We start from the raw sequence: 72,089 nt of genomic DNA, 5'->3' as shown, positions 1-72,089 counted from the left end.
TCATTGATTGATGTTGATAAATGATGAGCTTTTATTGATGACTTGATTAGAGGTTGATTATGCATGCTATGCTATGATAATAATGTGATAGCGTGAGATGCAAGTAATGGGGGATGTTAATCATATGATGCTAGTATTCTAGGAGGGGTGGTTATGTATATGTGATATGTATAAATTCTTGAATACCATGTTTTTTATATGTGGATTATGATTAATGTAATACTTACCCCCAGTGGTTTCGACCGCCTACCTGTCTGTATGGATGGGTAGACGTTGTGCAGGACTAGATACTTGGTGAGTTTGCTTGTGGGATGTTTGGACGACGGGAGCTTTCTCCGTTGTCGTGTCAGTGTAGTAGTATCTAGGCTCTGATTAGGATTAGCGTCTGGTTGTTGTTTGGATTCTGTTGTTATGTTATTGCTATTGTCCACTTGTCGGACTTGGAGTATTTTCATTTGAGGATTTATTGACCATGGCATGTATATGTTGAAGTTTATGATTTGAATTCCGCTGTGATCGTTGAGATATTATATATATGCATGATATTGTTGGGTTTGTTTTGAGACGTGGCATCTATTTCTAGAATATTTCTGATGTATTCGCGCGTTTTACCGCTTAATAGAAATAGGGTGTTACACCCATTCTTCCAATTTCATGCTTCTTCCTCTGTAGTCATAGTCAGGGACCATTCGTGAAGTAGATACTGAAACTTCTCGTTGCGAGCTTGATGATGCCATTTGATGATTGAAGAAGATTTAGAGAACTTAGGGTTCTAAGGTTTTTGCGCTTACTTCGCAAGAGGTTTGAGAGCAAAAGTGTTTGTTGTGAGTGAGTAGTGTGTGAATTGACAAAGTGTTAAAAGTAAAAACGATTGCAATTCAAAAGAGACAAACAAACATAACATTAATGACAAATTGGGGGCGCGTGAAAATACTTTCAAAGCTATTAAATCATCATTGCCCTTTTAGTTATACACCAATACATACAGGCCACGTCAGAAGTTCACAGAGTAACTACCAAGTTAGTGGGCCAGAAGTTACTTTAAAAAGTAACTCCCAACGTTTCCACTAATTCAACTATTCAGAAGCAACAAATCCAGCTTCTGGACTTCAGATGCTGACGTCATCATCAGAAGCGAGTTTTCCTCAGAACCTTAATAAAGAGCTTCTGATGGACTACTGCTTCTGAACTAACTTCAGAACCTAAAATCCTATTCAGGAGCAAGCAAACTTTAATCGGACACGTAGTGCATGTTCAAATTTTTCTTTATAAAATCAAATCTTTCAACAGTTAAAGGCTTAGTAAATATATCAGCCCATTGATTTTCAGTATCAATGAATTGTATATCTAAAATTCCTTTTTGAACATAATCTTTGATAAAATGGTGTTTGATTTCAATGTGCTTGGCTCTTGAATGCAAAATTGGATTTTTAGACAAACAAATAGCAGCAATATTATCACAATAAATGGGAATACTGTTAGCAATTATCTGATAGTCTTCCAACTGATGTTTCATCCAAAGTAGTTGTGTACAACAACTTGCAGCTGAAATGTATTCTGCTTCTGCTGTAGACATATCAATAGGTGTTTGTCTTTTGCTAGCCCAGGATATAAGATTGTCACCCAGAAATTGACAATTGCCACTGGTTGACTTTCTTTCAATCCTATCACCAGCATAATCAGCATCACAGAATCCAATTAGCTTATAATCTAAGGATTTCCTATAAAGGAGTCCAAGATTAGTTGTTCCTTTCAAATACCTGAAGATTCTCTTGACAGCAGTCATATGAGATTCTCTAGGATCTGATTGGAATCTTGCACACAAGCATACACTGAATAAAATATCTGGCCTAGATGCAGTGAGGTATAACAAAGAACCAATCATACCTCTGTACAGCTTCTGATCTACTTTAGCTCCTTCATCTTCTTTGCTTAAGGTGCACGTAGGGTGCATTAGAGTGTTCATCACTTTACAATCTTCAAGCTTGAACTTCTTCAGAAGCTCCTTTGTATACTTTGATTGATGAACATAGACTCCATCTTTGCATTGATTAATTTGAATGCCCAGGAAGAACTTCAGCTCTCCCATCATGCTCATTTCAAATTCATCCTGCATTAACTCAGAAAATTCCTTGCAAAGAGATGCATTAGTAGAACCAAATATTATATCATCAACATATATTTGCACAACAAGAATATCTTTCCCATGAGTCCTTCTGAAGAGTGTTGTATCAACCTGTCCTCTTTTAAAATCATTTTTGATTAAGAAATTACTTAGTCTATCATACCAAGCTCTGGGAGCTTGTTTCAAGCCATATAGTGATTTCTTCAGTTTAAACACATGGTCAGGATATTTAATATCCTCAAATCCAGGAGGTTGCTTGACATACACTTCTTCTTCTATGACACCATTAAGAAATGCACTCTTGACATCCATTTGATATAATATTATACCATGATTAACTGTATAGGAAAGAAGTAACCTGATTGCTTCCAATCTTGCAACTGGAGCAAACGTTTCAGTGTAATCAATGCCTTCTTGTTGACTATACCCTTGTGCAACAAGCCTGGCTTTGTTTCTGGTTACTTCACCTTGCTCATTCAGCTTGTTTCTGAATACCCATTTTGTTCCAATAATGTTCTTGTGCTGAGGTTTGGGTACCAGATCCCACACATCATTTCTTTGAAATTGATTCAACTCTTCTTGCATAGCTAGGATCCATCCATCATCTGAAAGTGCTTCATCAACTGTTGTAGGTTCAATCATTGAGATCAGTCCAATCATTGATTCTTCTTGTCTGAAGTATGATCTTGTTCTTCTTGGACTATCTTTATTTCCAATGATTAGCTCCTCAGGATGTGAAGACTTGTGTTTGAATGTGTTTCTGGGAGGATCTTCTTGATGTGAGCCATCTTGTGCTTCATCAGAAGCAGTTTCATCTTCCGCTTCTGATGTGGGTTCAGCTTCTGGACTATCTTCAGATTCAGCTATCTGATCAGGTTCTGGAGCAACTTCAGGAACCTGTATCTCTGCAAAACTTTCATCTTGCTTTGAAGTTTTATCTTCAAGCTCCTTGTCATCAAATTTAATGTGCATAGATTCTTCAACACAGAGTGTTTCTGAATTATACACTCTGTATGTCTTTGACCTTTCAGAGTAACCTAAAAAGATTCCTCTTTGGGCCTTGGCATCAAATTTCTTTAGGTAGAGCTTGTTGTTCAGAATGTAACATGTACATCCAAATTGATGAAAGTAGGAGATATTGGGTTTTCTTCCTTTAAAGAGTTCATATGCTGTTTTCTCCAAAATAGGTCTAATATAAATCCTGTTTTGAACATAACATGCTGTATTCACTGCTTCTGCCCAAAAATGTTTAGCCAAATTGTTTTCATGGATCATGGTTCTGGCCATTTCTTGTAAAGTTCTATTCTTTCTCTCTACAACCCCATTTTGTTGTGGAGTTCTAGGAGAAGAGAATTCATGGATGATTCCATGTTTTTCACAAAAAGCTTCAAATGGCTCATTTTCAAATTCTCCACCATGAACACTTCTGATTTTCAAAATCTTTGACTCTTTTTCAGATTGAATTTGTGTGCAGAAGTTACTGAATACCTCATATGCATAATCCTTACTTTTCAGGAATTTCACCCAAGTCCATCTGCTTTAATCATCAACAATGACTAATCCATATTTACTTCCATATAAGGATGCAGTACTCACTGGTCTAAATAAATCAATATGAAGTAGTTCTAAGGGTCTTGAGGTTGAAACAATGTCTTTGGATTTAAAAGATGATTTCACAATTTTTCCTCTCTGACATGCACCACAGAGTGCATTTGAATGATAGTCAATGTCTGGTAGCCCTTTGACAAGTAGTAACTTTCTAAGCTTAGAGATTAACCTCCAGTTAGCATGTCCCAACCTTCTGTGCCACATCCATTTCTTATCATTCACTGATAGAAGGCAAATCACCTTCTGATCAGCCAGTTCAGAAAAATTGATTTTATAGACATTGTCAACTCTCTTTCCCTTGAACACAATGGATTTGTCTTCCTTGTTGATTACTGTACAGTTGGTTTTCTCAAAAAGTACATCATAACCATTATCACAAAATTGACTGATGCTCAAAAGGATATGTTCAAGACCATCTACCAACCATACATTATTAATTGAGGTAGAGGAATTACCAATAGTTCCTGTACCTATGATCTTGCCTGACTGGTTGCCTCCAAACTTCACATTTCCTCCCTCTTTCATTGTTAGGCTGAGGAACATGGACTTCTCTCCTGTCATGTGTCTTGAGCAACTGCTGTCTAGGTACCATGATTTTTGCTTTGGCACTGCTCTTAGACATACCTGCATTATTGACATTTTTAGATTTAGGTACCCATTGTCCTATGGGTCCTGGAAGGTTAGTACTTAAGGCTTTACTCTTCTCTTCTTGTACCTTGCGCTGTGAGTTGGGTTGCTTCTGATTAACCATCACCTTAGGTTTTGGTACTTCAGAAGCAGTAACTGTCTTCTTTTGAAACTTAGACTTCAGAACCTCAGATTTTGGTTTCACCAGACTCTGAGGAATAGGTTCTGATCTTTTCAGGATTCTAACCTTTGAAGTCTTGGAATCAGATTTGATCATAGCCTTTGACTTAGAGTTCTTTGGCTTTGAAGTAATCTTAGCCTTAGAACTAGAAGCTTCAGGTTCCGATTGAACAACAGTTTCCAACTCAGTGCCTTTAGGTACAAAGAAGGTTTTCAGACCTTTCTTGATGCATTCACAACAAGATTTTAGATTGGTTTTCTCAAGTTTCACTTCTGGAAAACCAATTCCTCTGCCATTGTTCTTGTAAATGCTATAAATCATAGAAGCCACTCTGCTTCTGTCAATGCCAGATATAATAAAATCTTCAAGAGCAATTTCATGGTTACTTAAAGATTTTTCATTAGACTTCTCTTGTAGCTTCTAACATAAGAACCTGAGCTGATCTTCATATGTTTTACACATGAAGTCAAAGCCCCTAAGTCCTTGTTCATAAGCTTTCAGATCCAATAGAGTTGATTTTTGCTGTTGTACTAAATCAGCATATTTTTCTTTTAAATCCTTCAACTCATTGGTTCTTACTTCAAAATGTGTAAGAAGTTCTTTAAGTGACTCAACAAGTTCATTTCTGGGAATTTTGGAATATACCTCGTTTTCATCTTCTGAGTCTGAATCTGATCCAGCTTCTGAAGTTGCTGTTCTACCAACCCAACAGCTACCTTTGCATCTTCATCTGCTTCCTCTTTATCAGATCCAGATTCACTTTCCAAATCATCCCATGTTGCCATTAAACTCTGCTTAATCTGCTTCTTGTATTTGCTTGGTTTGAACGTTGATTTCTTTGACTTGTCCTTTGATTTCTCTTTCTGGAGATCAGGGCATTCAGCAATGAAGTGTCCAGGCTTCTTACAGTTGAAGCATCCCTTCTGATCTTCTTTCCTTGAGCTTCTGAAGTTACCCTTTCTGGCTTGAAACTTTATGTTCTTCTTGGCCAGATACTGAAGTCTGCTTGAGAGCATAGCCATCTCAGTAGGATCTGGTTCAGAATCTGAACTTGATTGATCTTCCTCTTCAGATTCAACCACTTTGAGCGCTTTTGATGACTTGCCTTTGGATGGAAGAGCTATTGATTTACTCTTTTTAGTAGACTCATGTTCATTAAGACTTATCTCATGAACTTTGAGAGAACTAACAAGATCATCGACACTTAAAGTGTTTAAATCTTTAGCTTCCTCAATGGCAGTCACTTTTGGTCTCCAACTGGCAGGCAAGCTTCTGAGTATCTTGCTTACATGATCAGAAGCAACATAGCTCTTTTTCAGGATTTGTAGCCCAGAGACTAAGGTTTGAAACCTTGAGTACATCTCCTCAATAGTTTCATCATCCTTCATCTTGAATAACTCATACTGATGTACAAGCATAAGAGCCTTTGCTTCTTTGACCTTCTTGCTGCCTTCGTAGTTTGAACAGAGAGAAGCAAACATAGCTTTGGCAGTGGATTTGTCACTCATCTTCATGTACTCTGCTTTAGGAATAGCAGTGACAAGAGCTCCTCTGATAATATGATGCTTCTTGTAGAGTTTCTTCAGCTCAGGAGTATGTTTCTTTCTATCCACAGCAGCTCCTTCTTCATCAAGAACTAAGTCACCAACACCATCTTCTAGTATATCCCATAATTCTTCATCTAAGCTCATGATATAACTATAGAAGTTGGTTTTCCACCAAGAGAATTCTTCAGCATCTCCATTGAATTTTGGAATCTTCCCAACACTGGATTTCTTACTATCACTATAATCATGTGAGACATTTTTATAGCTAGTATCACCATAACCAGTAGGAGGAGGAGTAGACATGTTTTTCTCAGATCTTTGACTGTTACACGGTTAAGTGAGACACAACAGACCAGGGCTCTGATACCAATTGAAGGTGAGAAAAACACAAGAAAGGGGGTTGAATTGTGTTTTGGAAAATTCTTCGTTTCTCCTAAAACTGAACACACTTGATCAGAAGCTAAGTGAGACAGCTTCTGAAGTGATTATCAGAATCTATATGCAGCGGAATAAAACAGAGAGAGAGAAGAAGAACGACACAAAGCAATTATACAGGTTCCTTCCACAATCCGGAAGTAGTCCTGTCCCCCTTGCACTTCCAAGGAGATTTCACTAAGAGTAATATCTGATTACAATTGCTCAAGCACACAAGCAAGAGACTTCATTTGCTCAAGCACACAAGCTAGAGACTTCCTTTGCTCAAGAACACAGTCAAGAGACTTCCTGCTCAAGCACAACTGCAAGAGACTTCCTAACTAAACAAAATTACACAGAAAATTGTTTAAGGTTGAACACTTGATATACAATCAGAGGTGCTCACAATACAAATCAGATACAGACTCAATGGACTTAAGAATTTCTAAGATATGACTTTGAGACACAGAAATTCTAAGTGAATGCAGAACAATTTCAGCAGAGGTTTGGCACTTGTAAAAATATTGAGAGTCTGTTGTTCAGCATTACCAAATCTCTAGGTCTTCACTCCTTTATATAGAGGTGTGAAAGAGACGTTGTGAAATTGCCAGCACACCAAAGAGTCGTTCTTTGAAGCTTGATCTTTCACCAATGATCTTTTGCCTGATTTGGTTATTGTCCTATGAAGAACCAATTTGAAATCCATTCCTTATCCAAAGGAACATCTATGCAGGCGAAGCCGTATTCTGGAGCTGTTTTCTTGTCTTGTAGCGTGGACACAAAACAGAGTAGTGGAGAAGGTGGTTGTACAGTTCGTACAATAGTACAATGTCAACGCTTTTGTCCAAATTGCACGCACATGCCTTCAAACACCTTTGAAATGACCGTTGCAATGTTCCACTAATTTTTTGCTATGTTTTCGAATCCAATAGACAGCTTTTGCAATGTAGATTCTTCAATCTTTAAATCTTTTGCAAATCCAGTTGATCTTCAGCTTCTGGTGAAATGACTTCTGATGAGGCAGCTTCTGCAGCTTCTGATGATGCGGCTTCTGCAGCTTCTGATGATGCAGCTTCTAATGATGTGGCTTCTGGACCTTTTGTCTTCAGGAGCACTATTCTTTAGGAGCGCTTTTACTATCTTCAGGAGCAGCTTGACTTCAGGAGCGCTTTCCACTTTCAGGAGCGTATTGCCTTTAGAATCGTCTAAGCTTCATCTTCTTTTGCTCTTTATTTGCTCATTCAGAACCAATTAATGATGTAACTTTTTAATTGTGGTCCTGTACACTTGAACAATTATTAGCTAGTCCAGTTTACAATTTTTAATACCTTGTTATCATCAAAACTCTTTAAGGTTCATTGTTAAACACATTTTGTTCCAACATAATTTAATGACCCAAGGCACGGTCTGAATCGACCTGCTCTGATACCAAATGTAACACCCATACTAGACGTATCTAGAAAGTCTAGCATGTGCGTTAGTTTAGTACTGGATGCATTAAAAATTTACAACATAAAACCTTCGAATAAATTTATATACAACAAAACACGTTCGTACAATATCAGTACATCATATCTTATCTTATTTAAAATAAATATATCCTTGAGATCCATATTCTTCATGCTTCAGGTACGAACGAGCTCTTGTTGAATATCCATCCGGCTACTACCTGCTAATCCTTCCTGATATCTGAAACAAATAAGGATTGGGATGAGACATATTGTCTCAGTGAGTTCCACCTAATCCTAGGCTATAGGTAACCTCAGGGGAAACCTACGGTCACCACGTGTCTAGAATACAACCTGCGGGTTGATTATACGTGTGTGGGGACATGCTTTCTTAGACGGCGGTGCTTGCTAGGGCCGTCTTAATATTCTTAACTTGTTATAGGTTTCTCTTCTTATTCGTGTCAAGGCGGTTAAGGGGAAACTAAAACCGCAATGCCAAGATACTATCTACGCATCAAGGCCTTCACTTGCTAAAGTCATGACACGACTCTAAACCGGACGATTAGGGGAAACCTAAGATCGTCGTCGGTATAACTCTCTTTACTTGCTTACTTACTTACTTGAATAAATTATATCTATCTTAATCTTGTCACAAATGCGACTCTTTCTAGCTTGCTAGTTCCTGACTATTTGCTTCTATATTTTCACTAGTTCTTGACGGTCTATGCCAAGGCTCTATGACATAACACTTAAACATATCTAATGCAATGCATAGTTAGGTTCATTGATTATGCTAGCGTTGAACAAACAATTATCTGAATTCAATTTTTTCGGATTAGTCCCGGGTGGAGTAGTTCCAGAATCAAATCCTCCTTCTACCGATGAAATGCTTAGCAAGAGCGCACCGGACTCCCTTAGTGAACGTGCGGGTCCCTTACGGCTTACCCCATTCCCCTTGGAGAACCTTTTGTACCCAACCTTGGAAGGAATACAAAAGACACGACACCTTAACTTAGTGAAATGTGGCTCCCTTGCGGCTTAACCATTCCCCTTAGGGAACCCCTTGAATCCAACCTTGGAAGGATTACAAGAGACATAACACTCTTTCTTTCTTATAAGTCTTAGTCTTATGCATGAAAATTAACTTAAACATGCTAACTCTTTTACCTTGGATCCCTAGACGATCCCACTAGAGGTAACTATATGCTTGCTTAACTTACTTTGTGAATGGATATAAAATCGATTCACGTCTTGCCATACTTGTATGGCACTTGCTTCTATGCGAAGATAATACTCTCATCACCTCGCGTCTATCAAGCATATTACTAATGCAAGGCATTCTATTCTTTCTAACTATTCTAGTTCTCGATAACTATACCGAGGCTCTAGTTCTTCCCTTTCTTAATGCTTACTACCCGAATAAATCGGCTTAAACTCTCTTGTACCTTTCTTGATGTACATGTTAAGATCACCACGATTCTTGATTCGATGATTGCTTGATGTTATGTGCATTGATTAGATGTTGTTTTGGGGTTACAAAGTTATAAAACGTTGAAAGAAAAGCTTCGGAATGCACCACGGACCCTGAACTGGGCCAACAGGCCAAAGCAAGTTGGCCAAGTCCAGAAGGCCACGCTATTAGCGCAGCTGGGGCGTAGCCCTTGCTGAAGAATTTCGCTATTAGCGTATATTTCGCTAATAGCGTGGTTCTTCGGGTCTGTGGTACAAATTTTGCTATTTTTGACCCAAAACTCATCCTAATGGTTCCTGCAATGCACCAAAACATCCAGCAACATATATATACATTATAAAACATCTTTCATAGCCATATTAACATGTACAAAGCAAGATCAAGGCAAGGGGATAAAATTCTCATATTTCCTAATCTTAACATAAATCATGTTTTCTTGCAAAATAAACACATAATCCCAAGGGAGGGTTCTATCTAAGAACTCACCGAACATAATCCTTGTGATTCCTCAAGCTCCAAGCTTTCCCAAGTTCAAAACCTAGCCCAAAATCCAAGTTCAATCCTTTCTCTTTGCTGTTTCTTGCTCATAAAGCTTCTAAGATCCTTGCTTGATCACCAATTGCATGATTTTGGGAAGCTTTAATGGTCTAGAGAGGGAGAGATGGGGCGGCCTTGTAGAGAGAAGGAGGAGAGAATTCTCTTCTCTTAACCTAGAGAGAGAAAGAGAAGTAGAAATGAGAGATTTTGGTGCCAAAATCACTTATATACTCCATTGCGCGCAAATACTTAAATGCCCTTCGTCTTAACACGTGTTTGGCTGACACTGATACATACATCCGTACTTAATATTTTCGTCATACTCGCTTTCCATGAATCTTAGTCCTCTAATACATTTAACAGATGAAATTTCCATTAGCTGACGAACGGGATATTACAACTAAAACTATCCAATTTTTGTAAAATGTTTTCAAAATAGAGACTATTTTTACAAACTAAAAAATTTTGGGGGACTAAAATTACCAATAAAATTTCGTAGCGACTAACCTTAAAAACTCATGATTTTGTAGGGATTAAAAACTTATTTAACCCTTAAATTATTCAAAAAAAATATATTGATATATATTTTATTATTTTGAAATTTTAAAAAAAATAATTAATTTTTTTTGACAAGAATAAAATAATTAATTTAGTAATTAGAAAGTTTTTTCATAGTTGCCAAATTTTGTTACAATATTTTGGAACACATCCTGATATATTTTGGTATCCAATCTAATAATTTCGTACGTGATTAGACATATATTTTGGCACTCAATAGTATATTTTTGTACTCAATATGAAATATTTGGGACTGAATTTGGGATATATTTGTACTAGATCTAATATGTGAATTACTTGTTCCTAAAGCTTCTCATATATTAGTTGTAAAAGGTATTCTGAAACTTCGAATCTTTTTCTTCTCTCTCCTTCTTTGACTTGTGTTGACGAGACATTCTTCCCTTCATCTCCTTTTTTTTTTTTGGTCCATGACCCTTTTCTTCTTTCTCCCTTTTTAACTTCTCTTGAAGAAGTTTTCTTCCCTTCATCTCATTTTTTTCCCTTCGAAATTAAGAGTGTTCTGAAGACTGTATACCTTATAGATATAATGTCTCTTGGGAATTAAGAATGGTCTTAAGAGCCCAGTCCCTTTAATAATTTATGTTCGTTCAGAATAAATAATATTTTATGGCCATAATCCCTTTTTTCATATAAGGGAATGATCTTAAAAATATATTCTTCCTCAATTCTCGCAGAAGTTAGATGTTAGAAAGGGAGACACAAACATATAACTAATATATATAGCTCTCAGAATCCAGCCTTACCTTCTTCATCTTCTTAAGCAAGTATGTGTGCACGAAAAATAATAACATTTAATTTGTGAATTTAAACTCCTATGATGAAAAACAGGAGGGAAAAAATAGAGTGAAGAGAACTATTACTGCTCCAACGCCAAAGCTAACGAAGCTTTTGATTAGTTATGAAAAAAGTTTTTGGAAATAAATAATTCAAATCCTCATCAGTTTTGGGGTTGGAGTTGGAATGGTTCTCTCACTCTGTTTTTTTTTTCATATTGTTTTTCATTGTAGGTGTTTTAATTAACAAATTAATCATTTTGATTGTTCATGTAGACTTTCTTAATTAAGAAGAAACTTTAAGAAGAAGAAGAATTAGAAGATGGAGACGAACTCTATAGATAAACTGTTTTTACAAAAACTTATATGAAAAATTACTGAATGTAAGAAGAGAAATCTTAAAAGCAATACTAGATTCAGTAATATCTTAACTTGGTGTAAGATTGAGTACCTTTAACACAAATTGGTTTCATAATAGATTGCGACCAATATGATAATCAATCTAAATTTTTATTAAAATCCATATTGTATGGTAGTATGTGAGACGAGGGCAATAATGTCAAAACGCATCAAATGTTCCCATCAAAGTTTGCAACAACTCTTTCTATTCAAAATTTGACGGGTTTTGACATTATTGCCCTTATCTCACCTACTTTCATGCAATATGGTCCCTTTGTTTACATTGTTCATGAACCTACATATCATATTCCTCGGACCTGCATAATATTTATTTTATTATTAACTTGAAATGACACTTACACCCTTTCCTTCTCACTCAAATCAGGAAAAATTAGAATGTCTTTTTTGTCTTTTGAGTTAGCCTTCATAAAGTTGATACATATTCTATTGTTTAACTTTGTGTATTGTTTTTTTTTGTTTCTTTCTTCATATATGTGGTAAATGAAATAGATCAAAGGAAAAGAAAGTTCTAGCAAGATAGGGTTTTGTTCCTAGGAGATGGGACATGGGAAGATTGAGATTAAGAAGATTCAAAACAACACCACAAGGCAATTGACATTCTCAAAAAGAAGAATTGGATTGTTGAAGAACAATCGTGCGCTTGTGAAGCTCAAATTGGAATCATCATTTTGTCAAGCACCAGAAAGCTCTCTCAGTATTGATCTGATTCCACTAGGTATATATATTTACCCTTCATTTTGTTTTATATTTTCTCTTAGATCCCTAGAATTGTAAAGTTGTTTGATTTGTGTGATGTAAACTCATTTGTATAGGAGAATCGCAGCTTACTTGTAAAATAGTTTAGTGTGAATTGAAAAATGTGGAAGTCCCACATCGGCCGGATCCCACATGTTAGTAGTGTTTATATAGTGGGGGTGTACCTCTAAGGAGGTGCATAATTAAGTGAAAAAAAAAGCACTAAATCAAAAATATATATTTATGTATTTTATTTATTTATGTATTTTATTATTTGGAATTGATAAATTAAATAATTAATAAAATTATTACTACAAAGTGCTTTCTTAGTCCTTCAGTTATGCTAAAATATTTTTTAACACAATATAGAATATTTTGAAACACAGTATGCAATCTAATATATTTTAGTGCTTGATCTGAAATAATTTAACAAAGCAAGAGATCCAAGAGAAAAATATAAAATGAAATGTCGAAAGGTAGATATACAATTAAGCTGCGATTCACCTCTACAAATGTGTTTACGTCACATAAATCAAACAACTTTACAATTCTAGGGATCTAAGAAAAAATAAAAAAACAAAATAAAGGGTAAATATATATACCTAGTGGAATCAGAGCTTTCTTGTCTTTTGAGTTAGCCTTCATAAAGTTGATATATATTCTATTGTTTAACTCTTCATAAAGTTGATATATATTCTATTGTTTAACTTTGTGTATTCTAAATACGTTTTTGTTTGTTTCTTTCCTTATATATGTGGTAAATGAAATAGATCAAAGGAAAAGAAAGTTCTAGCAAGATAGGGTTTTGTTCCTAGGAGATGGGACATGGGAAGATTGAGATTAAGAAGATTCAAAACAACACCACAAGGCAATTGACTTAACCCCCATTTCAGCCGTTTTTGAGAACTCTAAAATCAACCATGGAAGTCATTCTAGTTAGATTTCCTAAGAACTATTACATGTTTCGATTCAATAAGGCTAGGCCACTTTATGCCCTTTTTAGTGAAAGAAAAAGTGTCAAATACGAGTGAAATCCCTAAATTAACAAGGAAATTCACTTAACCCCCATTTCGGCCGTTTTTGAGAACTCTAAAATCAACCATGAAAGTCGTAGATATGCTTGTTAGATTTCCTAGGAACTATTACATGCTTCGATTCGATAAGGCTAGGCCACTTTATGCCCTTTTTAGTGAAAGATAAAGGGTCAAAAACGAGTGAAATCTGTAAATTAACAAGGAAATTCACTTAAGCCCCATTTCAGCCGTTTTTTAAAATTTTAAAATAAACCATGGAAGTCATAGATATTCTAGTTAGATTTCCTAAGAACTATTACATGTTTCGATTCAATAAGGCTAGGCCGCTTTATGCCCTTTTTAGTGAAAGAAAAAGGGTCAAAAACAAGTGAAATCCATAAATTAACAAGGAAAATCACTTAACCCCCATTTCGACCGTTTTTGAAAACTTTAAAATCAACAATGGAAGTCGTTGATATTCTTGTTAGATTTCCTAGGAACTGTTACATGTTTGGATTCAATAAGGCTAGGCCACTTTATGCCCTTTTTAGTGAAAGAAAAAGGGTCAAAAACGAGTGAAATCCGTAAATTAACAAGGAAATTCACTTAACCCCCATTTCAGCCGTTTTTGAAAATTTTAAAATAAACCATGGAAGTGATAGATATTCTAGTTAGATTTCCTAAGAACTATTACATGTTTCGATTCAATAAGGCTAGGCCACTTTATGCCCTTTTTAGTGAAAGAAAAAGGGTCAAAAACGAGTGAATTCCGAAAATTAACAAGGAAATTCACTTAACCCCCATTTCGGCCGTTTTTGAGAACTCTAAAATCAACCATGAAAGTCGTAGATATGCTTGTTAGATTTCCTAGGAACTATTACATGCTTCGATTCGATAAGGCTAGGCCACTTTATGCCCTTTTTAGTGAAAGATAAAGGGTCAAAAACGAGTGAAATCTGTAAATTAACAAGGAAATTCACTTAAGCCCCATTTCAGCCGTTTTTTAAAATTTTAAAATAAACCATGGAAGTCATAGATATTCTAGTTAGATTTCCTAAGAACTATTACATGTTTTGATTCAATAAGGCTAGGCCGCTTTATGCCCTTTTTAGTGAAAGAAAAAGGGTCAAAAACAAGTGAAATCCATAAATTAACAAGGAAAATCACTTAACCCCCATTTCGGCCGTTTTTGAAAACTTTAAAATCAACAATGAAAGTCGTTGATATTCTTGTTAGATTTCCTAGGAACTGTTACATGTTTGGATTCAATAAGGCTAGGCCACTTTATGCCCTTTTTAGTGAAAGAAAAAGGGTCAAAAACGAGTGAAATCCGTAAATTAACAAGGAAATTCACTTAACCCCCATTTCAGCCGTTTTTGAAAATTTTAAAATAAACCATGGAAGTGATAGATATTCTAGTTAGATTTCCTAAGAACTATTACATGTTTCGATTCAATAAGGCTAGGCCACTTTATGCCCTTTTTAGTGAAAGAAAAAGGGTCAAAAACGAGTGAATTCCGAAAATTAACAAGGAAATTCACTTAACCCCCATTTCGGCCGTTTTTGAAAATTTTAAAATAAACCATGGAAGTCATAGATATTCTAGTTAGATTTCCTATGAACTGTTACATGTTTCGATTCAATAAGGCTAGGCAACTTTATGCCCTTTTTAGTGAAAGAAAAAGTGTCAAAAACGAGTGAAATCCGTAAATTAACAAGGAAATTCACTTAACCCCCATTTCGGCCGTTTTTGAAAACTCTAAAATCAAACATGGAAGTCGTAGATATTCTTGTTAGATTTCCTAGGAACTGTTACATGCTTCGATTCAATAAGGTTAGGCCACCTTATGCCCTTTATAATGAAAGAAAAAGGGTCAAAAACGAGTGAAATCCATAAATTAACAAGGAAATTCACTTAACCCCCATTTCGGCCGTTTTTGAAAACTCTAAAATCAACCATGAAAGTCGTAGATATGCTTGTTAGATTTCCTAGGAATTATTACATGTTTCGATTCAACAAGGCTAGGCCACTTAAGCGGCCCACCAGCGTGCCAGAAGCATCCCAAAAGCGTGCTGTTCCAGGAGTTACTGGAACTAGGACGCTTAAGCATGCAGAGGACGCTTAAGCGTGCTAGCCCCAGTTCAGCCACTTTTGAATCATTGTTTTGTGCGCTTGGGGACCAATCTGATACTTCTAAAATGTTTCTTTAGACTTAATTAACCTCTGTTTATACCTTTGATCCTACTGGAACATGATTTGAATTGGTTTGGACTTGAATTTGTGAAATTCATCTAACTTTTAGAAAAACGGTCCAAACGTCGATTTTTTTCCGAAAACTTGTTTTTCTCTGGAATTTGAGGTGGGATTAAAGTTGTATATTGTTTATATGATTTCTAAAAATGGTTGTGATTGGTTTCATCAAGCTTGAACTTGTTTTGCTTTGAAAATAGGGGTTTTGTAAAAAATCGATAAAGTGAGACGAACTTTGAGTTTTTATTGAATATGTCGTATTTGGCCGATGAAATGCGTATGTAATCTCTACTGCACGCATATGTGACTTGTGAGAATACATGGCATAGGCAATTGAGCTTGTTTGCTTGGTTTTGACCTATATGCTCAAGTATTTCTAATGTTGTGATCTTAAGAGACGAGCTTTGTGGGAAATGGTTTTAAGAGCCAATTGTCTTGTGAATCCTTTATGGATATTTGATATAACTTATATGAAGATGATTGGTGGTGTATATTTGTGTGACAACTATATGTTGCTTGTGTTGTGGATGTTATTGGCAATTGTATATATGTTATGTGGTGGTGAATTGTTGTTAATTGCATATATACAAGTATTGGTGATGTTGAGGTGAATTGTTTGTGTGAACATATGCATTGTAGTTGAGTCATATGTTCATGCATTCATGACTGATGGTGGTGGATTTTATATCCAATTGAGGTGATTACGATGTTTTTGTTGCATCGGAGGTGACGACCTTGAGGTGATTTGGTACCACATGCATCTAGATGAGTCTAGAGCCATTACATACATTGTTGGTGAATTGAAATGTATTTGAGTTGTACATGATGATTGAATTTGTTAATTGATAATTGACATGGTCGAATGGTGATATGTGTATGATATACTTGTTGTTGTGAACTTGGAATGATGATATCATTGCTTTGGAGTGATAGGAATGTTGTGATTACTTATGAGTACATGTATAATTTGTTATGCATCATTCTTGAATTTATCTTTCATTTCCAATGTTCTTGTTAAACTTATTTGGATTATGATGATGTAATGCTAACACTCAGTGGTTTACCACCTACCTTTCTGTATGGACGGGTAGATGGAGTGCAGGATGCTTAGTTTGTTTGGTTGATGATGCCGAGGAGTGGAGTTCCTCTTTATATGCAAGTGTCTAGATTAGGGCTCTGATCTAGGGTAGTTCTTGCACGTTGTTTTATTTGACTATGTATTTTGGAGTTGAGATGGTACTTGTTAATTGAGATTTGGAGAATATATTTGTATTATGTTGAGATTTGAAGATGTTTAGGAATTATATGTATGTTCCGCTCCTATGTTAATGATCTTTATGCATGTATGTTTGAATTCGAAGACGTAGCATCTATTTCTAGAATATATTTGTATATTCGCGCGTTTTACCGCTTATTAGAAATAGGGTGTTACATTGATTACTTGCATATATGTTAATTGATGGTGATATTATTGGTGAATGCATATATGCTAAATCATGATGATGAATTATGTTATTGAATCATTATATGAAAATGACGTTGATTGTTGGTGGTGAGTTTATACATGCTAGTTTCGATGTGATTGGTGATGAATACGTGTATATACATATAGTCGTTGATTATAGCCGTTGAATTGTTGTGAACATATGCATTATGGATTGAGTCATATGTTCATGCATCATATGTCGTGTCGGATGTTATATCCATATTGCCGTTGACCGGATACTTGTATCCATTTTGCCGTTGATTATAGCCGTTGATAATGATGTTTTTGTTGCATCATAAGGTGACGACCTTGGAGGAGTTTGGTACCACATGCATCTAGAAGAGTCTAGAACATTGCATGCATTTGATTAGTCGATGAGTCGTGTCATATTTGAATATGTGACTTGGTGAATTGTATATTGGTGAAATTTGGAGAATGTTGTGATTATATGGATTGGTGTATATGTGCATTAGTGGATTTTGTTGATGGTTGTGAATAAATGATCTATGCTCTAATTGCATGTCTTGCCTATTTGTGCTTATACACTTGGTGAATCAATTGATGATAATTATTTTAGTAATAATGATGAGGTGAGATTTTTATGTGGTGATTGTAACACCCCTATTTCTATTAAGCGGTAAAACGCGCGAATACATCAGAAATATTCTAGAAATAGATGCTACGTCTCAAAACAAACCCAACAATATCATGCATATATATAATATCTCAACGATCACAGCGGAATTCAAATCATAAACTTCTACATATACATGCCATGGTCAATAAATCCTCAAATGAAAATACTTCAAGTCCGACAAGTGGACAATAGCAACAACATAACAACAGAATCCAAACAACAATCAGACGCTAATCCTAATCAGAGCCTAGATACTACTACACCGACATGACAACGGAGAAAGCTCCCGTCGTCCAAACATCCCACAAGCAAACTCATCAAGCGTCTAGTCCTGCACAACGTCTACCCATCCATACAGACAGGTAGGCGGTCGAAACCACTGGGGGTAAGCATTACATTAATCATTATCAAACTATAATAGACAGATGTATAATTGTAAAAGAGTTCACAAGTATTTGCATGCATGTTCAACATCAATCATTCAATCATACAAGCAATACAAGTACACACTTACCACCCATCATTAACAATCTCAAAACAACCATCTGACAATTCAATTTATGCAATGCGCCTAGACTTGACACATATATGCATGTGGTACCAAATCAACAACAATGGATGCAACAAAAACATCCAAGTAAGAGTACACCTCCTCTTACTATGTAAAAGTACACCTCCTTTTACATTTCAACAACAACAACAACATGATATGATGCATGGACATATAGCAATGACTCGATAATGCACAACTCCAACATAACAACTATCAAAACAATGTAAAAGTACACCTCCTTTTACATTTCAACAACTCAACAACATTGCATTATCAAGAATCATGCCCATACATTCAACAATCATAGCTCACATAAGGTTCATCAACATTCATCATCATCAATTTACAATTCGTTTCCATTTACATCACATAAATCAAGTAAAATGGAATAACACAACAATTTATGATAAGCATCATTCTCAACCTTCCACAATCATTCAAACACAATTATTTAATCATATGTGACCATTCACAAAAAATTCATAAGACTTTAGTCCTTCAAGATTCATTTCTACCAAGTTCGTCTCCAAAGTCACCATTTAAAAAAATAATAGAAGTTATGAACCAAAACCAATCCTACAAGCTCAATTGCCTATGTCATGTATTCTCACAAGTCACTTATAGGTGCAGTAGAGGATACATAAGTATTTCATCGGCCAAAAACAACGAATTCAAGAAAAACCCAAAGTTCGTCTCACTTTTCACTTTTTCCCAAAATTTTCCATTTTCAAAGCAAAACAAGTTAGATCCATCACCTCATAGATTAGATAGTATTAAACACCTTAATTGAACTCATAAAACCCAAGTTTGAAGTTTGGAAACAATCCATAAGGTTTGGGTCGACTTAGAAATAGTTATGCGGATTTTTCGTAAAATTTTCCTAAGACCACCTTGGAGTATTTTCCTCATAACTCACAAACCAAAAATCATTTGCAAGTCAAACCAAAGCCTCTGGAAAGCTAACAAAATTATCTACAACTTTCATGTTTACGTCAAAAGCCAAATCAAAACAGAAATGTGAGAAAAAGACGCAAGAACACAGAACAGGAGTGCTGGCTTCTGATCTGGATCAGCTTCTGATCTGGATCAGCTTCTGATCAGGATCAGCTTCTGATCTGGGTCAGCTTCTGATCAGGATCAGCTTCTGATCAGGATCGCTTCTGAACTGGTTCGCTTCTGAACTGGTTCGCTTCTGAACAGTAGCGCTTCTGAACGATGCTTCTGAACAGTAGCGCTTCTGAACAGTAGCAGATTTTTTTAACCTTCACGTTTTCGCGCATAAAAATCAAACCGTTACTCCGTTTTCGATGCCGTTTTCGCCTATACGCTCCTGACACTTAGCTCTATCATAATATACAGATAAATTCAAGTTTCAACCATCCCAAAATCATTTCTCCCAAACCTCACATAATCATTTTCTTTGCAAAACCGCTTAAACACCGACATTTCACACGAAAAACCCGTTTTCTCCCAAACAACTCGACTAACACAATCACAATATGAAAACAGAAATTCTACCAATTCCAATTCATCCAAAAACATCAAAAACTCAGTCAACAACCTCATATATCAAAATTTCATATGGGTCCTTCACATGAACAACTTGACACAAATTTCACCAATTTGAACAACAACAACAAATTTCATCATAATTCATCATTTCAATGATACCCATTGCATCAATTCATCAACAACACATGTTAAAACAACAACAACAACATTTGAACATGAATTCATCAACAATTCAACAACCACAACTTCATTCATCATCAATTTCATACAAAAACATATCATGTTCATTCTACCCATTTTGACATACAAATTCAACAACAACAACACAATTGACATTCAATTCATGCATATAATCATATCAACAAAATTAAGCACGATATTCTACAACCAAAATCAAATTAAGCACTTAACCACAATTATGCAAAGAATTAGGGTAGAATTAAACTAAAGGATTATGATTAAAGCCTAACCCCCTTACCTCTAACACCAATAATCTTTAATTCAAGCCTCAATTTAGCTCCTAGATATATGATGAATCCCCTCCTCTAGCTCTAGCCCTTGATCTTGTTCTACTCTCAAGCTTCTATCTCTTCTCTTCCCAAATGAAATGAAATGTGAAATGTTGTGAAACCTAATTTTCACTAACAACTAGAGTTTATATATGTGCTCTATTCAATTGGGCTTATCTCTCAAACCTTAATGGGCCTAACCCATTTCTATTCTAACACCCAAAATGTCACTACTCACTTAACGGTAAATTACAACACTAACGGTCACTTACCGGTAAATAAAATGATTACTACACTCTCTCTAGTAACTTGGTAAAATAATACTCTTACTAAGCACTAAAATAATTCTCATCCAAAATTACAAAATTACCCCTACTCTCAAAATGACCAAAATGCCCCTAAGACCAAAATGACTAAAATACCCTTTTTCACCGAATACTACAATTCCCAACCAAAAATACACACAAAAGCAAATAATCACATAATAGCACACACAACACACATAAATAATTAATAAAATAAAACTAGCGAAAAATCGGGCTGTTACAACTCTCTCCCACTAAAAAGAATTTTCGCCCTCGAAAATTACCTGAAGGAAACAACTCCGGGTACGCAACCCTCATCCTACTCTCCGATTCCCAAGTGGCACTCTCACCGGTTGGTCCAACCCAAATCACCTTAACCAAAACGACATCCTTGCCACGCAAACGCTTCACTTCACGATCTTCAATCCTAACCGGCCAAGTCTCAACGGTCAAATTATCCCTTACTTCCAAATCATCCACTTGAATCACATGAGACGCATCATACACATACTTCCTCAACTGAGACACATGAAACACATCATGAAGATTCGACAAAGATGGCGGTAACGCAATCCGATACGCTACAACCCCAACCTTCTCAACAATCTCAAAAGGTCCAACAAAACGAGGAGTCAACTTCCGACACTTCAAAGCACGTCCAACACCAGTTACAGGATTCACTCTCAAAAACACATGATCTCCAACCTGAAACTCAAGGTCTTTCCTCCTCTTATCATGCTAACTCTTCTGCCTACTCTGAGACGCTCTCATCTTCTCTTGAATCATCTTAACCTTCTTGGTCGTCTCTTGCACAACTTCCGGACCTAACAAGGCACTTTCTCCTGACTCATACCAACACAAAGGAGTTCTACACCTCCGACCATACAAAGCCTCAAATGGTGCCATTCCGATACTAGAATGAAAACTGTTGTTGTAAGTGAACTCAATCAACGGTAAACATTCAATCCAACTGACACCTTTCTCCAACACACAAGCTCTCAACAAATCTTCCAAACTCTGAATAGTCCTCTTCGTCTGACCATCAGTCTGGGGATGATACGCAGAACTCAACCTCAACTTAGTTCCCAAATCATCTTGCAAACTCTCCCAAAACTTAGAAGTAAACCTCGGATCCCGATCCGACACAATACTAGAAGGAACACCGTGCAATCTAACAATCTGCTCAATGTAGACCTCAGCCAACTTAGCCACAGACATACCGGTCTTAATAGGAATAAAATGTACCGACTTCGTCAACCGATCAACAATCACCCAAATCGAATCAAAACCCTTAACAGTCTTCGGCAACGCTCCAACAAAGTCCATTGATATACTATCCCACTTCCACTCTGGCACAAACAACGGTCGCATCAAACCTGACGGCTTCTGATGTTCAATCTTAGACTTCTGACACACCAAACAAGCATACACAAACTCTGCGATCTCTTTCTTCATTCCAGGCCACCAAAACAACCTCTTCAAATCCTGATACATCTTAGTCGCTCCTGGATGAATACTCAAACTACTTCTGTGACCTTCTTCCAAAATCTGCCTCTTAAGCTCAAGAACTCTCGGTACACAAACACGATCACGAAACATCAAAACACCGTTCTCACCCAATCTGAAGTCTCCACCCTTACCTTGATTAACCAACACCACACGATCTACAAGTTCCAAATCTTCCTTCTGACCGTCCTTAATCTCTTCCAAAATATTACTTGTCAACTTCAACATTCCCAACCTCACACCATCCGGTGTCAATTCACTAACCAAACTCAAATCTCAGAACTGCTCAATCAACTCCAACTCTTTTACCATCAAAGCAGACATATGCAACGACTTCCTACTCAAAGCATCAGCAACAACATTGGCCTTTCCAGGATGATAGCTCAACTGGAAATCAAAATCTTTAAGATACTCCAACCATCTCCTCTGCCTCATATTCAACTCCTTCTGGTCAAACAAATACTTCAAACTTAGAACCATACAGATAATGCCTCCAAATTTTCAACACATACACAACGGCCGCCAATTCCAAATCATGAGTCGGATAATTCTTCTCATGCACTTTCAACTGCCTTGAAGCATAAGCCACCACCTGACGATTCTGCATAAGCACACCACCAAGACCCATCTTAGAAGCATCATAATACACAACAAACGATTCCTTAGGATTCGGCAAAATCAACACCGGAGCCGATGTCAACCTCTTCTTCAACTCTTGTAAACTCTTCTCACACTTAGCATCCCAAACATAAGCTTGTCCTTTCCGAGTCAACTGCGTCAATGGCGACGCCAACTTAGAGAATCCTTCAATGAACCTCCGATAATAACCTGCCAATCCAAGAAAGCTTCTAACTTCAAAAACAGACTTAGGTGATTCCCATTGCAACACTGCATCAACCTTCGACGGATCCACCGCAATGCCACCTTTAGAAATCACATGACCAAGGAAACTCACTTCCCGCAACCAAAACTCACACTTTGACAACTTAGCAAACAACTTCTTCTCCTTCAAAACTCCCAACACCATCCTCAAATGCTCGGCATGCTCTTCTTCGGACTTAGAATACACCAAAATATCATCTATAAACACCACCACAAAACGATCCAGAAAAGGATGAAATATTCTATTCATGTACTGCATGAAGACACTTGGCGCATTAGATACTCCAAATGGCATCACAGAATACTCATAGTGTCCATACCTCGTTCTGAACGCAGTTTTGGATATATCTTCCGCCTTCACTCTAATCTGATGATATCCTGATCTCAAATCAATTTTGCTGAACACTTTCGCACCAACCAACTGATCCATCAAGTCAACAATTCTCGGAAGCGGATACCGATTCTTGATTGTCACCTTGTTAACCTGCCGATAATCCACACACAACCTCATGCTTCCGTCTTTCTTCTTAACCAACAACACAGGAGCTCCCCACGGCGAAACGCTTGGCCTGATAAACTGCTTCTCAAGTAACTCTTCCAACTGCTTCTTCAACTCACCCAACTCTAATGCAGACATCTGATACGGCGCAATCGAAATAGGACTCGTTCCCGGTACCAAGTCAATTGCAAACTCAACTTCCCTCTCCGACGGTAACTCGGTAATGTCGTCCGGAAAAACTTCTGGAAACTCTTGCACTACCGGCAAATCACCAACTCCTTTCTCACTACTCTCCTTCAAGGAAGCAAACATCATGAATACACAAGCTTCACCATCCAAAGACTTCTTCACTTGCTCCGCGGTCAAGAACCTTCTACCTTCCTCAGCTACCGACTTAGAAAACGTTACACTCTTGGTCAAACAATTAATGTTAACACCAAAAGTCAACATCCAATCCATACCAAAAATAACGTCCATATGCTTCAACGGAAGACACACAAGATCCAACTCAAAATCAACGTTGCCAAAACTAACTGGACACTTAGCACACACTAAAGAAGTAGTCACCGATCCACTAGCCGGGGTATCGATAACCATCCCTCGAGACAACGGAGTCACAACCAAACCCAAACGCTCAACACAACTAGCCGCGATAAAAGAATGAGTAGCACCAGTATCAATAATTGCAATCAAAGGAGTACTATTGATAAAACACATACCTCAGATGAGATTATCTGGATGCTCCACCTCTTCTGCATTCAATGCAAACACCTTGCCCGCAACCTTCTTCGGTTTGGTACACTTGGTGCTGATATGCCCCTTCTCACCACAATTGTAGCAAGTGATCTCCTTCTCCACATAAGTACAATCATAAGCCTTGTGACCCGCCTTTCCACACTTGTAACAACTATCACCTTTCTTGCAATCATTAGCAAAATGACCCAAAGTGCCACACTTGAAGCACCTCACCTCAGCAACATTCACCTTAGAACCTCCACCACCTTCTCTCTTCTTGCCTTTGTCTTTGTTATACGGCTTCCCAAATCCATGCCCCTTTCCTTTCTTCTCATTCTGAGCCTTGTAGTGATTAACCTTAGCTCTTCCAGCATCATCAAACATGCGACACTTATGCACCAAAGTGTCAAAATCACGGATCTCCTGAACACACATATACTGGTAGATGTCGGGCCTCAAGCCGCTCTCGAACTTCACACACTTGGAAACCATAGCATCCTCCGCATTGATGTACGGACAAAACCTCGAAAGTTCCTCAAACTTTGCCGCATACTCAGCCACTGAACGGTTCTCCTGCTTCAAGTTCAAGAATTCTACTTCCTTCTTAGTCCTCAAATCCTCAGGAAAGTACTTCCTCAAAAACTCAGTCTTGAACCTAGCCCAAGTCACAGCTCCACCAGCCTCAAGCCTCCCCTTAGCATTGGTCCACCAATACTCAGCTTCTTCTGCAAGCATATGAGTAGCCATCCTGACCTTCTGGTCCTCACTAGTCACCATAGCACGAAAGATCCTCTCCATGGCTTGCATCCATGTCTGAGCTCCATCCGGGTCATACCTACCCTTGAACGTCGGCGGACTGTTTCGCAAGAAACGATCAAGCCTTCGCTCCTCAGCCTCTCCAGGATCACGATGACCAACCGCCGCCCGCTCGTTAGCCTGAGCCAACACCTGAGCCATCGAGGCCAAAGCCTGCGCAATCGCTCCATCATCTCTACCACCAGCCATCTTACTTCTACACAAAACCAACCAACAGATAAGAACAACAGCACAACAACACAAGAACAAGTACTGAAGGTAACTCATTACCATTCGCATACTAACAGGGCAATTCAACAAACACTAATCTACTAGTCTAGACAAGACTGACCACGGCTCTAATACCAACTTGTAACACCCTATTTCTATTAAGCGGTAAAACGCGCGAATACATCAGAAATATTCTAGAAATAGATGCTACGTCTCAAAACAAACCCAACAATATCATGCATATATATAATATCTCAACGATCACAGCGGAATTCAAATCATAAACTTCAACATATACATGCCATGGTCAATAAATCCTCAAATGAAAATACTCCAAGTCCGACAAGTGGACAATAGCAACAACATAACAACAGAATCCAAACAACAACCAGACGCTAATCCTAATCAGAGCCTAGATACTACTACACCGACATGACAACGGAGAAAGCTCCCGTCGTCCAAACATCCCACAAGCAAACTCATCAAGCGTCTAGTCCTGCACAACGTCTACCCATCCATACAGACAGGTAGGCGGTCGAAACCACTGGGGGTAAGCATTACATTAATCATTATCAACTTATAATAGACAGATGTATAATTGTAAAAGAGTTCACAAGTATTTGCATGCATGTTCAACATCAATCATTCAATCATACAAGCAATACAAGTACACACTTACCACCCATCATTAACAATCTCAAAACAACCATCTGACAATTCAATTTATGCAATGCGCCTAGACTTGACACATATATGCATGTGGTACCAAATCAACAACAATGGATGCAACAAAAACATCCAAGTAAGAGTACACCTCCTTTTACATTTCAACAACAACAACAACATGATATGATGCATGGACATATAGCAATGACTCGATAATGCACAACTCCAACATAACAACTATCAAAACAATGTAAAAGTACACCTCCTTTTACATTTCAACAACTCAACAACATTGCATTATCAAGAATCATGCCCATACATTCAACAATCATAGCTCACATAAGGTTCATCAACATTCATCATCATCAATTTACAATTCGTTTCCATTTACATCACATAAATCAAGTAAAATGGAATAACACAACAATTTATGATAAGCATCATTCTCAACCTTCCACAATCATTCAAACACAATTATTTAATCATATGTGACCATTCACAAAAAATTCATAAGACTTTAGTCCTTCAAGATTCATTTCTACCAAGTTCGTCTCCAAAGTCACCATTTAAAAAAATAATAGAAGTTATGAACCAAAACCAATCCTACAAGCTCAATTGCCTATGTCATGTATTCTCACAAGTCACTTATAGGTGCAGTAGAGGATACATAAGTATTTCATCGGCCAAAAACAACGAATTCAAGAAAAACCCAAAGTTCGTCTCACTTTTCACTTTTTCCCAAAATTTTTCATTTTCAAAGCAAAACAAGTTAGATCCATCACCTCATAGATTAGATAGTATTAAACACCTTAATTGAACTCATAAAACCCAATTTTGAAGTTTGGAAACAATCCATAAGGTTTGGGTCGACTTAGAAATAGTTATGCGGATTTTTCGTAAAATTTTCCTAAGACCACCTTGGAGTATTTTCCTCATAACTCACAAACCAAAAATCATTTGCAAGTCGAACCAAAGCCTCTGGAAAGCTAACAAAATTATCTATAAATTTCATGTTTACGTCAAAAGCCAAATCAAAACAGAAATGTGAGAAAAAGACGCAAGAACACAGAACAGGAGTGCTGGCTTCTGATCTGGATCAGCTTCTGATCTGGATCAGCTTCTGATCAGGATCAGCTTCTGATCTGGGTCAGCTACTGATCAGGATCAGCTTCTGATCAGGATCGCTTCTGAACTGGTTCGCTTCTGAACTGGTTCGCTTCTGAACAGTAGCGCTTCTGAACGATGCTTCTGAACAGTAGCGCTTCTGAACAGTAGCAGATTTTTTTAACCTTCACGTTTTCGCGCATAAAAATCAAACCGTTACTCCGTTTTCGATGCCGTTTTCGCCTATACGCTCCTGACACTTAGCTCTATCATAATATACAGATAAATTCAAGTTTCAACCATCCAAAAATCATTTCTCCCAAACCTCACATAATCATTTTCTTTGCAAAACCGCTTAAACACCGACATTTCACACGAAAAACCCGTTTTCTCCCAAACAACTCGACTAACACAATCACAATATGAAAACAGAAATTCTACCAATTCCAATTCATCCAAAAACATCAAAAACTCAGTCAACAACCTCATATATCAAAATTTCATATGGGTCCTTCACATGAACAACTTGACACAAATTTCACCAATTTGAACAACAACAACAAATTTCATCATAATTCATCATTTCAATGATACCCATTGCATCAATTCATCAACAACACATGTTAAAACAACAACAACAACATTTGAACATGAATTCATCAACAATTCAACAACCACAACTTCATTCATCATCAATTTCATACAAAAACATATCATGTTCATTCTACCCATTTTGACATACAAATTCAACAACAACAACACAATTGACATTCAATTCATGCATATAATCATATCAACAAAATTAAGCACGATATTCTACAACCAAAATCAAATTAAGCACTTAACCACAATTATGCAAAGAATTAGGGTAGAATTAAACTAAAGGATTATGATTAAAGCCTAACCCCCTTACCTCTAACACCAATAATCTTTAATTCAAGCCTCAATTTAGCTCCTAGATATATGATGAATCCCCTCCTCTAGCTCTAGCCCTTGATCTTGTTCTACTCTCAAGCTTCTATCTCTTCTCTTCCCAAATGAAATGAAATGTGAAATGTTGTGAAACCTAATTTTCACTAACAACTAGAGTTTATATATGTGCTCTATTCAATTGGGCTTATCTCTCAAACCTTAATGGGCCTAACCCATTTCTATTCTAACACCCAAAATGTCACTACTCACTTAACGGTAAATTACAACACTAACGGTCACTTACCGGTAAATAAAATGATTACTACACTCTCTCTAGTAACTTGGTAAAATAATACTCTTACTAAGCACTAAAATAATTCTCATCCAAAATTACAAAATTACCCCTACTCTCAAAATGACCAAAATGCCCCTAAGACCAAAATGACTAAAATACCCTTTTTCACCGAATACTACAATTCCCAACCAAAAATACACACAAAAGCAAATAATCACATAATAGCACACACAACACACATAAATAATTAATAAAATAAAACTAGCGAAAAATCGGGCTGTTACAGTGATTTTCTTTGATGATGATGATTGCTTGCTTATAACTTTGAAATGATGGATTGTACTTGTTGAGTTAAGCATGCTAGATGAGTAATGAGGTGAGTATTATTTTCATTGATTGATGTTGACAAATGACGAGCTTATGTCGATGACTTGTTTAGAGATTGATTATGCATGTTATGCTATGGTGATAATGTGATAGCTTGAGATGCAAGTAATGGGGGGTAATAATCATATGATGCTAGTATTTTGGGAGGGATGTTTATGTTTATATGATATGCTTAAATCCTTGAATGCTTATGTTTTCATATGTTGATTATGATTAATGTAATGCTTACCCCCAGTGGTTTCGACCGCCTACCTGTCTGTATGGATGGGTAGACGCTGTGCAGGATTAGTCGCTTGGTGAGTTGCTTGGTGGATGTTTGGATAGAGGGAGCTAGCCTCCGTTATCACTTGGCGTTGTAGTCTAGGGCTCTGATTAGGTTGAGTCGGTGTCCTAGTTTTGTCTGAATATTTTATTTTGGAGATGTACTCATTGTTGAGATTTGGAGAATTTTATGTTGATGTTATTTGACCATGACATATATATTTTTGGAGATGTATGAATTATATTCCGCTGTGACTGTTGAGATATTATTATATATGCATGTTGGTTGTTGTTTAAATGAGACATAGCGTCTATTTCTTAAATATTTGTTATATTCCCGTGTTTTATCACTTTAATAGAAATAGGGCGTTACACTAGTTACTGCTAGTGAAGAAACAAGTTGGATAAGATACTTGCTAGCTGAGATCCCTTTATGGCAGAAATTGTTACCAGCTGTGTTAGTTCATTGTGATAGTACCGCGATTATTGCAAAGATTAAGAATCGTTATTATAATGGAAAGAGACAACATATAAATCGGAAACACAGCACGATTAGAGAGAGTATCTCTGATGGAGCGGTTAGAGTTAATTTTGCACATATTAATGAAAACTTAGAGGATCCTTTGACGAAAGGACTAAATAGAGAGAAAGTCCAAGATACATCCAGTAGGCTGGGACTAATACATATAGCTCGTTGAGTGATGGTAACCCGACCTACATGATTGGAGATCCCAAGACTTAGGTGCAATGGGTAATAACAAGTCATGAAGTGATAGAACATGCTACGTTAAGGATTAATAAATCATGATCCTACAGCAGAAGAAGGATGAGGTAATAGAAACTCTTAATGAGATCTATACTATAGGATGAGTGGGGTCCATAGTTACAGGAGTACCTTTGATAGACTCACCTATACGAATGTGGAACTGAGGTCGGTCCTTGGAATTTTGAGGCAGAATTCCTAGACTCACCTATAAGATTGAGTATCTTTAACACAAATTGGTTTCATAATAGATTGCGACCAATATGATAATCAATCTAAATTTTTATTCCAATCACATGTTAACATTTTTATTTACTTTGTATTAATAAGTTGATGAATTATTGTTATTAATTTATTAATATATCATATGAATTTATTTATCATGACCGAAGCATCCCCATGATTTATTTTGAAAAATTCCATGAGTCACATAAGCAATAATGTTTGATGAACCAAAATTTCTGGAAAATCAAAAAAAAAAAAATCCCGAGTTACTGAGTAAATTGGGAGCACATCTTTTATAACAAACTAGCGGTAGGAAGGGCACTACCATGCCCGTCTAACCTCTTTTTTTACTACGCTAACTTGTGTGTATATTTTAAGGGATAAATTTGACCCACATTTTGAAGAAAAAAATAAAACAAAAATTGGTCTTTTTTTGTCGATGACTTGGCCCCGTGACCAGAATATGTCTTCACTCATTTTCAAATATGCTCAAAGAACAAAACAAATTTGAGAAATTTTTTCTAAAAGACCTCAAATTCTATTTTTATTGTTCCAATTTGTTCCTTTCAGAATTAATAATAAATTCAGTGGAAATTTGTCGAGATTAAATTATGGATTTAATATGTTTTTAATCCCTCCCTGAAATTTTTTATTCACTTTTAGTCCCTATTTAATTTGTATAGGGACTATTTTGGAGGACTAAAACTATCCTATTTTTGTAAAATGTTTTCAAAATAGAGACTATTTTTACAAACTAAAAAATTTTGGAGGACTAAAATTACCATTAAAATTTTGTAGGGACTAACCTTAAAAACTCATGATTTTGTAGGGATTAAAAACTTATTTAACCCTTAAATTATTCAAAAAATATATATTGATATATATTTTATTATTTTGAAATTTTAAATAAAATAATTAATTTTTTTTTGACAAGAATAAAATAATTAATTTAGTCATTAGAAAGTTTTTTCATAGTTGCCAAATTTTGTTACAATATTTTGGAACACATCCTGATATATTTTGGTATGCAATCTAATAATTTCATACGTGATTAGACATATATTTTGGAACTCAATAGTATATTTTTGTACTCAATATGAAATATTTGGGACTGAATTTGACATATTTTTGAACTAGATCTAATATGTGAATTACTTGTTCCCAAAGATTCTCATATATTAGTTGTGAAAGGTATTCTGAAACTTCGAATCTTTTTCTTTTCTCTCCTTCTTTGACTTGTGTTCACGAGACATTCTTCCCTTCATCTCCTTTTTTTTTTTTGGTCCATGAAATTAACCCTTTTCTTCTTTCTCCCATTTTGACTTGTCTTGAAAAAAATTTCTTCCCTTCATCTCATTTTTTTTCCCTTCGAAATTAAGAGTGTTCTGAAGACCGTATACCATTATAGATATAATGTCTCTTGGGAATTAAGAATGGTCTTAAGAGTCCAGTCCCTTTACTAATTTATGACCATAATCCCTTTTTTCATATAAGCAGAATGATCTTAAAAATATATTCTTCCTCAATTCTCGCAGAAGTTAGATGTTAGAAAGGGAGATACAAACATATAACTAATTATATATATCTCTCAAAATCCAGCCTTACCTTCATCATCTTCTTAAGCAAGTATGTGTGCAAGAAAAATAATAACATTTAATTTGTGAATTTAAACTCCTATGATGAAAAACAGGAAGAAAAAATAGAGTGAAGAGAACTATTCATGCTCCAACGCCAAAGCTGACGAAGCTTTTGATTAGTTACGAAAAAAGTTTTTGGAAATAAATAATTCAAATCCTCATCAGTTTTGGGGTTGGAGTTGGAATGGTTCTCTCACTCTGTTTTTTTTCATATTGTTTTTCATTGTAGGTGTTTTAATTAACAAATTAATCGTTTTGATTGTTCATGTAGACTTTCTTAATTAAGAAGAAACTTTAAGAAGAAGAAGAAGAATAAGAAGATGGAGACGGACTCTAAAGATAAACTGTATTTACAAAAACTTATATGAAAAATTACTAAAGGTAAGAAGAGAAATCTTAAAAGCAAATTTGAGGTAGTAGGTGAGACGAGGGCAATAATGTCAAATCCCATCAAATGTTCCCATCAAAGTTTGCATCAAAGTTTGCAACAACTATTTCTATTCAAAATTTGACGGGTTTTGACATTATTGCCCTCATCTCACCTACTTTCATGCAATATGGTCCCTTTGTTTTCATTGTTCATGAACCTACATATCATCTTCCTCGAACCTGCATAATATTGATTTTATTATTAACTTGAAATGACACTTACACCCTTTCCTTCTCACTCAAATTATGAAAAATTAGAATGTCATTTTCGTCTTTTAAGTTAGCCTTTATAAAGTTGATATATAGTCTATTGTTTAACTTTGTGTATTCTCAATAAGTTTTTGTTTGTTTCTTTCTTTATATATGTGGTAAATGAAATAGATCAAAGGAAAAGAAAGTTCTAGCAAAATAGGGTTTTGTTCCTTGGAGATGGGACGTGGGAAGATTGAGATTCAGAAGATTCAAAACAACACCACCAGGCAATTGACATTTTCAAAAAGAAGAATTGGATTGTTGAAGAACACTCGCGAGCTTGTGAAGCTATAATTGGAATCATCATTTTGTCAAGCACCAGAAAGCTCTCTCAGTATTGCTCTGATTCCACTAGGTATATGTATTTACCCTTAATTTTGTTTTATATTTTCTCTTAGATCCCTAGAATTGTAAAGTTGTTTGATTTGTGTGATGTAAACTAATTTGTAGAGGAGAATCGCAGCTTACTTGTAAAATAGTATAGTGTGAATTGAAAAAAGTGGAAGTCCCACATCGGCCGGATCCCACACGTTAGTAGTGTTTATATAGTGGGGGTGTACCTCTAAGGAGGTGCATAATTAAGTGAAAAAAAAGAACTAAATGAAAAAAATATATTTATGTATTTTATTATTTGGAAATGATAAATTAAATAATTAATAAAATTATTACTTGAAAGTGCTTTCTTAGTCCTTAAGTTATGCTAAAATATTTTTTAACACAATATAGAATATTTTGGAACACAATCTGAAATATTTTAGTATGCAATCTAATATATTTTAGTGCTTGATCTGAAATAATTTTACAAAGCAAGATATCAAAGAGAAAAATATAAAATGAAATGTTGAAAGGTAGATATACAAGTAAGCTGCGATTCTCCTCTAAAAATGTGTTTACATCACATAAATCAAACAACTTTACAATTCTAGGGATCTAAGAGAAAAATAAAAAACAAAATGAAGGGTAAATATATATACCTAGTGGAATCAGAGCAATACTGAGACAGTTTTCCCGTGCTTAAGAAAATGATGAGTCCAATTTGAGCTTCACATAGTATAGAAAGCTCACGAGTCTTCTTCAACAATCCAGTTCTTCTTTTTGAAAATGTCAATTGCCTTGTGGTTTTGTTTTGAATCTTCTTAATTTAAATCTTCCCACTCAATCTTCCCACGGCCCATCTCTTAAAACAAAACCCTAGCTTGCTAGAACTTTCTTTTCCTTTGATCTATTTCATTTACCACATATAAAAGAAACAATAGACTATATAGCAACTTTATGAAGGCTAACTTAAATGGACGAAAATACCATTATAAATTTTACTGATTTGAGAGAGAAGGAAAGCGTGTAAGTGTCATTTCAATATGTGGGGTCATGAACAATGAAAACAAAGGGACCATATTGCATGAAAGTAGGTGAGATTAGGGCAATAATGTCAAAACCCATCAAATATAGAACATAAAGAGTTGTTGCAAACTTGCAAAAGCTATGACACTTGCTGTTTAGTTTGTATCATGAAGGGAAATATCTGAAATTTTCTAAAATAAGAAAAAGGTAAAAATATTAAAATTGCTATAAATGGAATTTTGGAGATTTGTTTTGAAACCACAGTGAAAAAGAATTCATGTGTACAACATTCATTTCCATGTGCCAACAAGAGTCCAATCAACATGTATTTTGAAATTAAGTTTCAAGAACATAGTGTTAGTTGCAACCATTTGCTTTTCAAAACATGTTACAAGCATTTGGTAAATAAAAGTAATAAATTGGTGAAATATATATGTTTTCGTCTAGCAAATGTAGTTTTCATCATGCAAATCATATACATTTTCAAAGACCAATCATCATATAAATGTTGTACATACGGATTCTTATTCATTGTGGTTTAAAATAAAATCTCCAAAATTCCATTTATAGCAATTTTTATATCTTTACCTTTATCTTATTTCAGTAAATTTCATATATTTTCCTTCATGATACAAACCAAACAGCAAGTGTCATAACTTTGACAAGTTTCCAACAACTCTTTATGTTCAACTTTTGATGGGTTTTGAAATTATTAGGAGTAGAAGAAAGGAAGAAGGACTCGTCAACACAAGTCAAAGGAGGAAGAAGAGAAGAAAAGCACAGGAAGCATCAACTGTGAATTTTCGGTGTGTAGAATGCATTGTGTGAGCTCTCTATTTATAGAGAAAATTCACAACTAATAAGTGAGAAACTTTGGGAACAAGTAATACATTAAGAAAATAATGAGATGCTCCGTCGGATGATGCACCACCTACAACTCCAAGGTCCTCCTTACGGACCTCAATAAATTGTGAGCTTTCCTCTTCCTCCTTTCCTTTCTCTCTTCACTCTCTCCCACTCTTCTTCTACTCCTTCTTTCTTCTTTCTTCTTCTTCTTCTTCTTCTCTTTTAATTTCTTTTTCTTTTGAATCATTGAGGACAATGCTTCCCCTAAGTGTGGGGGGGGGGGGGGGGGGGGGGGGCTAATAAAGTGTCTAGAGTCGTAGTGTTCCCAAACTCCCTTGAACTTTATTCTTTTGTTTTGTTTTTATAGCAAGAGGCATGACTAGTAGCTTGTTTTTAATGTAGATTAACAATTATCAATTAATCCATCATCTTAACGTCTTAACGTGGATTAACAATTATAAAACTGTGGAAGCGAAAGCAGAGGGTTTGATAATCGTTAATCCATCATCCCAAACATCAATTCATAAAGCGAGAGTGGAGTCTTGATGTTGGAACAAGTGAACCTAGACAATAATTGCAAAACAGTGAAATAGTCTTTGCAATTATTGAGACAAAGAGTAGTTTCAATCCTCTATGCATCTTCTAGTAATCATGTCAGCGAAATAGGCTTGGTTACTAGAAGTAAACTCTCACCGGACTTTCACCGGAAAGGTGAGGGGCTAAGGGAAACCGGTCTTTAGAAATTAGTGTGTAAATCACGAAATTAGATGTTTAGGTTTTGTCTAGTGAAGGATTAGTTATTATGATGAACCAATGATCCTAAGGCCCTTTATTATTATTGTTTTTACCTTCAGCAATCAAACTCTCTTTTATTAACTTTCTCTCCTCTAATCATTCACTAAAAGTTAATTAAGTTAAACAACTCCCTAGCGGAACGATACTCTACTTACTACTATTACTTCGATAGGCCGTGCACTTGCGGTTTGGCCCTATCAAGTTTTTGTAGTATAGTGGTAAGTATTACCGCCTGTCACGCGGGTGACCCGGGTTCGATCCCCGGCAACGGCGCCAAAAACTTGATAGGGCCAAACCGCAAGTGCACGGCCTATCGAAGTAATAGTAGTAAGTAGAGTATCGTTCCGCTAGGGAGTTGTTCAACTTAATTAACTTTTAGTGAATGATTAGAGGAGAGAAAGTTAATAAAAGAGAGTTTGATTGCTGAAGGTAAAAACAATAATAATAAAGGGCCTTAGGATCATTGGTTCGTCATAATAACTAATCCTTCACTAGACAAAACCTAAACATCTAATTTCATGATTTACACACTAATTTCTAAAGACCGGTTTCCCTTAGCCCCTCACCTTTCTGGTGAAAGTCCGGTGAGAGTTTACTTCTAGTAACCAAGCCTATTTCGCTCACATGATTACTAGAAGATGCATAGAGGATTGAAACTACTCTTTGTCTCAATAATTGCAAAGACTATTTCACTGTTTTGCAATTATTGTCTAGGTTCACTTGTTCCAACATCAAGACTCCGCTCTCGCTTTATGAATTGATGTCTGGGATGATGGATTAACGATTATCAAACCCTCCGCTTTCGCTTCCACAGTTTGATAATTGTTAATCCACGTTAAGACGGTGAATCTAGATTAGAAATTAGGGTTACATAGAAATTAGGGTTTAGGCATGTTTTGTTTAGGATTGAGTCATTAGACTCCCCAACAATCCCAAGACGAAGAAGTCTACTCACTCATGTTCATCGTAGACATGGGGGAAGAAGAAGAGAGAAAATAACAGTAAAGTAAATTGCAAAGAAAGTAAAAGGGAAAATAAAGACTTTTATTAAAATAGCAATTGAAATAAACAAAGTAAAGGATGATTGTTTATGGTGGAGAGCTACTCTATTTATAGCTTTACAATCGACCTAGAAACTAAGCAACTAAAAGGGTAAAACAGTAAAGCCGCAACAGGGTAACTTGGGCTTGAAGAAAAGCAGCAAAAGTGGATTCTGGGACGGGCACGGCCGTGCCACATGTTGGCACGGGCCGTGCCACGCTTCTGACTTTGGGGGAACATATTTGTGTCCCGTATCTTCGTATTCTTGTGCTGTATTTGTTCCAGTCCTCTTTCTTTTGCTCCAAGGCACCTTCCACCACATATTTATTCCTAAAATAAAATAAAACACAATTTCAAGTAAAATATTCTAAACTAAAATAAAATGTAATAAAATAAAATCAAATCTAAAATAAAACTAAACTAAATAAGGCAATAAATAAGACTATCTATGACTCATCAAACTTGATAGGGCCAAACCGCAAGTGCACGGCCTATCGAAGTAATAGTAGTAAGTAGAGTTATCGTTCCGCTAGGGAGTTGTTCAACTTAATTAACTTTTAGTGAATGATTAGAGGAGAGAAAGTTAATAAAAGAGAGTTTGATTGCTGAAGGTAAAAACAATAATAATTAAGGGCCTTAGGATCATTGGTTCATCATAATAACTAATCCTTCACTAGACAAAACCTAAACATCTAATTTCATGATTTACACACTAATTTCTAAAGACCGGTTTCCCTTAGCCCCTCACCTTTCCGGTGAAAGTCCAGTGAGAGTTTACTTCTAGTAACCAAGCCTATTTCGCTGACATGATTACTAGAAGATGCATAGAGGATTGAAACTACTCTTTGTCTCAATAATTGCAAAGACTATTTCACTGTTTTGCAATTATTGTCTAGGTTCACTTGTTCCAACATCAAGACTCCGCTCTCGCTTTATGAATTGATGTTTGGGATGATGGATTAACGATTATCAAACCCTCCGCTTTCGCTTCCACAGTTTGATAATTGTTAATCCACATTAAGACGGTGAATCTAGATTAGAAATTAGGGTTACATAGAAATTAGGGTTTAGGCATGTTTTGTTTAGGATTGAGTCATTAGACTCCCCAACAATCCCAAGACGAAGAAGTCTACTCACTCATGTTCATCGTAGACATGGGGGAAGAAGAAGAGAGAAAATAACAGTAAAGTAAATTGCAAAGAAAGTAAAAGGGAAAATAAAGACTTTTATTAAAATAGCAATTGAAATAAACAAAGTAAAGGATGATTGTTTATGGTGGAGAACTACTCCATTTATAGCTTTACAATCGACTTAGAAACTAAGCAACTAAAAGGGTAAAACAGTAAAGCCGCAACAGGGTAACTTGGGCTTGAAGAAAAGCAGCAAAAGTGGATTCTGGGACGGGCACGGCCGTGCCACATGTTGGCACGGGCCGTGCCAAGCTTCTGACTTTGGGGGAACATATTTTTGTCCCGTATCTTCGTATTCTTGTGCTGTATTTGTTCCAGTCCTCTTTCTTTTGCTCCAAGGCACCTTCCACCATATATTTATTCCTAAAATAAAATAAAACACAATTTGAAGTAAAATATTCTAAACTAAAATAAAATGAAATAAAATAAAATCAAATCTAAAATAAAACTAAACTAAATAAGGCAATAAATAAGACTATCTATGACTCATCAAACTCCCCCACACTTGAATCTTTGCTTGTCCTCAAGCAAAAGGCAGCAAACATAGCAGCAACAAAAGATTTGATTATGGCAATATTAAGAACAAATGTCTCAAAAGAAAGGCTTTGCTTCAAGTACACTAATTACAATTTCAAATACTTCTCATGAACTATTGTACCCAACATCAAGTCTCAAGTGAGTGTGTGTGTGCAGTCCAACCCTTTTCTTGCTCCTGTATAAGACATATATTATGAGAAATAGGTTCTATCCTTAGTGCTAAAGTAACCGAGAAAAGTCCTTTCTTCATTTCATATAAGAGTGATGGGAATTTAAGTTAAGATTGAATTAAATTTAACAATTAAGCACAAGGGTCTGCAGATGCTTAGGGGCTATCTATCCTCGTAGGAAGTCTTCTCGGATGTAATTGTCCTTTCCCCCTAGATTCAAAATCACCCTAAGTAGTGATGCAAAATTTTCTTTTATTTCATCTCCGCGTAGGAAGTCTTCTCGGATGTAATTGTCCTTTCCCCCTAGCATTGATGAATTAGTTTCACTTTAAGTTCAAATTAGGGAGTCACCACCACAATTAGGAAGTTAGGATATAATTGTCCTTTCCCCCACATGTTGGTGCCATTCTCCCGCCCCATTATAACTTTAACAATTAAGAATATAACAATTAAGAACATTGATTTTTCCCACACAAACTTATACTACTTTTACTCTTAAGACTTTAAAGGGTCTAAGTTAACACTAAAGATAGAACGTGTTCCTTAAAATACCTATTCATACACTTGCTCAAAGATTGCAACCGGGTGCTTTCCTCATTGGAGATTTTCACAATAAAACATGATATGGGTATAGCAAGAACATAAGAAACACAAGAAACTACTTTTATGTACAAGAAGCAACCTAAAGAAGAGACAAAACAAAAAAAATTATGCCATATTTACATTAAAAACAAGCTACTAGTCATGCCTCTTGCTATAAAAACAAAACAAAAGAATAAAGTTCAAGGGAGTTTGGGAACACTACGACTCTAGACACTTTATTAGCCCCCCCCCCCCCCCCCCCCCCCACACTTAGGGGAAGCATTGTCCTCAATGATTCAAAAGAAAAAGTAATTAAAAGAGAAGAAGAAGAAGAAGAAAGAAGAAAGAAGGAGTAGAAGAAGAGTAGGAGAGAGTGAAGAGAGAAAGGAAAGGAGGAAGAGGAAAGCTCACAATTTATTGAGGTCCGTAAGGAGGACCTTGGAGTTGTAGGTGGTGCATCATCCGGCGGAGCATCTCATTATTTTCTTAAGTTAAACGGTTTCCCCTTTGAACATCGTTTCTTAGTCCGGTGATTTCAACACCTTGCCTTTGTTGCTCGGTGCTCACTCTTTCAACTTCATTGTGGATCCATGCCCATCTTTGATTTTCATTGAGATCATCGGCTTCATGGTCATGGTGCCCCTCTTGGTGCAAGTTAGCACCTTCTCCCATGTTAGCATGTTGCTCAACAGGAACCTGCACATCATCAACATACAACCAATTTTCTTCCACCTCGGTGGTAGTTCGAGATGGGTTAGGAAGTAAAAACAAGATAGGGACATTTAGCTTGAGTTGGTAGTAGCGACCTGGACGGTTTTTAATGAAATTCATAGCAACGAGGGTTTCCCTATTGAGCTCATTGTTTCCCTCGATTGGTTTGATGCCCTCGTCCTCACTCACCCCAAAGCACCTAGCTATGTATGTAATGATGCCACCCACCACTATGTCTCCCTTACCGGGTGGTTTGTTACCTAAGAAGTCTAGGTAATCAATCAAATAGAAACAAGTGTTGACGGGGTGGTTGTAGAGCATTTCCCATAACATGAACAACTCATCGGTTCTAGTGTTTCCTAGCGCGGTTCTACCCTAAATATTGCAAGCCATCACCCGTTGAAGGTATCTAAGGACAGGATTATGGATGTTGCTAGCTTTGTTGGCTCTAGGGTCATATTTGGAAACGCCGGTGATACGTGTCCAAAAGGCGGCTGGGTCATAGTTAACCGGTTTTAGGCTAGGATCCCAAGAATCATGAATATACCCTTCATTTGCAAAACCTAAGGCCTCACAAAAGTGCTGAAGTGACATATTATAATCAATGTTCATCAACCGGAAAACAACTCTATGGTTAGGGTTATCAAAATTCATCTTATCTTTAGTGAAAGCAATTGAGCTTAAAAATTCATAAGTGAAATTTTCATAACCCCGCATAGGTGTTAACATATCAGTCCAGCCTAATCTACCCATTAGCCTATAAACATCATCTCTAAGTTCTAGTTCATCCAAATCATGAGAGGCAGGATATCTAGTGGGATGCAAGGTTTTAGAGATTAGAATTTTATACCTGTCCCTTTGCTTGTTGTCCTTGAACTTGATTCCATGATTCTTCACTTGTGCTTGCTTCTTTGGGGGAGGTCCTCCTTGAGAACTTGCTGGTTCCTTACCACTTCTTCTTGAAGCCATTGACCCTTGTTGGAATTGGTTGGAAGGTTTAGGGTTTGGGAAGATTTTTGGTGGAAAGGATTGGTTTAGAGTTGGGGTTGATGTATAAGGAAGGTTTGTTGGTTTGGGTGTGGAGATTGGTTAAGGTTTTATGGTATTTGGGTTAGGTTTTGAAAGATTAGGGTTTTGGTGAATTATGGGTTTGGATGGATGAAAGATGTTTTTGATTGGTGGTTTTTGTTTTGGAGGAAGTTTGTGGTTGATTGGTGAAAGAATTGAGTGATTTGGTTGGGTTTTGATGAAGATATGAAGGTTTGAAGTTTGAGGGTTATGGAGGTTTAGAGAGAAGTTTGAAAGATGAAAGAGGGTTGTGGTTTGTGAATGAGGAAGAAGAAGAGAAAAAAATATGAGTATATAGGGGCTAGAGATCGGGCACGGCCGTGCCACCTGTTGGCACGGGCCGTGCCATCTTTCTGACTTCAACCTTCAATTTTGCTTGAAAAATCTGGCACGGCCGTGCCAGTCTTAGCACGGGCCGTGCCAACCTTCTGGTCCAGGGGGCTTCAAAAATTTTCATTTTCTTGAATCGTACTCGGACAATTACCTAGAAAACAACCTAAAACAAAGAAAAACAAACAAAACAAAAGCAATTAAATGCGTGGGTTGCCTCCCACGAAGCGCTCTTTTAATGTCATTAGCTTGACGGTTAGAAAGAGTCCTTAGAATGGATCAAAGATATCATATTGTGTAGATGACGCTATAAAACGTTCTTTCACAACATGATCGTTAAGCATGCAACAAGAGTAAAGAGCGGGACCCTTCATAACGTTTTCCAACTCAAATCCTACCATCTTATCACTCACTTGAAAGACAATCTTACCAAGTTTAACATCAATGAGAGCTCCTGCAGTTGCGAGGAAAGGTCTACCTAGGATTATGGGGACGTCATCGTCCTCTTCAATGTCAACGACTACAAAATCAGTTGGGATGTATATCCCTTCTATATTAACAGGTATGTCCTCGACAAATCCTACAAGTTTCATGGTAGAACGATCAACAATTTTCAATTCCATTTCGGTAGGTTTCAACTCTCCTATCCCTATCCTTTTAAGAAGAGACAAAGGCAGCAAACTAACACTAGCTCCTAAGTCACATAAGGCTTTGTGTATGGTTTCATTCCCAATTTCACATGGTATGGCAAAGCTACCTGGATCTCTAAGCTTAGGGGGTGCTTCTTGAATGATTGCACTAGTTTCCTTTGCCAAGGCTATTGTCTCATTATGCTCTATAGCCCTTTTCTTTGAAAAAATTTCCTTTAAAAACTTGGCATATAGAGGCATCCTAGACAAACTTCAGCAAGGGGAAGTTTAATGCAAATCTTCCTAAGTATGTTAACAAATTTTTCAAACTTACCCTCTAGTTTAAGCTTATCAGGATTTAAGGGGGATGGAGTTTTGTTTTCTTCAAGCGGTTTTGCTTCTTCTATCACAATTTTATCACCTAAAGGCTTGACACTTTCTTTCCCAATGTTTTTAACCTTAGCAAAAGTTTCGCCTAACTTACTACCCCCAAAAGATATGACATTAACTTGGGCTTTGGGATTGGCTTCGGTTTAACCAGGAAAGACTCCCGGTGTTTGGGAAGAGGTAGCCACTTGTTGGGCTATTTGGGCGATTTGAGTTTCAAGCATTTTAGAGTGAGTAGCAATAGAATCAACCTTTGTATTGAGCTTGGAAAGAGAATCATTCAGAAATCCGGTTTGGTTTTTGAGTTCTTGAAGTTGTTTGTTTTGGTTGGCAATAGAGTTTTCCAACAAAATTTCCAAATTGGATTTCTGAGTGAATCTTTGGTTGTTTGCATAACCGGGTGGTGCTACTTGTCCATAGGATTTTGGTTTTTGTAAAAATTTTGATTTTGTCTCATCCCTTGGTTGTATTGAGCATAATTCATTTGCTCAACACCGTTAATAGCACTACCTAGTTGACAATCAACACCAGCATGACCAGTTATACCACATATTTCACAAGAAGGAGTAGAAGCAGAATTGATAGCATTAACATTGAGTTTTTCAAGTTTTTCAGTTAGTGTATCAATTTTAGAGGCAAGTCGGTCCATTTGTAATGATTCTGAGCCATGTCTTCAATTAGGGCATACGCCTCCGTGTAGTTCTTGTTCATAAGTGCTCCACCTGCAGCTGCATCAACAGACATCTTAGTGGTATAAGACAAGCCATTATAAAAAGTGTGGACTATAAGCCACTTCTCTAGGCCATGGTGGGGACAAAGTCTTAGCATTTCTTTGAAACACTCCCACGCATCATAGAGAGATTCCCCATCTTTTTGGTTAAACCGCGTAATTTGGTCTCTAAGTTTAGCGGTTTTAGATGGTGGAAAGAAAATGGCAAGGAATGCTTGCCTCATCTGATCCCATGAAGTAATGGAACCGACTTCGAGGGAATGGAACCAAGCGCTAGCTCTGTCCCTTAAGGAAAAGGGAAAGAGGTGAAGTCTTACGGCCTCTTGGTTCTCCTTCATTGTTCCACTAATTCGTAGGAAAACAGAGATGTGAAGATTGGGATCCTCAGTGGGGGATCCCGAGAATTGGTTTTGCTGCACCAAGTTAAGTAGGGCAGGCTTGATTTCAAAGTTGTCATCCTCAACCGTTAGGTACACAATAACAGCTTGTGGCTCAGCCGTAGACGGCGTTGCATACTCTTTGAGAGTGTGATTGGCCATGGCGGTGTTATTTTGTGCCGCTCTCCTTCTTCTATGTAAGAACCTTTCGATCTCGGGTATGAATACCGCTCGATTTCTAGTTCTTCGCATAAAAGGTTGAGAACCCAAGAAGTTAACGATAACAGAAAAAAAACAGTTGAAAATAAAAAGAAAAGAGGAAGAAGGAGAGAGAGTTCTAATTACTAAGAAAAAGCTAATTAAATTAGTTAACTCCCCGGCAACGGCGCCAAAAACTTGATAGGGCCAAACCGCAAGTGCACGGCCTATCGAAGTAATAGTAGTAAGTAGAGTTATCGTTCCGCTAGGGAGTTGTTCAACTTAATTAACTTTTAGTGAATGATTAGAGGAGAGAAAGTTAATAAAAGAGAGTTTGATTGCTGAAGGTAAAAACAATAATAATAAAGGGCCTTAGGATCATTGGTTCATCATAATAACTAATCCTTCACTAGACAAAACCTAAACATCTAATTTCATGATTTACACACTAATTTCTAAAGACCGGTTTCCCTTAGCCCCTAACCTTTCTGGTGAAAGTCCGGTGAGAGTTTACTTCTAGTAACCAAGCCTATTTCGCTGACATGATTACTAGAAGATGCATAGAGGATTGAAACTACTCTTTGTCTCAATAATTGCAAAGACTATTTCACTGTTTTGCAATTATTGTCTAGGTTCACTTGTTCCAACATCAAGACTCCGCTCTCGCTTTATGAATTGATGTTTGGGATGATGGATTAACGATTATCAAACCCTCCGCTTTCGCTTCCACAGTTTGATAATTGTTAATCCACATTAAGACGGTGAATCTAGATTAGAAATTAGGGTTACATAGAAATTAGGGTTTAGGCATATTTTGTTTAGGATTGAGTCATTAGACTCCCCAACGATCCCAAGACGAAGAAGTCTACTCACTCATGTTCATCGTAGACATGGGGGAAGAAGAAGAGAGAAAATAACAGTAAAGTAAATTGCAAAGAAAGTAAAAGGGAAAATAAAGACTTTTATTAAAATAGCAATTGAAATAAACAAAGTAAAGGATGATTGTTTATGGTGGAGAGCTACTCTATTTATAGCTTTACAATCGACTTAGAAACTAAGCAACTAAAAGGGTAAAACAGTAAAGCCGCAACAGGGTAACTTGGGCTTGAAGAAAAGCAGCAAAAGTGGATTCTGGGACGGGCACGGCCGTGCCACATGTTGGCACAGGCCGTGCCAAGCTTCTGACTTTGGGGGAACATATTTTTGTCCCGTATCTTCGTATTCTTGTGCTGTATTTGTTCTAGTCCTCTTTCTTTTGCTCCAAGGCACCTTCCACCATATATTTATTCCTAAAATAAAATAAAACACAATTTGAAGTAAAATATTCTAAACTAAAATAAAATGCAATAAAATAAAATCAAATCTAAAATAAAACTAAACTAAATAAGGCAATAAATAAGACTATCTATGACTCATCATAATACATTACTTTGACGTTAAGTTTTTCACGTATTAGATCTAGTACAAAAATATCTCAATTGAGTACCAAAATATATTATATTATGTATCAAAATATATTTGAGTACCAAAATATATTATATTATGTACCAAAATATATTTTAGATCAAAAGGACTAAAAATAATAGATTGCATACTAAAATAATTCGGATTGTGTTCCAAAATATTCTAGATTGCGTTCAAAAATATTTTAGCATAACTTGGGGACTAAGAAAGAACTTTCTAGTAATGATTTTATTAATTATTTAATTTATCATTTTCAAATATATATATATATGTGTGTGTGTGTGTGTGTGTGTGTCTATATATATATATATTTTATTTAGTGCTTACTTTGTTCACTTAATTATGCACCTCCTTAGAGGTACACCCCCACTATATAAACACCACAAATGTGTGGGATCCATCCGATATGGGACTTCCAGTTTTTTCAATTCACACTACACTAGTTCTACCCATTATGGGAATTTGTGTTTAGTTAATTACTCAATTTCCACAGATGCTCCTAAAAAATGGTTTCGAGAAATATCGTCAGACGTCTCCGTATAATTTTCTAGTAAACAAAGGTGTCACCTACAACTTTAACCATTGCATAGCGGATACTATTTCGATTTAACAAGAGTTTCTATTACCTCATCCTTCTTTCACTGCAGGATCATGATTTCTTAATCCTTATCATAGTATGCTCTATCACTTCATGTCTTGTTATTACCCATTGAATATAAGTCTTGGGATCTTCAGTCATGTAGGTCGGGTTACCATCACTCAGAGAGCTATATGTATTAGTCCCAGCCTACTGGAAGTATCTTGGATTTTCTCTCTATTTAGTCCTTTCGTCAAAGGATCCGCTAAGTTTTCATTAGTATGTTCAAAATTAACTCTAGCCGTTCCAATAAAGTTACTCTATCTAATCATGTTGTGTTTCCTATTTATATGTTGTATCTTTCCATTATAATAATGATTCTTAATCTTTGCAATAGTCGTGGTACTATCACAATTAACTAACACAGCTGGTAACAGTTTCTCCCATTAAGGGATCCCAGCTGGCAAGCATCTTAGCCAACTTGCTTCTTCACTAGCAGTAGCTAGTTCTATCATCTCAGATTCCTTTGTGGACTGAGCATGAATGGTTTGCTTCTTAGACTTCCAAGAAACAGCTGAAGTAGATAATATAGTCACAAGGAAGGGGGGTTTGAATTGTGACCTTTTTAAAATTAGACCTGTCACTTAAAATTTTATTCTCAAGTTGAAAACTTGGAATGGTTAAGTTAACTGACAGACTTCAGAACGTTCTGAAGTGTTAGTCTGAAAAACAGTTTAACTAGTTAAGTTAATTAAACGTGTTTGTGTGTGTGTTGTGTTTACTGAAATTAAAGAGTAAAGAGAAGAGAAGAAGGACACACAGAAATTTATAGTAGTTCACCCAATGTGGGCTAGTCTACTCCTCACAGTTTTGTGAGATTTTCCACTATGATGCTTGAGATAACTTCTCAAATCCTGCACCGTACAACTCTGTTCACCTGAACAATTACACAACCTGTATTCTCTAAGCCTCAACAGGCTTACACCTTTCTTGCTAAGTTACCTACTTAGACTTTACACCTTTCTGCTCAACTTAACACTTTAGTACCCCTAAAGCTAGATGAGACTTTTGTTTACAATTTGTATGGAGTTTGTATGGAGTTTGAATGATACAGATCAGACAAAAAAGAAATGGAGGAAGAGATTTATCTTTAAAAAGATAAGAGAGATATTGATGTACACTTTGAAGACTTCTTGGAATCTTTGTGATGATCAATGTTTTTGCTAAAGCTTCAAACACTCTTATGTTGTTTTCTTGTATGCTTTGCAAAGGTGTGTGTTATGCTGAGGCCTTGATCTCTTTTTATAGAGTTTCTTGAACCTTTGTAGCCGTTGGAGAGTGTCCACTGGTCTTGTGCCACGTGTCATGGGACCCACCAACTTACACTTGAATTCTGGGCAAAACTGATATACTTCAGAATGTTGTTGTGATCTTGAGAATACTTCAGAATGTTGTTGTGTTCTTGAGAATTTTCCAGAATATTGTTGTGTTCTTGATGATCTTCATCTGGGTTCATGTGAATTGACGGTCAGATGTGCATCTGGGCTTTTTTGCAGATGAATGTCACATGAATTTCTGGGTTGTACTTGAAGATTTGCTTTGTACGACTTCAGAATGTTCCTTGGTCAGATTTTCTTTGCAATCTACCTTGGAACAAGTGCAGGATCTCATAAAGTGGAGCTGTCACTTTCATTCCATGCTTTAGGGGATTTGGTTTGCTTTGTACAGTACCAACTCCCTTATGTGTCGAAATCTTGTTGAAAAAGATTTGATCTTGCTTTTGTCTTTGCCTTTTTCTTTCCAACAACTATACTGTTCATGTCAGAAAAAGCATGGAGCAGGATCGAACTTTCTGAACTCAGGGGACTTCAGAATGTTCCTTTTTGTTTCACTTAGGATGATTCGTAAGACTTTCATTTGATGTAATCAAATCCTAATAGTGAAACATTTATGAAGTGCAGCTTAGAAAACATCTAGGATGATATTCTTGATGGAATATTCCTAATGTTTTATACTTCAAATGTTCATAGTCTTGAATGAACATTGAAGATGCCCTCTTTGACTTTAATCAATTAAATGCCTTTATTCCTTGATTGATATTAGTCATTGTACTTTACTGGGCTTTTATTTAAGTCACGTAGACCTTGCATGTTCTTCATTTTGTTCATGAATATCTGGGCTTGGTTCTTGATGTTCATCATGAACAACCTTCTGAACTCTGTCCAACCTTCTGAACTCATTTTAACTTTCTGAACTCTGACTGAGTTCTTAAGTCTTTATGTCCTTTGATTCTTTGTTTCTTGGTATAAATTGAAACTTGTTCCTGTCTTAATTAACCACTCAAGAGCACAAGTTAAATACCAACAAATTAATCAAAGTCCATTAATTCCTTAATCATCAAGGTTTGTTATCTTTAAAATTATTTAGGGATTTTGCCTCAACAATCTCCCCCTTTTTGATGATGACAAACCTTTGATTTAGGATAATGGATTTTGATTATATATATGAGAAGTTTCAGAGCTAAAAAAATTATTTTGATGCTCCCCCTCATTTTTATAATTCATGCAGTGAGTTTTTAAAGGCTTTATAAAGCTCCCCCTCACTTTTATAATTTATTGCATAAATAAAAACATTCACATTTGAACCAAAATCATATTCATTCTCATTGATATTATGTATTCAGTACAATTTCATGATTCCTATGGTTCAAAAACAAAAAAGAAATTATAAATGCATATGTGATCAAACAAAAGGCAAAAAGGTGAAGTTTTAAGAACTTCAACCAACAAGTTTTGATCACTGACCTACTTAGGGCCTTAACCTAGAAACTTAAAGACATAATTATAATTATCCTAAAGCTTCTCCCCTTTTTGTCATCTGCAAAAAGTTAAGGAGGTATAAGACAAGACCAGAGAACTAAGGGGTGGAATCCCCAGAGTCAGAAGAGGGCTCAGAGTCAAATACACTAGGATCTTCAAATACAGGAGGGTCCATTGCAAGACCAGGAGCTTGAACATCAACTGTCCATTTAGCTAGCACACAGACAATCTTATGAGTCTTAGTGGAGACCCTAAGAGCCCTGGCAGCCATTTTCTCAGCTCTGGATGGTTTAGCAGAGGGAGCAGGAGCATATGCTTCAACCTTTTCCTTAGAAGGACCATCTTTGGTGACAAAGGTATCCAGAGATTCAAAGAGGTCAGGAATGTTTGGCAGTTTGCTAGTGTTTTTGTTTGTGACTGGTGGTGGAGAAGGTACCATATTTGGAGTGGGCAGAGGAGAAACAAAAAACTTTCCAACTTCTGATTCCATGGTGGAAGTGGAGAAATTAAGATTCTGATTTTGAGGAGTTTGTTGAGCCATGAGCTGGACTTCAGCAGAAGGTAGTGATCCTGATGCTTGAGGAATGGGGTCAACAGACATTTCATTATCTTGAGGCAGATTTGGTTCAGCAGTTGCATTTGTCTGAACATTCTGAACTATGATTGCAGGATTTTCTTGAAGTTCCTGAATCATTTCCTGAGTCTCCTGAAGCACTTCTTCATTGTTATCAGGCTGTGCATCTTGGTACACATTCAAATCAGAGCTAGGATCTTCCACATTCAGATCAAAACCAGCTTGATTTTCTTCTTGCTCAATCTCTTGAGAGTCCATGTTATCATGTCCCTCACTCATCCTTTGAGAGACAAGAATTTCAGCCACATCATGCATGTCTTGGTCATCTTCCTGAGGTGCTTCTTCAAGATCATCAGCAACTTTCTGAGCTGTTTTCTCAGTATTTTCTTCAACTCTATCAACTTTCTGAAGTTGATCAGCATGTGAAGCAGTAACATTCTAAACTGCAGCAGCAATGGTTGAATCATTTTTCTGAGGTTCTTCTCCAGGGTTTGTAGCATTCTTGGATTCTTCTTGAGTTGACTCTTCTCCTTTCTCATGAGGGACAATTTCATCTTGGATCTCCCTTTGACCAGCAACTTCATCTTCCTTCAGAGATTCCTTAACATTCTGATCTTCTGCATGCTGTCTGAGAATGTTCTTTGCACATTCTGCAACTCCTTGGAAGAGACTAACAACTGGGGGTTCATCTTCCTTTGGAGGAGAATCAGCCATGTCATCATCAGAGGCTTCATTTTCTTCTTGCCTATGAATACTTGACAAGTTCCTGACTTTTTCAAGTTTTCTCTTCTTTGTTACCTTAACCTTCTGATCTGAGTGCCTTTTCACAGATCCAGTAGTTTCTGAGGCTGTAGGAGTTGGCATGTTTGAGGTGGTTATGTGAAGTTGAGCTAGAGTCTTTGAGGTGAATCTCATGAAGGTGTAGTCACCTTCTTCTCCTTCAAGATCAACTTTAGCAGCTCTAAGAATGGGGGTGATATGCATACCATAAGCAAGGGCAGCATTTGATTGTTTAGGATTCATACATGAGTCTATCATGTGTTGAAGAATGATATAGCAAAGATTCAACTTCTTCTTTGTGATTAGGTGATACATGATGCAGAGATCTGTGTCTGTGACTGCTTCAAAAGTACCACTCCTTGGAAGCAGGGTGTGCCTAATCATATTGTGTAAAATCTTTGGGACATCTCTTAGATTGGTGGAGTTGAAAGGGTGGTCAGGTTTGGTGTACTCAACTATGAGTTTGCTACGACTGACTTTCATCTTATCAAACCAGGAAGGAAAGAAGAGTTCATTACCTTCATTAGGGATTCTCAAAGCTTTTGAGAGGAATTCCTTGGTAATCTTGATTTCCACTCCCTTGACAGTGGTGATGAGCATCTTTTCTTTCTTCTTATCCTTAATTCTCATTGAGCTATAGAACTCTCTTACTAAATCTTCAAAGGTGAGGTCTTGGAGGGACACAAAGTGGGTCCATTCTTGAGAATCAGTGTATTCTCGTAGGTTCCAGTTTTTCTTCTTAAGATCAGCAAAGTCAAAATATTTTGATTTGCTTACTGGTCTTTGAGATTGCTTTGCTTCCTTCTCAGCTTTCATCAAGGATGCAATCAGTTTGACATCCTTCCCTTTTCCATGCTTGGGAGGGTCAGCTTCCTTCTCTTCTTCTTCTTCAGATGAAGTGGAATTCTTTTCTGAAGGTTCAGATGCTGGAGGAGTCTCAATCACTTGAGTCTTTCCTTTCTTCTTCTTAGACTCAGCTTTTGAAGCCTTCATGAACTCAGAGAGAGTTTCGTCACTATCATCCTTTTCTACGGAGTCTGTGAGATCTACGTGAGAAACCGTTTTGGTTTTGGAGGATGAGGATCCAGACATAATCCTTGAGGATTTTCTAGTTGCCTTAGGTTTAATAACCTTCTTCTTGGTCTTAAGTTTGGATGATTTGGTGTTTTTGGAAGGTTCAGTGATTGGGATAATTTCGTCTGGAAGGATGGTGTGGACAGGGGTTTCGTTCAGAGGTGATGAGTTTGATTCAGCAGCGGTTTGAGATGGTGGTTGAGAACGAGCAACAGGGGTTGAGTCATCTTCAGACAATGGAGATGTTGTTTTGGTTCGAGCCATTTGGGAACGAAGACAAAGAAAAACAAAGTTTTTAGGTTTTGGAGAGAGAGGGAAAGAGGGAAATGAAAAAGTTTGAAGTGAGGAGTTAGTGAAAGGAGTAGTTGGATATATAGAAGTGAACGTGTGAGAGTGGAGAAGTGGAAGAAGTTTGATGATGGCAGTTTGTATGGGGAAAGAGGAAAAAAAACGGAACAGAGAGGAGAGAGAAAAAGTAGCCGTTAAAGGAGGGAAGTAGAAAAGGTGTAGTTGACCTTTTTACCATTACCTAGTGGTTAAAAACCAAAAGAGGTTCCTTTTAGGTTAGCATTAAATGCTAGAGATATGGAAGGATCCTAAAAGAAGTAAATAATCATTTTATAAATGAATTATTTAATTTATCAAGAATGTCAGTTCTGAACCTTTTTATCAGATGCGAACATTCTGAACTTGGTTGAACATTCTGAACTTTGCAAACATTCTGAACTTTGCAAACATTCTGATCTTAGTTGAACTTTCTGATTTTGGATCAGAGAGCATCAAGGGGGTTGGTCTATGGCCCTTAGTGTTTACAGTGATCAACCTTTGTTGGGATTTTTCATGATTAACAATTTTTCTTTAATAAAATTGAATCTATCCTCAACTAATGGTTTTGTAAAAATGTCAGCTAGTTGATTTTCAGTATCAACAAAGCTTAATGTAATATCCTTTTTCTGAACATGGTCTCTAATGAAATGATGCTTAATTTCAATATGCTTAGACCTAGAATGTTGAATTGGATTTTTAGAAAGATTAATAGCACTTGTATTATCACACATAATAGGAACATTTGTGTACCTTAGTGAATAATCTTCCAGCTGATTTCTGATCCACAAAACTTGAGAGCAACAACTTGCTGCAGAGACATACTCAGCTTCAGTTGTGGAGAGTGCAATGGTGTTTTGCTTTCTGCAGGACCATCCAATCAAAGCTTGTCCCAAGAATTGACAGGTTCCACTTGTACTCTTCCTCTCAACTTTGTCTCCAGCATAATCAGCATCACAATAGGCTACAAGATCAAGACTAGAACCTTTTCTATACCAAAGGCCAAGATCAGTAGTACCTACTAGATATCTAAAAATCCTTTTAACTGCAGTTAAATGAGATTCTTTTGCACATGTTTGAAATCTAGCACATAAACCTACTGCAAACACTATGTCAGGTCTGCTAGCAGTTAAATATAATAATGAGCCTATCATGCCTCTATATTCTTTTTCAGAAACAGACTTTCCACTTTCATCCTTATCTAAACTTGAAGATGGATGCATGGGGGTGACCATGATTTTTGCCTCATTCATTTTGTATTTCTTAAGAATGTCTTTAACATACTTTTCTTGACTTATGAAAATTCCATTTGGATGTTGCTTGATTTGTAAACCAAGGAAAAAACCAAGTTCACCCATCATGCTCATCTCAAATTCACTTTGCATGAGATTGGAAAAGTCTTCACACATTTTTATTTTTGTAGCTCCAAAAATAATATCATCTACATAAACTTGGACAATAAGTAAGTCTGAGTTATGAGTTTTTCTAAAAAGTGTGGTATCAATTTTTCCTCCAGAAAATCCATTTTCAATTAAGAATGTGCTAAGTCTGTCATACCAAGCTCTAGGGGCTTGCTTAAGACCATAAAGTGCTTTAGTTAGTTTAAAAACATGGTTTGGTTTTTCTTTATCTATGAAGCCAGGAGGTTGACTTACATAAACTTCCTCATTTAGAAAACCATTTAAAAATGCACTTTTTACATCCATTTGAAAAAGTTTAATGCTTTTATGAGCAGCATATGCAAGAAGTATTCTGATAGCTTCTAACCTTGCCACTGGTGCAAAAGTCTCATCATAGTCAATACCTTCTTGTTGGTTGTAACCTTGAGCAACTAATCTTGCTTTGTTTCTGACAACCTTACCATTTTCATCAAGTTTGTTTCTGAAAACCCATCTTGTTCCAATGATGGTTTTATCTTGATTATTTGGAACCAAGTTCCAAACTTTGTTCCTTTCAAACTGAGAAAGTTCTTCCTTCATGGCCTCAATCCAGGAATCATCAATAATAGCTTCATTTATTGACTTAGGTTCCATTTGAGAGATCATTGCCATGTTGGTATCTTGGAATGACAATCTGGTTCTTACACCATCAGTTGTGCTTCCAATGATTTGATCTACAGGATGATCTCCTACCATTCTCCAACTTCTAGGTGGACTTTGGAGAGTCTGATCCTGAATATTTTGATCATCTTCTATCTCTACTTGACTGTCAGTGTTCTTACTGGGAACATTCTGAAGTTCAGGAACATTCTGAAGTTCTGGCACTTCTGTGTCTTCACTTTCTTTTGATTGAGAATGCTCATCATATTCATCAAATATGACATGCATACTAATTTCAACTGTCTGGGTTTTTAGATTGTACACTCTACAACCTTTAGAAGTTGTAGAGTATCCTAAAAAGATAGCTTTATCTGATTTAGGATCAAACTTACCCAATTTTTCTTTATTGTTCAGAATGTAGCAATAGCAGCCAAATATGTGAAAGTAAGATATGCTAGGTTTAATGTTTTTCCAGAGTTCATATGGGGTTTTATTAAGAACTTTTCTTATTGAAACTCTATTCAAAATGTAGCAAGATGTGTTAATGGCTTCTGCCCAAAAATAATTTTCAACATTTGATTCATTTAACATTGTTCTAGCCATTTCTTGCAAAGTTCTATTTTTTCTTTCAACAACTCCATTTTGTTGTGGAGTTCTTGCACAAGAAAAATTATGTTTAATACCATTTTCATCAAAGAATGCTTTGAAGGATGCATTTTCAAATTCTCCTCCATGATCACTCCTAACTGTGATGATATTAGAACCTTTTTCATTTTGAACTCTTTTGCAAAAGTTTTGAAATGCTTCAAAAGATTCATCTTTGTGTTTTAAGAATAGAACCCATGTAAATCTGGAAAAATCATCAACAATAACAAAACCATATCTTTTGCCATTTAGACTTGCAGTTTGAACTGGACCAAAAAGATCAATGTGAAGAAGCTCTAAAGGTTTCTGAGTTGAAACAAACTCAATGATTTTGAAACTACTTTTGACTTGTTTTCCTTTAACACAAGCTTCACAGATCTTGTCCTTTTCAAAACTGATCTTTGGCAAACCTCTAACTAGATCAAGTTGAGAAAGTTTAGCAATGGTTTTCATACTTATATGACCAGCCCTTTTGTGCCAAATCCATTTGTCTTTTTCAAGAGACATAAAACAGGATTCTGCAGGCATATCATTTAGTTCTAAAACATATAAGTTCTTTCTCCTTGATCCAGTGAAAAACAACTTGTTAGAGGAAGTTTGTCTTATTTCACATATGTTAGGTTTAAAGATCACTTCAAATCCACTATCACACAATTGACTTATGCTAAGTAGATTGTGTTTTAAACCTTCTACATACTGAACATTTTCTATTTTAGCAGAGTTAGGCTTACCTATAGTACCTTTACCTCTGATCTTACCCTTGTCATTATTTCCAAATGTCACCAGTCCTCCATCCTTCTTTTCAAAGGTCATAAAACAGTTCCTGTCACCTGTCATGTGTCTAGAACAGCCACTATCCAAGTACCATGGCTTTGTTCTTGCACCTTGAGGCAGTACCTACATTTGACAAGACAAAAACTTTAGGTACCCATGTAATGTTGGGTCCTTGAGGGTTAGTTCTTCTAAGAGATCTTTTCTGATTGTAACTTTCTGTCTTGTATGATCAGATTTGTTACAACAGGAACACATCTTCTTAGCTTTCTCAGCCTTTTGTGAACTCTCTGATCTATTGAGATGAGAACGTTCTGAACTAAGATTAATTTTATTTTATTTTAATAAAATTCTTCTTATGAAAGCATACAGAAGCATCATGTCCTAATTTATCACAGTAAGAACATTTCAATTTCATTTCAGTCTTTTGAGGTACAAAACTTTTAATAAGATTCTTGTTTGGATCCTTGAATCCTAATCCAGATTTTTCATCACTTTTGCTTTGTGATCCCAAAATGTTTTGAAATGTTTCTGTAGACTTTATGAAACATGTAAGATCATTTTTTAATTCCTCAACTTCCTTTTTCAAAAGAGTGTTTTCCTTTTGTACCTCAGAAGGTTTGGAATGAATGTTCTTCTGTTTCTTGTTTAACTCTCTTTGTTGTTCAGACATTTTAAAATGAGGGTCCTGTAAGGTCTGTATAATTTTTCTAGATTCATCATATTTGTTTTGAAGTTCTTCCTTCTCTATTTTTAGTTCAGAAAGTTCCTTAATTAATGATTGACATCTATTAGTTAAGAAGTTGGAATCATATAAAAGACTATCAAGTTTACTTTCAAGATCTTTATATAAAGGATGAGTTTTATAGACAATTACCTCTTCTTCATCATCTGTTTGAGCCATCAAACTTAGGTTGGCTTCCTCATCTTCTTGTGGTTCTGTTTCTTCCATGTCATCCCAAGTGATCATAGCTTTCTTCTTGAAAGGTTCCTTTCTTTGCACCTTTTTAATGTCAGGGCATTCACTTTTGTAGTGTCCAGTTTTGTTACATCCAAAACAGGTGACCTGACTTTTGTCAGCTTCTGATCTGGTGTTGTTTGTGTTGGGAAATTTCTTCCTGAGTTGATTTCTTCTCATCATCATTCTTTGTATTCTTTTGGATATTAGTGCAAGTTCATCTTCAGCTTCTTCTTCATGAACTTCCTCAATTTCTTGTGTTTCTTGCACATCATCTTCAGTTACTAATGAGGTTTGCTGAGAGGCTTTCAAGGCAAGTGACTTGACCTTCTTTACTGGTTTGTCTCCTTGAAGTACAACTTCATGAGCTCTTAGTGAGCCAATGAGATCTTCCAGGTTCATAGATTTTAAATCTTTAGCCTGAGTAATTGCAGTGACCATAGGTCTCCACATACTTGGAAGACATCTCAATATTTTTCTGATTCTCTCATGAGTGGAATATGCTTTTCCAAGAGATCTCATTTCATTTACTATTGTAGTAAATCTGGCATACATCTCATCAATGGTTTCATTTTCACTCATTTCAAAGACTTCAAACTTTCTGACTCCAATGTCAATTCTAGTTTCTTTGACATGAGATGTACCTTCATGATGTATTCTCAAAGTATCCCATACCTCTTTGGCATTCTTGCATTCATCAACTCTTTCACTTTCTTCCATGGTTAGTGCACATGATAAAAAGAGTCTAGCTTTAGAGTTTAGTAATACCTGAGCTTTTTCATCAGTTGACCATGCACTCTTATCTTTGATGGTGTTTTCTTTGGTCTTTGGAACAAAGTCTCCATCTGTGATTACTGACCACATGTCATTGTCTTGAGATCTGAGAAATAGTTCCATCTTGCCTTTCCAGAAGTAGTAGTTTGATCCATCAAAAAGTGGTGGTCTGTTTGATGATCCTCCTTCAGCTATGTATTTGACTTTAGACATACTTCCTTCCTGAATCTTTTCTCTAACACTTGTTTAAGTGTTCAAACCCTTAGAACCGGGCTCTGATGCCAATTGAAGTAGATAATATAGTCACAAGGAAGGGGGGGGGGTTTGAATTGTGACCTTTTTAAAATTAGACCTGTCACTTAAAATTTTATTCTCAAGTTGAAAACTTGGAATGGTTAAGTTAACTGACAGACTTCAGAACGTTCTGAAGTGTTAGTCTGAAAAACAGTTTAACTAGTTAAGTTAATTAAACGTGTTTGTGTGTGTGTTGTGTTTACTGAAATTAAAGAGTAAAGAGAAGAGAAGAAGGACACACAGAAATTTATAGTAGTTCACCCAATGTGGGCTAGTCTACTCCTCACAGTTTTGTGAGATTTTCCACTATGATGCTTGAGATAACTTCTCAAATCCTGCACCGTACAACTCTGTTCACCTGAACAATTACACAACCTGTATTCTCTAAGCCTCAGCAGGCTTACACCTTTCTTGCTAAGTTACCTACTTAGACTTTACACCTTTCTGCTCAACTTAACACTTTAGTACCCCTAAAGCTAGATGAGACTTTTGTTTACAATTTGTATGGAGTTTGTATGGAGTTTGAATGATACAGATCAGACAAAAAAGAAATGGAGGAAGAGATTTATCTTTAAAAAGATAAGAGAGATATTGATGTACACTTTGAAGACTTCTTGGAATCTTTGTGATGATCAATGTTTTTGCTAAAGCTTCAAACACTCTTATGTTGTTTTCTTGTATGCTTTGCAAAGGTGTGTGTTATGCTGAGGCCTTGATCTCTTTTTATAGAGTTTCTTGAACCTTTGTAGCCGTTGGAGAGTGTCCACTGGTCTTGTGCCACGTGTCATGGGACCCACCAACTTACACTTGAATTCTGGGCAAAACTGATATACTTCAGAATGTTGTTGTGTTCTTGAGAATACTTCAGAATGTTGTTGTGTTCTTGAGAATTTTCCAGAATATTGTTGTGTTCTTGATGATCTTCATCTGGGTTCATGTGAATTGACGGTCAGATGTGCATCTGGGCTTTTTTGCAGATGAATGTCACATGAATTTCTGGGTTGTACTTGAAGATTTGCTTTGTACGACTTCAGAATGTTCCTTGGTCAGATTTTCTTTGCAATCTGCCTTGGAACAAGTGCAGGATCTCATAAAGTGGAGCTGTCACTTTCATTCCATGCTTTAGGGGATTTGGTTTGCTTTGTACAGTACCAACTCCCTTATGTGTCGAAATCTTGTTGAAAAAGATTTGATCTTGCTTTTGTCTTTGCCTTTTTCTTTCCAACAACTATACTGTTCATGTCAGAAAAAGCATGGAGCAGGATCGAACTTTCTGAACTCAGGGGACTTCAGAATGTTCCTTTTTGTTTCACTTAGGATGATTTGTAAGACTTTCATTTGATGTAATCAAATCCTAATAGTGAAACATTTATGAAGTGCAGCTTAGAAAACATCTAGGATGATATTCTTGATGGAATATTCCTAATGTTTTGTACTTCAAATGTTCATAGTCTTGAATGAACATTGAAGATGCCCTCTTTGACTTTAATCAATTAAATGCCTTTATTCCTTGATTGATATTAGTCATTGTACTTTACTGGGCTTTTATTTAAGTCACGTAGACCTTGCATGTTCTTCATTTTGTTCATGAATATCTGGGCTTGGTTCTTGATGTTCATCATGAACAACCTTCTGAACTCTGTCCAACCTTCTGAACTCATTTTAACTTTCTGAACTCTGACTGAGTTCTTAAGTCTTTATGTCCTTTGATTCTTTGTTTCTTGGTATAAATTGAAACTTGTTCCTGTCTTAATTAACCACTCAAGAGCACAAGTTAAATACCAACAAATTAATCAAAGTCCATTAATTCCTTAATCATCAAGGTTTGTTATCTTTAAAATTATTTAAGAGTTTAGTAATTCTGATGCAGCTGAGCCACATATTACAGTAAGGACACTGAACTGTATGTAATATTATAAACAACCTGCAGAAGAGGTAGCTACAGAAAAAGGTTGATATATATTCTGAGACAGCAGTGAAGTCAACCACTTTTGAGACACCGGAAAGCAAAGCTGCTGCTTTCAAAAAGTTATATGTACTTATTATATAGGTGCATGGTCTCAAATATTGCTCATGTTTTTCATAAGAGATATACTATACTATCTGCCAAGATACGATTACTTTATGAATACTAATCATGGTAGTTAGAGATGCTATACTTTATGTATGTGCTTCCGAATGTTACACATATAAGGAGAGGTCTGATGCATAAAATAGAATACTTATTCTGATAGTTACAGAATCTAACAACTATTATTTCTTCAATTTATCTTAGAACGTCAATTCGTAAACACATAAACCATACTCAGCGATAGACACTAATTATCAAAGGTATCCATCAAACTGATATAAAATTTCAAGCCGTTTAAAGAAAAATACTGTTATGATTGGAAAATATTTAAACTGTGATTATATATAAGTTTTTTAATGAAATATAAGTTACCTTGAGGTGTAACTTATATTTGTAGTAGGTTACTTTGTAGGCTCTCTTTTATATATGTTGTTACAGGATGATCCATATCTGATATATACCAAGTTTTTGACATTCTTCCAATGATGTCCACACACCCTTCATATCAAACTCCACAATCTCTGATACTTCAAGAGGGTATTTAACTTCACCTGGTTTAGTAATTGGGCAATGGATCAAAATAAGGTCTAAGTATTCTAGTTGAAGAGTCCTGCAAAAACAAACTCGTATACATTCAAATCAATATTCATAATTCATGAACAAAACTACAAATATAGGTAATTATTGAAGTTTTTTTTAATTGCCTTAGAGATTTCTGCAGAGCAGGAACAATGAGCTCGGGATTTTGCAAAGTTCAGTGTCCTTACTGTAATAATTCAGATTGTGTTCCAAAATATTCTAGATTGCGTTCAAAAAATATTTTAGCATAACTTGGGGACTAAGAAAGAACTTTCTAGTAATGATTTTATTAATTATTTAATTTATCATTTCCAAATAATATATATATATATATATATATGTATATGTATATGTGTGTGTGTATATATTATATATGATATATAATATATATATATATATATATATATATATATATATATATTTGATTTTGTGCTTACTTTGTTCTCTTAATTATGAACCTCCTTAGAGGAACACCCCCACTATATAAACACCACTAATGTGTGAGAACCATTCGATGTGGGACTTCCAGTTTCTTCAATTCACACTACACTAGTTCTACCCATTATAAGAATTTGTGTTTAGTCAATTACTCAATTTCCACCCATTTTCTTAAATAATGGTTTCGAGAAATATCATCAAAGACGTCTCCGTATAATTTTCTAGTAAACAAAGGTGTCACCTACAACTTTAACCATTGCATAGCGGATACTATTTCGATTTAACAAGAGTTTCTATTACCTCATCCTTCTATCGCTGCAGGATCATGATTTCTCAATCCTTATCATAGTATGATCTATCACTTCATGTCTTGTTATTACCCATTGAATCTAAGTCTTGGGATCTCCAGTCATGTAGGTCGGGTTACCATAACTAAGTGAGCTATATGTATTAGTCCCAGCCTACTGGAAGTATCTTGGATTTTCTCTCTATTTAGTCCTTTCGTCAATGGATCCGTTAAGTTTTCATTAGTATGTACAAAATTAACTCTAGCCGCTCCAATAGAGTTACTCTCTCTAATGATGTTGTGTTTTTGATTTATATGTTGTATCTTTCCATTATAATAATGAGTCTTAATCTTTGTAACAGTCATGGTACTATCACAATTAACTAACACAGCTGGTAACAGTTTCTCCCATTAAAAGATCTCAGCAAGCAAGCATCTTAGCCAACTTGCTTCTTCACTAGCAGTAGCTAGTTTTATCATCTCAGATTCCTTTGTGGACTGAGCATGGATGGTTTGCTTCTTAGACTTCCAAGAAACAGCTTCTCCAGATATGCTAAATATAAAAAGCAGCGGTCATTTTAGTCTCTAAAATTTATGAACAGACAAATGTCCTTGAAAACATGTCGATTTTAGTTTGTCCGTCGCATTTTTTATATTGGAGGTACATGATGTACATTAAATGCATATAGAACATCTATATGTAGATATATGCAATGCTATCATACAACTTGCGTCAACAATATCTAAGCTCTTCTCAAGAAAAAAAATTAACAATATCTAAACTTAAATGCACTTTTCTAAATTTTGGAATTTTTTTTTAAACAGCTCTAAATTTTCGATTTTAATATTTTTGTTTCAAAAATTTCTGGATTTTTTGCTCACAACTTAGTTTGGGAATTATTTTTCTCACACATCATATTCATTAATATGTGGAATTACATTTTTCGGCATGTCATTGCTTATTTTGAACATAGAACAAACAGGTCATTAAAAATAAACCCTAGACTTTATTGTAGGAAAAATGGGGGGACTAACATCTCAAGTTTAGCAATACTGGAACTAAATCATGGTTAGGTTAAAATAGGGATCTCTATTGCACAATTTTTTTGGCATCAAGGGTTACCTGTCGAGAGATGTTTCCATATACGACAGTGGAAGAACTTGAAAATGCATGATGATAATTTCTGTCTTGACCAATTTTTACCCCGGAGACTGGAGTCATTTTATGTTTTGTACTATATTTGTTCTTTTTCAATTCTCTTTTCTTAGGTTTTTATTTTTTGAGATGAGTTGTCATTTTAAAGTTGTTTCACATACTAAGGATACTATCTTTGTTTCACTTTTTTTATTCAAAATGGGGTGTAGTGTAGTTAAGGCAACACAACCCTCAAGTAATATACTTATAAGTGATTTCAGGGAAGGAACAAAATCAATCACTAATTACAGAATTAGAGACAGAATTTCGTGTTCACCTTAAAAATTGAGTTGACAAATATTAGTGACAAAATAGTTTAAACATCTGCTACAAAATTTCAGTCATTAAATTCCTCACAAAACTAATTAGTTTAAACGTTTGTACTTTGTTATGGTAGTTTAAATGTTTGTACTTTGTTATGGTAGTTTAAACGTTAATTTGTACTTTGTTATGATAGCACTAGTTACTACTAGTGAAGAAACAAGTTGGATAAGATGCTTGCTAACTGAGATCCCTTTATGGGAGAAATTGTTATCAGTGGTGTTAGTTCATTGTGATAGTACCGCGACTATTGCAAAGATTAAGAATCGTTACTATAATGGAAAGAGACAACATATAAATTGGAAACACAACATGATTAGAGAGAAAAGCTAACCGATAAGCCACTGGTCCGGTACACTTGAGTATCAAGAACGGTCCCACATACCTTGGACACAATTTCTTAGTTCTGAAGACGCCTCTCAAACCCAGTTTAGGAGTAACCTTTAGGAACACATGATCACCGTCACTAAACTCTAAAGGTCTCCGTCTCTTGTCGCATAACTTTTCTGATGACTCTGAGCTGTTCTCATCTTTTCCTGAATTGATTTAATTTTCAAAGTTGTTTCTTGAATGATTTCTGGCCCAATAATGCCCTTATCTCCAACCTCGGCCCAACATAAAGGAGTCCTACACTTCCTACCATACAACGCTTCATAAGGTGCCATTCAAATACTCGAGTGGTAACTATTATTGTAGGAAAATTCTATCAATGGTAAATGATGATTCCAACTTCCACCATCTTCTAGAACACAAGCACGAAACATATCCTCTAAGGTTTATATGGTTCTTTCTGACTAACCATCGGTTTGTGGATGATGAGACGTGCTCCACTTCAAACGAGTCCCTAAAGCTCTTTGAAAAGCCTTCAAAAAATGTGAAGTGAAAATTGGATCTCTATCCAACACAATACTAACTGGAACACCATATAGCTGACTATCTCTGAGATGAAAAATTCTGCATAATGCGATGTTTTGTAGGTAGACTTAACCGGTAAGAAATGAGCTGACTTGGTTAATCTATCCACAATCACCCAAATTGAGAAATTGAGTCATGACCTTTCTGAGTACAGGGTAATCCTCATACAAAGTCCATAGTAATATGTTCCCACTTCCATTGAGAAATCTCTAATGGTTGAAGCATACCAGCTGGTATCTGATGTTCTATTTGGACTTGTTGACATACAATGCACCTCGCCACAAATTCAGCAATATCCATTTTCATGCCAAGCCACTAGTATTCCCTCGTTAAATCTTGATACATCTTGGTAGCACCAGGGTGAATTGAAAAACTACACTTGTCGGCTTCTTCCAAGATCAATCTTCTAAGCTCTTGATCACTTGGAACACATATTCTTCCTTCAAACAAAATCGATCCATCCGAAGCCATTGAAAATTCTAGGTAAACACTTCTTTTGTGTAGTTCTGAATCGACACTTTGTGCTTGTACGATCCTTGACCGCAAATCATATGAGACTTCCAGTTTTTGTAACCAAATACCATCATCATCCTCTGTGACTTCAAGGTTAAGGACACGAACCCTCTCATACATATTACAAGCATGCATCATAACTTTGGCTTGTGCTAAAGCCTTGCGACTCAAAGCATCTACTACAACATTGGCCTTTCCTAGATGATATTTTAAATCAAAGTCGAAGTCTTTCAGATACTCCGTCCAACGCCTTTGCCTAATATTCAAATCCCTTTGATCAAATAAGTATTTCAGACGCTTGTGATCACTGAATAGTTCAAATTGTGCTCCATACAAGTGATGCCTCCATATCTTCAAAAACGAAAACTATGGTTGCCAATTCCAAATCATGAGCGAGGTAGTTTTCTTCATGCGTCTTGAGTTGTCTAGATGCATAAGCTACAACATCATTTTCTTGCATAAGTACTCCATCGAGTCCCTTAGACGATGCATCACAAAACATAATATATTTCTTCTCTGGGTCTGGTATAGTTAGAACTGGTGCTTGAGTTAACTTCTTCTTCAGAGCTCTGAAACTCTTCTCACATTCCTCATCCCACATGAAGGGTACATCTTTTCTGGTGAGTCGGGTTAAAGGTAAAGCGATATGGGAAAACTTCATGATGAATCGTCGGTAATAACCAGCTAATCCCAAAAAGCTTCGAACTTCCAAAACATTCTTCGTTCTTGTCCAATTCTGAATAGCCTCAACTTTCGATTGATCGACTGCCACACCTCCCAGAGAAATAACATGACCCAGAAACTTGGCTTCTGACAACCAAAACTCACACTTGCTAAATTTTGCATACATATGCTTCTCCCAAAGAATATCCAATACTATCCTTAAATGTTGAGCAAGCTCTTGGAGGTTCTTAGAATAAACCAAAATGTCATCAATGAAAATAATGACGAATTGATCTAGATAAGGCTGAAAAATCGGATTCATATAGTTCATGAACATTGCTGGTGCATTAGTCACACCGAAAGGCATAATTAAGAATTCATAGTGTCCACAACGCGTTTTGAAAGCCGTCTTGGACACATCCGAAGATTTGATACGAATCTGATGATAACCCAATCTGAGGACAATTTTCGAGAACACTGACGCCCCTTTAAGTTGATCCAGTAGGTTATCAATTCTGGGTAAAGGATACTTGTTCTTGATGGTCACCTTTTTCAGATGACGATAATCAATACACAGCCTCATGCTGCCATCTTTCTTCTTGACCAGCAATACCGATGCACCCCAAGGAGACACACTGGGCCTGATAAAATGCTTTTGAATAAGCACTTCCAATTGGGATTTCAATTCCTTGAGTTCCAAGGGAGAAATTCTATATGGTGCTACTGACACTGTTTCGGCTCCCGAAATCAAATCAATTGAAAACTCAATTTCTCTTTCTGGTGGTAAACTTGTGATATCGGCCGGAAAATCATCCAGGTACTGACTGACAATTGGAATATCAATGGGACTTAAATCTATCTATGAAGTCACAGTGAGCATGACATAAAAACCCTTATTCTGAGCACAAATAAATTGAACCATCTGATATGTGTGCTTAAGCAGTTTTGACAAGGCCACTCCTTCCACCGTGTTACTAGTAGGCATGTAAATACTTTTCTCCGCACACCCTATATATACATGATTAGCTGACAACCAGTCCATGCCTAATATCACATCAAGGTGCTTCATAGGACGACACACTAAATCTATATAATATGTCTTGGTAGATACAGTGATAGGAAAATTCTCGCAAACATAGTTTGCTACAATTCCTTCGTCAGTGGCCGTAGTTACCATCACAGGGGGATTTAATAATGAAACAGATAATTGTAGAGCTTCAACACATTGAAAGGAAATGAAAGAACATGATGCACCATAATCAAATAAAACTCTAATAGGATTTTGACCAAGAAAACACATACTGCCAATCAAGTCCTCGTTAGCCTGAGCCTTCTTTCCATCAAGTGAATACACTCTACCCTTGCTCATTGTGGTACTTACACCTTTGCCCTTGTTCCCTCTAGTTGGACAATCTGCCATAAAGTGTCCTTTCTGGCCACAAGCATAACATTAATCGTCACCTACTTTGCATTGCCCATCATGGGTCCTTCCACATTTCCTGCAAACTACAAAAGGGTTGGATGAACCCATCTGCTTCCCCTTCTGAGGAGACCCCTTTGGCTTCAACTTTTCATGATTCCCATCAACAAAATTTCCCCTCCTTCTATCAAAAGACGTGGTACCCTCTTTAACAGCTTTGTCAAAACCTCTCTCAGCTTCCAGACTATTATGCACCATCTCATCAAAGTTTGTCAATCTCTACTGACTGACCACAGCATAAAGTTCACCCCTCAAAGCATGCTTATACTGGTTAACCTTCCACATCTCATCACCTGCATACTCGTTGTGAGTAGAGTAATGAGACAATTCCTCAAACTTCCTTGTGAAATTTGTCACCGACATACTGCCCTGCTTCAACTGAAGAAATTCTTGCTCTTTTCCGACTTTGTATGTCACTGAGAGATACTTCTCTAACATCACTTGCTTGAAGTTATCCCAGTTTAATTCCATGCCACTAGCTACCATGCGACATCGAGCTGTCTCCCACCAGTCTTCCGCTGGGCCACGAAATTGATTAGTTGCAAAAATGACCTTTTCTTCTTTCGTACAATCATCCATACAAAAAATCCTTTCCATATGCTTAATCCACCTGTTGGCCTCTGGCGGTTCAACGCGACCATTGAACTCTGGAGGATGATTCCGATTGTACTCTTGGAAAGCTGGATTCCCCACAACTAGAGGTGGTGGATGCGGTTGATGCACTTCTGATCCTTGTTGCATAGCTGCAGCCCACTACTGTTGGGACTGAGCGTTCTGCTGCAACTGTTGTTGCATCATCTGTTGGTTCTGTTGCATCATCTATGCCCACATATTCGCATCAGGGTTAACATTCTCCTCCACATTCTGATTAACTCTTGGTCGGGCTCATCCTCTTCGTGCTCCAGACATTTTCGCTCTAACTGTCATATTTAAGTCAAAGTGATCAATTTCAATCAAATATAACAATGAGGATAACATCCTAAACTCAAAAAGAATAACTACTTGGATTGTAATCTTAATGACCCAAGGCACGATCTGAAACAACCTGCTCTGATACCAAATTGTAATGCACAATTTGAAAGTGTCTAGAATACTCAAAAAGTGCGCTAAAACTGATATTGGATACATTAATTATACAATACAGAAACGACATCAAGTCAAGAGTTTAGATACAACGACATCCAAAGTCTTATGTTAAATTATTGTGCTGCAAGATAGTCGAATGAAACAAATCTACAAAGCTCATTACAACCCATCACATAATATAACATATGTATCAAGTAAACAACACGAGATTGGATCCATAAAAGCACGATCAATCCAAAGCTTTCTCCTTACCCTTGCCTCAAGAAACCTGTGAACCTGAACAAATAAGGAGAGGAATAAGACATAATGCCTCAGTGAGTTCTTCCTAACCCTAGGCTAGTGATAACCTCGAGGAAACCTATGGTTACCACGTGTCTAAGATATAACCTGCCGGTTGATTATACATGTGTGGTCATGCTTGCCTAGACAGTAGTGCATACTAGATCAGTCATAGAGTCTTCTTAACTTGTTATAGGCTTCTATCACTAAACGCGTCATGGCGGTCAAGGGGAAACTAAGACCGCTTGTTAAGATACGCTCTACACATCGAGATCAAACATACCATATTCATGACACGATTGAAAAGTCGGATGATTAAGGGAAAACCTAAGATCGTCATCGACATACCTTTCTTTATCTTATCTTGCCTTCGAAACTTGTACTTCACTTACATCTTATCATATACGCAAGCATAATAATTGTATTCAAACATTAAGTTAGCGGTTAGCGTTGAACAATCAAGATTATCTGAGTTCATTTTACGGATTAATCCCGAGTGGAGTAACCCCGAAAGTTAATCCCTTACTACCAGTGGAAAAACCTAGCTAAGGCACACCGGACTCCCTTAGTGACGTGCGGGTCCCTATCGGCTTACCTTGTTCTCCTTGGAGAACCTCTTGCATCCAACCTTAGAAGGAATACAAAAGACACGACACCTTCACTTACTTAATGGTCTTGACCATAGATAATTCTTGTTAAACTTTCTTGTGAATACGATATCTAATTGTTCACGTCTTAGCATAAATAAATTCATGCTTATCTATCTAGTTCTCGACAAACTATGTTAAGGCTCTATGTTCATTCCCTTACTTGATGCATAGCTCACTACCTGATTATAACCTTATAACTTCTCTCATATACCATGCATTACTCGATTAGTTAAATACTTGCTTCTCTTTCAAGAAAATCATTTCAATATTTATTCAATGGAATCGTGGTTTGAGTGGTTCACTTTTGTAAAAAGACACCATGGAGAAAACCGCCACGCAAAACGCCATGCCTGCCTGAAGCAAGCAAAACAGTGAGTTTCTTCACTGTCTTACTCACCTAGGCGAGTGATTTGTGTGGGAGGCAAGCAGTTGCTCGTTGTGGTGAGTTGGGGGCGAGTAAACCCCCAGTTCTGGTGGTTTAGCTCGCCATGGCGACTAGTTACTCGCCCCGGCGAGTCATGAAAGTCCAACACCCTCAAAAATGGTATTTTTGACCCAAAAACCTAAAAACCAAGTATCTCAAAGTATAATATGTCTCTAAGGACCATAGAAGACCTGTAAAACCTTAACCAGGCAAGTTTTAACAAGATAAGCAAGCATGGCATGAAAAGGGTAACAAAACTCTATGTATAAACCCTAAAAATTTATGTTTCTCTTACAAGCATAATCACATAATCCCATGGGTAGAATCTAACTAGGAACTCACCTTGATGAAGTTGAAGTTAAGCTCAAAAACTCTAGACTTGACAGCAAAACCCTAGGAAGGAAAACTCTAGATGTGAAGAAACTATTTTGGTGAAGCTTGCTTCCAACTTTCTTACCCACACCCTTGATAAAACTCTATTCTTGCTTAGATTCTTACTTGATGAAAGATTAAGTGCGGATTCAAGTATTTATGTGGGAAGGAGAAGGAAAAATCTAGAGGGAAGGGAAAGCAAACTTATGCCAAACCCTAGAGAGAGGAAATGAAGAAAATTGTGAAGAATTTGGACTTAAAGTCCTTAAATACAACCTCGGCTTGCAATTCCAAAAATACCCTTGGCCTTAACGCATGCATTTTATCGTTTCAGATAAAACCTCGTATCTCTAATAAGCGGGATATTACAGATCCCACACATTAGTGGTGTTTATATAGTGGGGGTGTACCTCTAAGGAGGTGCATAATTAAGTAAACAAAGTAAGCACTAAATATATATATATATATATATATATATATATATATATATATATTATTTGGAAGGTAGCCCCTAATATGGACCTCAAAAGTAAGGGTCCATTGGTGGACCTGTACAAATGACTTGATGCAGCAGGTTACCATCATTTAGATAATAATTTTAATTTTATTAGAATATCCTCATATGATGACAAAAGAACAAAGCTAATTTTCCTGAAATGGTCACTGTTGCCTTTAGTGATTGGAAAGGTCCAAAATTCTGAGCTTGCATTTCCGAACTTTGACGAATGATGAAGATGGTCCAAATCCATTCTAAATAGATTTATGTAGAATTTCATCAACAAAAAATTATGCAGAAAATCTTCCACAGTTATTTCCTATGTGATTCAACCAAAGCTCGCCGGAGAGGACGATTTTTACCTAATTACTTTGTGGGATTTTATTGATCTGGTGGCAAATGAACTTGGTGGGGGTAGTACAACAATCACAATAGCATGATTGAAAATCAAACCGTATCACCAAAAAATGGTCGAACCTAAAAATGAAAAGGTTGTAAAATCAAGTCTGTTAAGGTACTTTTTTATATCTATGTTGTTGTTGCTGCTGCTTATGTTCCTGGATACAATGTGGGAACAGACTGGAGTAAGAGTGGTTTTTTAGTAGAAAAATAAAAATAAAATCAAGTCCATTGGTTCCATTGTTGTTCTCTCACTTTCTCCTCTAATTTGCAAACTCAATCCCAGCTGAAGACCCTTTTTTGGGATAAAATTAGGAGAAATGATTATTGTTTCCATCATCTCCAAATAACCAGATCTAATTATTGATAAAATTATTTTGGTAAATGATTATTGTTTCCAAATATTTAGAGCTAAAATGGTTTACAAATAAAATTATAAATAGTTTAATCACAAAGATCATCATACGTTCCATTAAAAAAAACATAAACATAAGATGTTGAAGATAGAGATGGAAGACTAGTGTCAAAAAGTAAGAACAGTAGAGGTGCAAGCTGTTAGCACGTGGGGTAGAAGTCTTTAATCATTTCTTTTGTATGGAACTGGCTGTAATAGGTCATTTACACAGGTCCATCGGTGGACCTTTATTTTCAAGGTCCATATTAGGTCCATATTACTAAAAAGTGCTTTCTTAGTCCCCAAGTTATGCTCAAATATTTTTGAACGCATTCTAGAATATTTTGGAACACAATCTGAAATATTTTAGTATGCAATCTAATATTTTTAGTGCTTGATCTGAAATATATTTTGGTACATAATATAATATATTTTGGTACTCAAATATATTTTGGTACATAATATAATATATTTTGGTACTCAATTGAGATATTTTTGTACTAGATCTAATACGTGAATTACTTAACGTCAAAGTAATGTATTACTTGTTCCCAAAGTTTCTCACTTATTAGTTGTAAATTTCCTCTATAAATAGAGAGCTCACACAATGCATTCTACACACCGAAAATTCACAGTTGAGGCTTCATGTGCTTTTCTTCTCTTCTTCCTCCTTCGACTTGTGTTGACGAGTCCTTCTTCCATTCTTTTACTCTTAATAATGTCAAAACCCAATTTAGGAGAATAAGAATCCCTATGATTTTCATGATGATTGGTGAAATATATATGTTTTCGTCTAGCAAATGTAGTTTTCATCATGCAAATCATATACATTTTCAAAGACCAATCATCATATAAATGTTGTACATAGGGATTCTTATTCATTGTGGTTTCAAAACAAATCTCCAAAATTCCATTTATAGCAATTTTAATATTTTTACCTTTTTCTTATTTTAGCAAATTTCATATATTTCCCTTCATGATACAAACTAAATAGCAAGTGTCATAGCTTTTTCAAGTTTGCAACAACTCTTTATGTTCTATATTTGATGGGTTTTGACATTATTGCCCTCATCTCACCTACTTTCATGCAATATGGTCCCTTTGTTTTCATTGTTCATGACCCCGCATATTGAAATGACACTTACACCCTCTCCTTCTCTCTCAAATCAGAAAAAGTTGTAATGGAGTTTTCGTCTGTTTAAGTTAGCCTTCATAAAGTTTCTATATAATTATTCTTTTTTCCGATTCATTTAAGAACTGATGTATCAAGATAATATCATAGTGCAGATGCATTAATTATTTAATGAATCTAAAAAAAGAATATTTGGTTGTAAATGTGATCTAAAGGAGTATAGCTTTGATATTCTAATAGTATTTTACTCTTCTCAAGTTGTTGATGGTTTAAAAAAAATATTTAAGACGTTCTCGTGAGCATAACTCATTTGCTACGTATATTGTATTAGAATTGTAGGGGTTAGAGCTCGAACAACAAATTCTTCATTTATTCACTTTAAAGGTTAAATTTCGGTCACTAGACTACATGATAAAAAAAAAGGAGACAAGACAGAGTGTTTTGACATTATTGCTCTCATCTCACCTACTTCCATGCAATATGGATTTTAATAAAAATTTAGATTGATTATCATATTGGTCGCAATCTATTATGAAACCAATTTGTGTTAAAGGTACTCAATCTTACACCAAGTTAAGATATTACTGAATCTAGTATTGCTTTTAAGCTTTCTCTTCTTATATTCAGTAATTTTTCATATAAGTTTTTGTAAAAATAGTTTATCTTTAGAGTCCTTCTCCATCTTCTTATTCTTCTTCTTCTTCTTAAAGTTCCTTCTTAACTAAGAAAGTCTACATGAACAATCAAAACGATTAATTTGTTAATTAAAACACCTACAATGAAAAACAATATAAAAAAACAGAGTGAGAGAACCATTCCAACTCCAACCCCAAAACTGATAGGATTTTGTTATACCCTAATTTTGGACCTAAAAATACTTGCTCAAAATATTTTTCCATCTCTGATGAGTGTCTTTGACTCTTGAGAGATTGTTAATTTGCTATTGTTTTACACTGATATTCTACCCTGCTTTATCTTCCAATTTTGCTTTAAAAATCTTTTCAATTGTGATTTTGCCTATGTCTTCTTGCATTTTAAACCATCCAAAAAATTTTCTTGCATTCCAAGTTATTTGAAGATTGTCTCTGATCAATTGCATATTTCTCTGCATTTTATTTCAATGTCATTTGCAAAAATTCATGAAAAAGGACATTTTAGTCATTTCCTGCATTCAAACTCATTTTAATCCCTGAAAATGGTCTCTGAGTCTTTTCAATTAGTTTGTATAAATTCTTGCTTCAATTCCATGCTAAAATCCATTTCAAAAAAATTGCATTTTGAGTCATTTTGAGTCAGTTTAGTCCCTAGGGGCATTTTGGTCATTTCACACAAAATTTTGACAGAGAGAGGTTACTTTGAAGTACCTCATTTGTGTAGTTGGTTCATTTTAGTCCTTTTTGTGTTTTTTTATTGGTTTTACTTTACGTTATTTCCAATTTACATTTTTTACCAAATTTTATTATTATTTTCGTTTTAGTCCTTCAAAAGTTTTAAAAAAATTGCATTCAAGTCCTTTTGGTCTTAAAATTGTTTTTCTTAGTCTTTTTTCTTAATTGCAGAACAGTCCCTATTTGTGTCAAGTTTATTTTTTAGTCCTTTTTTTCAAATTGCAGTTTGGTCCTTGTTTTTAAAATAATTGCAGATCAGTCCTTTAACTTCCAGAAATTGCACAAAGGTCCCTAAGTCCAAAATACAGCAAGGTCGAGCCAATAAGTCCAGAAGTTAGTCCAAGGCAAGTCCAGAACATGTGGCAAACACACATTGGGTCTCAAGTACAAGTGTCAGCCTGTAAAAGGCCCAATCATCACATTCCCCATTCAGAATTGAACACATCATCACAATCACAGAAACAGATAACCATTTTCTCTCTCTTGTCAGTTAGATCAAAAACTCAGAAAAGCTCAAGAACACGAAGAACATATCAAAACCCTAATTTTCCAGAATGAAAAATTCAACCAAATTCTCAGGTATTAACAAGAGTTCTCTGTGATTCATTGCTGAATCTTCATCATCGAACCTGTTTCCTTCACAATTCTGGTGTGAATTCATCACCAACGGTGA

General features: G+C 36.2%; 4 protein-coding genes, 1 long non-coding RNA gene, 1 other non-coding gene and 1 pseudogene across 6 annotated transcripts in view; 1 reads left to right on the top strand and 6 right to left on the bottom strand.

The window, feature by feature from the left end:
* The window catches only part of LOC146922040 (uncharacterized), a 12,965-nt gene extending 8,103 nt beyond the window's left edge, over nt 1–4,862 (bottom strand). Inside the window, exons 1-3 of the mRNA XM_085710812.1 lie at nt 4,482–4,862; nt 4,108–4,357; nt 3,356–3,380 (exon numbers count right to left, since the gene is read on the bottom strand). Of these exons, the coding sequence (XP_085566938.1) occupies nt 3,356–3,380; nt 4,108–4,357; nt 4,482–4,862 (656 nt within the window). The remainder of the gene's footprint in view (nt 1–3,355; nt 3,381–4,107; nt 4,358–4,481) is intronic.
* A 19,476-nt stretch (nt 4,863–24,338) lies between these two features.
* Nucleotides 24,339–25,795, bottom strand: LOC146922039 (uncharacterized). Its single transcript, XM_085711440.1, has one exon. It carries the CDS (start codon nt 25,446–25,448, stop codon nt 24,339–24,341), a length of 1,110 nt encoding a protein of 369 aa, XP_085567566.1. The 5' UTR covers nt 25,449–25,795.
* A 16,941-nt stretch (nt 25,796–42,736) lies between these two features.
* Nucleotides 42,737–42,843, top strand: LOC146922038 (small nucleolar RNA R71). The gene has a single exon (XR_015012946.1). It is a non-coding gene; the product is annotated as a small nucleolar RNA R71 (small nucleolar RNA).
* Nucleotides 42,844–48,199: 5,356 nt separating this feature from the next.
* On the bottom strand, nt 48,200–50,794 carry LOC146922037 (uncharacterized). Its single transcript, XM_085711439.1, has 2 exons — nt 49,124–50,794; nt 48,200–49,081 (listed from the first exon to the last, which is right to left on the bottom strand). Exons 1-2 carry the CDS (start codon nt 50,792–50,794, stop codon nt 48,200–48,202), a joined length of 2,553 nt encoding a protein of 850 aa, XP_085567565.1.
* A 3,283-nt stretch (nt 50,795–54,077) lies between these two features.
* Nucleotides 54,078–57,295, bottom strand: LOC146922036 (uncharacterized; annotated as a pseudogene).
* A 1,483-nt stretch (nt 57,296–58,778) lies between these two features.
* Nucleotides 58,779–59,150, bottom strand: LOC146922035 (uncharacterized). The gene is made up of 2 exons (XR_015012344.1): nt 59,111–59,150; nt 58,779–59,016 (listed from the first exon to the last, which is right to left on the bottom strand). It is a non-coding gene; the product is annotated as an uncharacterized LOC146922035 (long non-coding RNA).
* A 5,865-nt stretch (nt 59,151–65,015) lies between these two features.
* LOC146922034 (uncharacterized) lies at nt 65,016–65,537 on the bottom strand. Its single transcript, XM_085711438.1, has one exon. The coding sequence runs from the start codon at nt 65,535–65,537 to the stop codon at nt 65,016–65,018; it is 522 nt and encodes a 173-aa protein (XP_085567564.1).
* Between the last annotated feature and the right edge of the window lie 6,552 nt (nt 65,538–72,089).

Source organism: Medicago sativa, chromosome 5, assembly GCF_051527215.1.
Source record: "Medicago sativa cultivar Bolivia chromosome 5, Bolivia_mono, whole genome shotgun sequence".
NCBI lineage: Eukaryota > Viridiplantae > Streptophyta > Magnoliopsida > Fabales > Fabaceae > Medicago > Medicago sativa.
This window is presented reverse-complemented; position numbering and strand designations above follow the sequence as displayed.

Excerpts from the sequence above, each read along its gene's own strand:
- LOC146922039 (XM_085711440.1), bottom strand. The coding sequence starts at position 25,448 with ATGCGAATGGTAATGAGTTACCTTCAGTACTTGTTCTTGTGTTGTTGT.
- LOC146922037 (XM_085711439.1), bottom strand. The coding sequence starts at position 50,794 with ATGGCTCGAACCAAAACAACATCTCCATTGTCTGAAGATGACTCAACC. Across the intron at positions 49,082-49,123 it reads ATGATTCAACCATTGCTGCT|AAAGTTGATAGAGTTGAAGA; the intron begins GCAGTTTAGAAT and ends GATCAACTTCAG.
- LOC146922034 (XM_085711438.1), bottom strand. The coding sequence starts at position 65,537 with ATGCAACAAGGATCAGAAGTGCATCAACCGCATCCACCACCTCTAGTT.